This window comes from Clinocottus analis, unplaced genomic scaffold (assembly GCF_023055335.1).
Source record: "Clinocottus analis isolate CAN_PGR_092001 unplaced genomic scaffold, fCliAna1.0.p SCAF_4, whole genome shotgun sequence".
In the NCBI taxonomy this organism is placed as follows: Eukaryota; Metazoa; Chordata; class Actinopteri; order Perciformes; family Cottidae; genus Clinocottus; species Clinocottus analis.
In genome coordinates, this window is record NW_027176153.1 from 11806230 (window position 1) to 11877891 (window position 71662).

Here is a 71662-nt window from a genome sequence, read left to right on the forward strand (position 1 = left end):
ACCCATTTAGAAATCCGACACAGGAAACCCCTAAAACCAGCAGAGATCTGAAGCGATTGTCAGTGGCCGCTCATGTTCGAGGTGTCATTCTTTGCTGACACGGAATTCCCGGTTGCGTTTACTGTCGTCAGCAATCCGGGAGAAAACGTGTCATTGAGGAAAAACACCGTCTGCCTCAGACGAACAACAACAATGCAGTCATTACACTCCCAATGTATTCTGTTGAAAAAATGCAACCCAGCATTCAGCACGGGCCATACTACTGTTAGTTTCACTTTCCTCGTTTCATTTAGAAAGAAACAATACTGTCATGCCACCTTGAATGCACCGTCAGGATCAGAATGGGCCAATTATAGGCTGAAGGTGTTGGTTTGATACCTGTAGCTGTTGGCTTGTATGTTTACTTCTACTGTAGATACTTTTCTACTGTTCTCCACCATTACCAGTGTTTTTCATTTATTGTGTTTTTCTTATTAAAAGATCAATAAACTTTTAAACTGAAATGATACTAAATCTGATATAAATGATTTGTATCATGCTGCTTATTGAGAAGTGCTCCACATCAGCCCGTCTGCTCAGGACGTCCCGTGCATTGTGGGATTGAAACGGACGTCATAACCAGCTGGAGCTAAAAATCACAGCTGCATTATGGGTTCCGTTACAATCCCACCCACCAAAACGAGCTTCAGGTCCAAACTGGTCGGCTCAGGTCAACACAGCTAAAAGAAAGAGAAAAAGAAAAGAAAAAGGTTATTAACATGGGAAAAGGTGACTTTACAGTTTATGAGTCTGACTTCAGTTCTTTTAGTTGCAGTATTTTATATTTTTGTATCCGTGTACCATCTTGAAAAACCTGTCGTGTATCATCTGTTGAGTGACCAAAATGAAAATGAAAACAAGAAGAGCCACAAGAGGTGAACCTGACAAGGAAGAGCTGATCAAATCATAAAAGGAAGCAGAGAGCTGGAAAAGCAATGAACCAAGACATTAAATCATAGGACTCGTCCTGTGGAGCCACAAATAGCTTAGACCCTAATTTAAAGTTGCATTCATTTCTCAAATCCTCAAAGGCTTAAAAAAAAAATACTTAAAAGAACTAAACAAGTTCAGTTTAATCAGTCAAAACTAGAAGACTTAAAGACACTTTCAGTTTGTTCCCTATAGGCTACAACCCTTGCTCGTGTCACCTGAAGGTTCCAACAGTACGAGCTGTAAGGAGACAACCGGCTTTACAAGCTGTAAAACAAGACTTTATGGGAAAGAGTGTAGGACAAAGTTCAAGAAGTCAAAGCAGGACAAAGAGAGAGAGGTGGAACGAGGATGTGGCACACGGAGTCAAAAGCAACGTGAAAATACAATAAGACACCAATACAAAGTATTCACGTGATTATAAAGTTAGAAGAATGTTGCGTAAAGTGCTCCAGCTCACCAACATGCCAGAGCAGCACGTCCTCCTCCTGCCGTCCCCCCGTCTGCCAACATCTCTGAGAGTCCAGACTTCCTCTTTAAATACTGGAGAGATTCATTTCACTTTCACTTCTCCTGATCACACAAAACTCCTCCTTTGATTTCCTTTGTTCACTCCCTCCACGTCCCCTCCTCTCCCTGCTGGAGAGACACCATTACTACAGTCAGTTACACAACAGAAATGATCATTTTTGTAAAGTGGATTACGTCTTTACAATGTTAAGCAGTCTGGTTGTCATGTAATGTCTTTCAGGTTATTTATCCAACATGTTTATTAGGCATAATTTGATTTTAGAGGATGAAAGATGTTGCATATTATGAGTATTCAGATATGTATATGTTTGTGGACACACAAGTGAAGTATAATGTGTTCATTCTGCAAAGTGATTGTTGTTAGTCTGAATGGGTTTGTGTTGTGACTGGATGCATTTACTTCAGACGCAGTGTGAGCACATTGACTGACTGATTTACTGTTTTAATTTTTTACATGTTTGCTCATTAGTTAACATGACAAAAAAAACCACCAGTGTCTGATGAGTTTTAATTGGAAAAATTTACCTTGTAAAAAAACATTTTGATGTAAGTTTTCAGAGCTTTGAAGCACCACAAATGAAATGCCAGTCAATATTTAAAATCCTGGACAAATAAAGCCAAATATATCTCGAAGCTGCTGGAGGAAGGTGAACCAGTCGTAACACATGTTGCTGCTTCGCTGACCCTCTAGTCCCCTGGACAATGACAGTTTTGTATGTGTACAATCGTTAATTAATATTTTGCCTTTCTGAATATAAAATGTCCCCAGAAAACCGATGTGACGAAATGCCACGTCAGGTTCGAAGAGTATTCATGTAGTTTTTGGTTCAATTCCACATTTTGTGTTTAGTTTTGTGTTCATTTTTTTTTGTCTGGGATCTTACTTTATTTTTTCTTTTCTAAATTTTGACGACATTTTTAATTTAGTTCAACACAGTTAATGTTGAGTCTGCCTTTCTGTGGGATACAAAAAGCACCAAATAATTTGTAGCAGCAGTCATAGTTAGCTTAGTGCTGCTGGTTGATATCGGGGTTAAATAAATGGTCATGTAAACATCCTGCATTAACAAAATCTACTTATGAAAAAGGAGAAAAGTATACTTTAAGTATCAAAAGTAATTGTAAACAGTTTTACAATTGCGACATGGCCAATCGGAGGCATTTATTTGTCTCTTTTGACACACTTAAAGGAAAAATGACATTTAATCAGGTAATCAGGTAACTGTAAATAAATTAGTTTGTTATAGTACAGCAGCCCATTAACTAACATACTATGGCCGGCTATTCTTTGTATCGGTGCACCGTCTTGAAACATGTTCATCTGTTGAGCAACAGAAAGGAAAAATACAAAGAGAGCAAGAAGCACAACAGGTGAAAAGGACGAGGAACAGCTGATAAAATACAGTATAAATAAATGAAGGAAGATATTGACATCATAGTGGTGCCAAAAAATACCTTTTAGACTGTGATTTAAAGTTGTGACTAACTTCTTGTATAAAATTTCATATTATAGTATTGTCCCCATTAGGGAACATATATGAATTGTATTATTACTTGATGCACAAACACATGTGTTGTGTACATACGTGTATTTCAAGTAGTCTGTGAGTTATGAAGAAAAAAGGAAACACATTTAACAATTGCCCCATCTCACTGTACTAACAGTAATAGTATAGTCATGATCATAGTGACAGCAGTAAGACTGAAGGTTTCTGGTCAGCTTTAGTTTGGTGATGTGAATGTCAAAAGTAGTTGTTTAGGTATAAAATGGGCTAGTTTTGGTTTAAAAGTGAGTTTTATTTCTAGACATGTAACTTACCATGGTTTGGCATTTTAATGATTTAATTCAGTAGTTTTTCAGCAACGTGTAAACAAAAGCTAGTTTCATGAATGTCATCGGAAGGTATATGCTACCTAGACGTTAAAAAAAACGATCTTCATTTCAATGGTAGGATTGTAATCATTGTTTGGTCACGGATGTGGCAGTTGCGCTAATTGAGGCCTGTAAACCGACTCTTTCCAGGTGCGTTAATTAGCGTGTGACATGATGGACGACGTGAGACAGGTGCGACCTGCGGAGCGTGACCGGAGGATCCCACCGGCCCGTCTGAGCTTCGCCCTGGAAAGTCCGGTGGATTTGGCAGAGCACCTGATCCCCCTGGGGACCTCCAGCGGGACGTGTAGGTGGAGAGAAGGAGGAGGAGGAGGAGGAGGAAGAGGAGGAGGCTGCTTTGATGCAGTGTAGCAGTGATGCTGTATCAGGATGTGATCTGATTGGACGAGTCAGTGCTTGAACTGGGCCGGTGGTCACTCCTACATTTGACCCTCTGGCGTACCGTGACGAGTATCCGGTTCTCCGGGCGCACCATGCCGCTGCATGGCGCTGCGCCAGCACATCATAGTTAGGACCTTTATGGATGGCATACGATGCAATGGCATTGTCATGGTATACTCTATTATTTAATTTTTAATGCAACCATACTGTGACATTTGTACGACTTTATTTTAAAACAGCGGACCTTTTAATAACATTTTCTTTTTTAAATACAAAAGATTATTTTTTTAGACATACGATTTTATATACATGTTCAACAAACTATACTATGGATTTTTTTTTGTTTATTTGTTCTTACCATAATATGATTTTTTTGTATTGCCTTTTTTTTTTTTTTTTTACATATACTATGATTTGTTTATTAGTTTTACTGACATACTAGTCTGACTTTTTAACAAGGAAATGTAAAGTACATTCTGTTACATTGTCTCAAAGTACTAGATATTTACAAATATGAAAGCAGAGGTGACAAAAAACAAACACAGCAGCTTGTGGAAAAACACATAAGCTTTTATTATTGGGCAACTTTCTGTTGCCTTAACATGGACACTCCAGACATGTTTTTTAATCACAATTTGAAAGGCATTGTGGGACTCAATCACACGTGCACTGATTGATAAATGCTTAATGCCCATTTTTCATACACACACACACACACAGACGATGCATAGATGACAGTGGCAGGAAGACTTGATGGATTCTTGGAAGAGTAGAGTGGGTGTGAGAGCTCATCTTTAAAGACTAACTTGTATGAAAAGTTAGTGGTGTGTGTATGTGTGGATATAATTGAAAGCATTTGGTATGAAGTGTGTTTGCATAATGTGTCTGTTGGAAGGATTCTCCGTCTGGCGTCTTCTCAAAACAGACGTTTCTCATAACTGTGGGGAGAAAGAGGAAGTTTAACTGAAAATGTGTCGGGTTTAAGCGAGATATCGACACTACAGATGTTGAAATATGAAACCACATCATTGAGGCGAGTGGTTTCTGGTTGTGTGTACCTGTGCAGGCTGTGAACTCCACCCTCCATTTGAGCCGAAGCTGTTCTCTTTTCGAACTTTAGATCTCCAGAGTACATCATGGCTCTGCAACGAGGAAAGATGCTGTTACCCTCATCAAGGGAAAGAATATAGTGCAGCACAGGCACTGGGCAAGTACGGCTGAGGCCGAGTCCCAAATTCACACAGAATGTATTACACAAGCGTTATCGTCACAGATAAAGTCTTATGGCCTTCTATACAATTACTTTTACACTTTTATTAGCATACTCTAACAATTAACCTTTTGTTTTTTCGACATTTGCTCTAGCATATTTATGGCTTCACTTTTGTCTATAACTTATTGGAAAGACTATACCAAGACTGTAAACTTTGAACTTGTAACATATTTTTGACACAATATACTATACTTTTTTAAATTACATTTTAAGGCAATACTTTACTATGACTTTAACATCAACATGCAACACTATGGATTAATTTAGCTCTAATCTACTCTTTTGAAATTAATCTGGAAAGAAGTATAAGTTTTCTAAATACTTGTCTGTAGTTTTGTTTGGCCTTTGTTCATTAACAATCAACAGAGGAATAGCTCAATACTTCTGTGACTTTATGTCACGTTCAGTACACTCTATTGTGCCAACAAGATATTTAATGTACCCTGTGGCCACTTAGTTTTTTTACACTTTCATAGAGGTGTTAGCTCAATTTGATGTTTGTTGTTGTTGTATTGGAGTTGTTTCCTATACTCGGTGACGACATTTAAGTTTAAGTGACAGGTGGTTAGCCCTGAAGTTAGCATTAAGGTGGACCAGCTATTCTCCTTTAAGTTTTACTTGTTACATCTCGCCTGCAAACTATGCTCAGTTTGTATCAGATGTTAAAATGTGAGCAACAGCATACTGGTGTATATTTAGTGTTTAATTTTCCTAGGTAGAAAGAAAGGAACATTTGATTGAAATATAACATGATATTTAGGTAACTAATGGTATTACTAATGTCGGAAGAAAAAATTATTCACGCTTAACCAGTTACTGTTTCACTGTTATATTCAGACTTCTCATCTTACTGTCTCTGTTTAATCTTACACACAAACTCAGCATGTCTCCTGATAGCAGGGAGACTGGGGAATCTGTATGTTTCTGTCTGAAAGAACGTGCAGTTCCTTTGTTATTATATGACCATTTCTTACAAACTGCTCTATGGGACGAGGGGAAAGGTTGCCGATTGGACGAAGACGTCATGAGGGTTTCTGTTAGTGGGTCATGATGAGTATTTAAGAGATGGTTCTTTAAGAGATCTTTGAGCAGTCTTGGATATGCAATTTGTCTATCATGTTGTACTTCTGACTCGGCTCCTTCCTTGCAACGAATAAATGTTCCTGTTTTGATGATTTTACCACTAGGTGTCGAGTAAAATTTCGAACAACTAAGTACTCATATCGGTACTTGGTCTGATCTAAAGCAAGCGGTATCGGTTCATCTTGTAATGGTAGAACGTATGGCTGTTGTATTTAAATGCAATTGATAGGACAGGTGCACCTTGTATTTCATTATTCTGTGTGTGAACACATTTTTCAGATCAATTATTTGAGGCAGTTTTATGTAACTGTCTTATTACCTGAGCTGCGTGAGGCTCTTGGCTCCGATGTCCTGACAGGAGTGCTGGGTGCCGGCCAGCAGGTAGGGAACAAACTTGTGGATGGAGCCTTTGTCCTGCACCGCTCCAGAAACGCCCTGAGCCACTTTGATCTTGTCACACTCACTGGGAGGGAAGAGGAAGAAAACAATTTGAGAGTGATGTGATGGCGTCAGTGTCATAGAAAGAGCACACACACTCTCTGTGACATTTAAAGCAGGTGATTGTGTACAACCTGTGTACCGCCACCTTATGGCTAAAGACCCATAGTAAGATAAGGTGAATTAAAGCAGTTTTTTCTTTTTAAAATGTTTTGATGTGAAACTAAAATAAAGATTTCATTGAAGCAATATTGGGTAAAATGTTTGGGACTGTTGTTTTTCTAATGAGCGCATCATTCTTTAACATAAGGTATGTGGTAATTTGTAATAGTCTGAAAAATACTGATTTGAAGGAGGAACTGTTGTCATCGGACAAAGAATGGTCTCTGATGACATTTTAGTGAGACGGGGCTATAATGCGTTTGAAGGAACAGTACGCTTTCATGTTTCTCAGAGTCAGTCCATTGCTTTGTTGTACTTTAACCTGCAGATATACAGTCAGTACTCAGGTGCTGTCCACTGTAAAGTCTAATTGACTTGAATGATACATTTATGTTGGGCCAGTTTTAGTGTTTTTGTACCTGAAGTATCTGGTCTGGGAGCCCAGGTTTTTATCCATGGCATCCAGGGAGCCCATGCCGCGGTATTTCTTCAGCCTGATGCCATCGGAAAAGAAGTATTCCCCAGGAGCTTCGCTGGTGGCAGCCAGCAAAGAGCCCATCATCACTGGACACAAAGAGATGAGTGAACATTAAAGATGACTACTGAAAACTTTAATGGACTGCAAATGGGAAAAGGGCTGCTTTTTCTTTATCATCATGAATCTGGATTTACACGGGGGAAGTAAACAACTTAACCCAAATCTGAAAATCTACTGTCTATGTAATTATATTTGAAGGGAAAAAAACAATATTCTAATGTTGTTCATATCTTATCCATTGTCTTAATATTTCAATAGTACGGCCTCGCTCTGACTGAAACACCCATCTATCCATACCTGTGGATGCTCCCAGTGCCAAGGCCTTGGTAATGTGCCCAACCGTCTGGATGCCGCCGTCAGCGATGACCGGCACGCCAAAACGTCTGGCGTACTCCGATACCTTGTAGACAGCTGTGGCCTGCGGTCTGCCGCACGCCAGCACTGAAGAGAGATGAAATTTGATGTGAGGAAAAGTAATCGCTGTTGAATTAAATCATCTTTAACACAAGTTGTACTGACCTGTATTACATAAACACCATAACCTCACAAAATGTTCACGAAATGCAAACGCTGACATTTTCCATCTTTTCCAGCAAACTATTCTTTCCTATCAGTATATGTTTTCAAAAACACTTTGCCGACATAAATACAAATCGAGGCTTTGGAACCTGACATCAAAAAACTTCCCAACTGAGCTCAAGAGAGTTGAACAGAAATGTTGATAGGCATGGTAGAAACTTGCGGTGATCCAAGTGATAAGACATTCAACAATGTTTTAACAATCTAACACATCGTGAAGTAGCAGACAGGCTGGGAATTAATCTCTTTCTGTTTTGTTAGTTAAAAGAAAGTGAGCACATCAGCAGATAAAAACCACACGACGACTTCAATCCCGCTTCTCTTAATATATCCTGCCTCTATTCAACTAAACACTGCTAATCGATTCAAATAAAAATCATTTAAGATTGTAACTAGAGTTGCAAAGGGGCGAAATTTTCCGGTAAATGTCCGGAAAGTTTCCACGGGAATTTGCAAAAGCGTATAACAGGGAACTTAAATGTAGTTGCGAACAAGACTATGCACGCCTAGCTCAGCTGGACCCTAAATGCAGCTGGTCGGGAACAATTTCTGCCCAAAACATAACGTAAACATAAGACATTTTTGAACGTTTTTGTCATTAGTGTGAACTGATGTAGAAAGTGAACTTTCCCAACACAGTGTGTTATTAGCATATTGATTACTTGGTAAACTGAAGCCATGCTCATTTTAATACCAAGTTCATTTGTATACAGCAGACTACCTTTTTACAGCAGTGAGAGTAAGACGTATGTATGTCCACACAAAAGTACACCATTCCCTCGATTATTCACGGCTTTCGGGGTCCATCAACAAGCGCATGTTGGGCAACTTATCACATTACAGCAGGGCTATTGAGGCCACACCACTACATGTGAGCACAAGGACTACATCGACTCAGATAAGTTTTGATGATATTACTGTTAATTTCCGTTAATTCCCATAAATTCCCGTATATTCCTGTAGAAAGTTTTCAACTTTGAAAATTCCCGGAATTTTGCAACCTTTTAACCAATAATCTGTCATAGCATCAAAGAAAAAGGTCACAGACCCCCCCCCCTCCCCCCCCCTCCCCCATCGCCCTGAAGCCGTAAACCTAGGGGAAACACTGGATCACACAAAAACACAACCAGTTTTTTTTCTTTTTACTGTGCTGAAAAGCGTGTGATCAAAGCAAACACACACACACACACACACACACACACACACACACACACACACACACGCGCGCGTACACACACACAGAAGTAGACTTGAAAAGGACAATACGTGTCGCACACTCCATAAGCATTACTCTAAAAGGCCTTCGTCATGATCAACAATTAAAACGTCCTCTCATACAACCATGCAACAATTCAAAAGTATGTCACTTTCGGTGCAGCACTTGCAGGTTCTAAATACACTGTGCTGACTATTAGAAAGTAAGTCACAGGAATTAGAATATGACACTGAATGGAGATATATTTATCAAGGCCGCCTTGTCCTTGATCATGATAATTAATAATGAAGCAAAAGTGCACGCTGAAATATGACCTGCCTGGCCCACCTCAGCAGGTTCACCAGGTGGTTTCCAACTACATTACAGAGCTAATTTTTCGAACACCATATGTTAGGATTGTGTGTTAGAAATGGATGAACGCTGCAGCCTACAACTGATCCAGTCCTCATCTGACCAGTGGTTTTCATAGGCAACCAAAGGACGAAATGGAGAGTGTCTCAATCTGATGACATCGTCAAGACCTGAGCCCAAAAGAGCAGTAAGGTGGGTGGAGGAAGAGCACATTCACTTATGATTGACAGATTAGTAAGGACACGGGAACAAGCAAAACCCCAAAACCCCAAAACCACCCACGGTGAGCTCGAGGACCTACGACTGCCATCTCTACTACTTCTACCGATGCAAAGCTGTTAACCAATCAATGCAGCAGGCTGTGAAGTGGGCAGGGCGGAAACACTGATAGTGGAGCCAATGGGAGCCCAGCGCAGTCCAAAGGGGCACGGGGAAAACTTACTGGAGTATCCCGTAACAGTGGTTGGGGTTTTGGGGCTGTAGAGTTTTATTGCTGGTGGTATACTGAGGGGAGCTGGACATGGACATGGACAAGAACACACAAATAAACAAACAAACACAAGGGTGGGAAGTGATAGAGAGAAGGGGAGGTGGCAGGTTGGAGGACAACAAGATGACGGGCAAAAAGAAAACTGTAAGTAAAAGAAAATGAACAAATATTGCAAATGACTTGAGAGGAATCTTGGGACAAGATGAGGAGGGAAAGCAAGAAATACAGACTTACAATATTTACGGTAAACTTCATTGCTCTGCCTGACAAATAAGCTAAAAGCATCCCAATGACAACTTAAGATTTGGAATCCATACTTCGCTGTAAAAGCCCTACTCGCACAATTTAATGGTCGGCCTTAAAAATGAAACAAAAAGCAAGTCAACCACCAACACACTGACAGACTAGGCGATCATAGCACCTGACGTGACAGACTACACACTGAACCCCGACCTCTCATAAACTTGCAGGAGTCGCCAGAGACAGACTTCTTGGGATCATAAATGTCAACACACCGTGCACCTGAACAGTGGACTAGAGAAAGAAGAAGAAACAACTCCAACAGGCCCGTCTTTCCCCGTGAGCAGCATGGGGAGCCTCAGACGAGCAATCTGCTGTCCTCCACAAAGACAATCGTTGAACCAAGCGATCATTTTTCTGCCAGTTATCAAGCCGATATCATGTCGTTATCAAGCCAACCGGACACTCAGCGAACGCTTTTTTTCAGCCAAACCAAAGTCAATCAAAATGACAAACTGCACATCCTTTCACTAAGTGGTTCCTTTATTGGTTAAAAAGATGAATGAGCCAGAATGGCTCAGGGCTGCTTTGTGGACGGAAGGAGTTCGAGAGGCCAAGTGCGTTTGTGGAGTTCCTCAACTTACCTTCCTGCGTTATGCAGATGGAGCCGCTGCCCATCCCCACCCTCAGCCCGTCAACTCCTGCGTCTATCAGGTTTTTGGCCTGAGCTGCAGTCACCACTGCAGCAGAGAGGGGAGACAGAAAGGCCGTTAGAGCTGGACAAGGATTTGGGTTCAGTGTAAAAATATAGATTTTCTCACTCGATACAAACTTCATTTGAAGGGATCCAATGTCCATTCATAAAATCCAGGGATTGATCTTTTACTATATGCCTTTTGAAATAGACCTCAATTAAATCGAAACATACCAGGAGCCGCTTCACTGGAGGCTGAAAGTATTCATTTTAAACATTGTGTAACTAAAATATCCCCTTCATCCAATCCATACAGAGTCAAATTGGAAATCGAATACTTGTGAATTGGAACTAAATCAATTCGGAAAATCAGTAGGAACACCTGGCCAAAATAACGAGAACGTTCATGCGACATTTTTGTAAACAATGTCATCATTTAGCTTGTATCAATCAAAATACTTTCTCTAAGGTAAAGAAAGGCGTGATTACCATTGCCTCCAATGACCTGTAGATTTTCATACTTTTCTTTGATATATTTGATCATGTTGATCTGGTAGATTGAGTTGCCTTGAGAAGAGTCCTGGAGATACAGAAGAAGCACATGACATTGGTATTTACAGAGCATCATCACAACTTTTAGACCCAATTCTCTTGTTTCTTTCTGTGGGAAACAAGTCTCCACTGCCAAAATCTGTACTTAAGTCCTCCATACCAGCACAACCACATCGACCCCACTCTGCACAAGCAGGTCCAGACGATACTTGTCGTCGTTGTGGGTGCCGATGGCGGCGCCACACAGCAGCTGTTTGCGCGAGTCTTTGGAGGCCAAAGGGAAGTCTCTGTTCTTCTTCAAGTCTGTGCGGGCAATGATGGATACGAGGGACCCCTCCTCGTTCACTATGGGCAGCTTACCTGCGGGACCAATCACAGGGGTCAAACATGTACAGGCGTTCACTCCTGGATGCTTGACAAATCATTTTATGTCACGTTTTCAACTGAACTGTTAAGTAAAAATCATGAGTCATGAATTACAACTTGAACAACCTCCTTACCTTTCTTACTCCTCTGGAGGATTTCATTGGCTTCTTTCAGTGTCACTCCAGCTGGGGCAACCACGAGATCTTCTAGTTTTGTCATCACCTGTCAAGACATTAACACACAGAGTATAAAGAAAGGAAGCATCCACACTCAAAGCATCGTATCATTAAAGTACTAAATCCCCCAGAAGTGCTGAGAGTTCCTACATTCCCTTAAAACTCTGCATTACCACTGAAAAACAAGGTCATAAACATATAATATAAGTGTGATCCAATTCCAATCGTGCTAATCTTAAACTAACCTTTTATTGTGACCTTTTCAGAATAGCTCCACTGAAGCAACTCACCCGATAATGTCACCACTCGTTATAGAAATGATTGTGCAATGGACACGGAAACAGGGTCTTATTACAATTTAAACCTGCACAAATGTTGACGTTAACCTTTATGTTTTTTTTTGTTTTACCAAAGACTGTTGATTACATACATTATTATTCAACGGTTGCTCAGAGAGATCTTTGTCTCTGACAAATTAAAAAAAACAGAAAGTCTGGTTGAACCAGTTGTGCAGCTTTGTCCAAAGCATTATTGTTTTTTTGCAAAACCTTCTTACAAGACAAACTCTATTTGAAAAAAAAAATACTTTCTACAACATAGAAGTATGAAAGACAATTCAACAATATAGAGTTGTCTTCTCTGACAGTAAGAAATCAAGCTTTTGAGGCAGAAAACCCCCACCTGAGCAGCAGTATAGTTTACAGTAAAATAGCCCTTTATCATTCTCAAAAATCAATATGGATCAGGGTCCGAGTTAAATTCATAGCTATTAAATATGTCTACTGTCACCAGTAAAATATCCCTACGTCTTACAAAATCCCTATTCATCAATTCCAATTCCTTTTTGCTTCCAACATCATAGTAGTTTCAGTTACTAATGGCTAATGACTTATCTAAGCTACACCCACCTCACTCAGTGGCAGGTTGTGCTCCTCCTCCTTCAGGAAGTCGATGTCTCGAGAAGAGATGATGCCCACCAGCTTGCCGCCCATTTTTCCGTTGTCCGTGATGGGAATTCCACAGAAGCCATGGCGAGCCTTGGCCTGGAAGACGTCTCGTACGCGCTCGCTGGGGCTCATCACCACCGGGTCTGTGATGAAGCCCTGCTCATAGCGCTGGTGGGGGAGGGAAGCAAGGAGAAGAAGGAAAGGGAGGGTGTGGAAGATTATAGACGGGCAGGAAGAGGATGGTGTGGAACAAAAACAAACATAATCGGGAAGTGGATTTAAGAACCAGTAATGCAAAGAAGGATAATATAAGAGGAAATGTAAGGGATTCAGAACAGGGAAGGTTGGATCAAGTTTTACTCAAGCGAGAGATGGGGGAAAAAACACTCCTACATTGTTCAAACTGAGAACAAATAAAAACAGAGAAAGACAAAGAGATGCTGACGTGAGATGACAGAAAAGATAAACATAAAATAAATAACAGAAGAGACACGATGAGCAGATGAACCAGATGTAGGACTGAAAATAGGAATAAAAAAAAGTGTAAAAAGGGAACTAAAACCAGCCCTACCTTGACTTTGCGAACTTCATTGGCCTGGAACTCTGGCGTGCAGTTGTGGTGGATGACGCCGATGCCACCCGTGAGCTGTGAGGACACGATACATTAGTGTGTTCACGTCGACCGTGTTTAATCAGGATTAAAAACCGATCTTTACGACGTGACAACGTGATAGCGCAAACAATAACCAATCTCATAATCCAAAGTAAAGTTGCACTACTTACTGCCATCGCGATGGCTAAGTTGGCCTCTGTGACAGTGTCCATGGGAGTGGAGACAAAGGGTGTTTTCATGGTGATTTGTTTGGTGAGCGCTGAGGTCAAGTCCTGCACAAAAGAGGTCAGTGGGTTTAAACCCGTGCCAAGTATTCTCCTGAGAAACTACTCCTAATGCAACATAACTGAGGATAGTACAATTTGCTAAGGCTACTACTACTACTACTACTACTACTCATTAGCTACTACTAATATACATACATTGATACATCTCTGTAAACCCTCTCAAAGACTGTACATCTTTTTGAAATATTAACCTATAATCAAGCTTTGTATCAATGTAACGGGCTTTTTTAAATATAAAAAGTGTAATAAAATAATGACTCAATTCCATTTTGTTGCTTTGATTTCAGGGTCCTTGAATTGTGATCATATGGATATTGATTGAGGTCACGTTTTCTCACTTAAGGACTCTTGCGCCGCTGTTATGCTCCATTGAAGAACTATCATCCCCTCAATGTCACGGCGGGAGGCCATAATTTACTGTTCTGGCTTGTTGAGGCATCGATGGACTACTTCAGGAAATATGTGTGCTCGGAAGCACACAGCTGATAATCCTTACCCTCATCTCATGTGTTTCCATCCCAGACATCATCCCATATTCAGATTTGTTTAATAGCGCCAAAGCAACATTTAACCGATATTTATGCTTTGGAGAATATTTGTCGCGACTCACCACTTGTTCTGCTGTGAAGTCGATGTAACCCGGCAGAAGCAGGAAGTCACTGAAGGAGAGACGAGAAAGACGAGGTTAGAGCGGCTTCTTACAGAGACTTGTTTATCATTAATGGATTCGAATCCGCCTCAGCCAACCGAACACGATATAAATAAAACTTTAATAGTAATACTGAACCTTTACTGTTTGACCCATCGCGCTTCACTGAACGACTGAAAAGAAGTGTATCAAACAAAACGCACAATTTCTAGTTTTCCAGAAATAGAAGCCCAAGAAGGTATTCAAGGACTATTGTGACTTAAACTACTCTGAACAGGACAGCAACACATTTCTTTCTTTCTTGGGACTCTTCAGAAGCGGTCATGTTACAAAACACGTTTGTCATAAAGAACGCATGTCTAGTCATGTTGAGTAGGAGTGGCAGTAAGGCCCATGTGAGGATGAGACTAATGGCGGGGCATATAATCATTACCAATACACGTTATTACACATTCATTACCATTCAACGCAATCAATTAAGTGATGGGTTCAGTGGGTCATTAATACACATTTGTTTTAGAGCAACATGTTTCACAATGAGTAAATCTATCAATCATATGTTCTGATGTATTAATTAATCGTTTCTTGTCAGTGTCTACTCGGTACACAACATTTATTCTTCTTTATTGTTGTACAAGTACAGCCTGGATCCACACAGCAGAACAACACAGGACCCTGTCAGTCAGGACCTAAATATGGAACAAGTGAGCAGACAAAAGGAATGCGTCCCTCCCCTTCATTTCATTTCCGAGGAGATGTATTTCTGACTACAGTGTTTTTCACTTCTTTTTACCTTACTCATCAGCAACCTTCTTTGCCTGACAATGTGACATTTAGATATGAGACAGTAGTATTTGGTGCTTTGGTGTCGTCTAATGTTCACACCTGTCACAGTATTAATTTAACCCAACCTGTAAAAACGGTTATATAACATAATGTAACATATGTCTTCTGCTGCTGTGGAGGCGCTTCCTAATGTTCACCCAGTGAACCTCGTCAGTCAGTAATAAACATGCTGATGGTGCAAGAAGGGAAACGTAGCATGCAGTGTTTGGTAGCTGCATGCTTCTGAGGGACCGCTCCTTTTAAAGTCAGGGTTTATTTTAATAATGTATCCATTATTCCACTGCCCCTTCAAAACACGGCTGACTTTGGCAACACCGGGTCCAGTCTCTGGACAACAGACCCACTCTCACGGTGAACACGCGGGCTAGTTTGCGGTTAGCACGTGAAGCCGCGGGGCGGTACGGAGCTACGCGCTCGTGGAGGCTGTGTCGCCGGGCTCGGCCCGGTGTCCCGGGACAGAGTGGGAGTCTTTACTTGTATGTGAGCCCGTCTCCTCCGTTGAACAGCTGCTGTCCCGACAGCCCGTCGTCGGGGACGTAACCGGTTTGGCCGCTGATCAGGTAGTCCGCCATGATGTCCCAATGAGCTCTCGCTGGTCCTTCAGTGTTTTAACTAATTAAACTAAATAATTTAACCGCTAAGGCAACGAGAGGACACGTTAAAAAAAAACAAAAAACACAACACACACGGGCCGGGAACGGAGACTGACAACTTTCTTCCTTTCGCCGCGCGCGCGCCGCTTTTCTTCTAGGTCACTTAACAGTCCGACCGGTGTCCTGATCCGCGCGCCTCCGTGCTGTGTTTCCGGTTAACGGCGGTACATTGAAGATAAAATGTCGGTGTGAATGCTGGTCTGTCTGCACTGGGGCCAGAGCTGGGCGCTCATGTTCTTTCTGTAGCTCCTTCAGACACGTGCATTGTTTCCTTCCTTGGCATCAGTTTCCGACACTGACGACTGACGTCACTTCCGGTCAACTCTGCGCCTTCCTTCATTTTTTTTTTCACCAATCGTCGCAGAGAGAATAGCTTTTATTATCGTACAGGCTATTAATAATGCGAAATAAAATACTGTTTGGCGGCTATAGCTGAATAAGAGTCAGCTCAGTGGACTATACTAAAGATCCCAGCATGCTCTGCGGCTTTAAAATCCAGCGCTCACATGGTTGACTCAAGCCCAGCCTTCAAAATGTCCCTTACTCACAAAAGTATATGAACATCAAAATATATTTTATATATTAGAAAAAAAGCTGATAGCTGATCAATTTGGAGCTATTTTAACAACTTCGTCACAATTATTTGTTGATTGTATTTAGTTTTAATAATATGAATCTGCAAAGTAGAGCTAACCGGTAGCTAAAGTTTTTACATCTATATAGTGGAGTAAAACTTACAATATTTCCCTTTGAAATGTAAGGAAGTAAAAAGTAGCATGACACTCAAGGTCTTAAAAAATGTACTTATAAGCCCTTAAGTATATAAATATGTCTCAACCACTCTTTAAAGCAAACCAGAGTATCATTCTGAGCCATCATTTGGAAAGAAGTTGGAGGATTTCACAAGTCAGAAATACAAACTTTTTTTCCCACTTTATCTTAACACATCCCAATTCACAGTGCCTTACAAAGACCCTGCAGAGCATATAGCTCTTTTAATAACGGGACTGCCTCCTTGTCCTGCTTCGGAGTAAACACTTGAGGGTGCCATCCTCTCACACACTCAGTAACTGTATTAAGTTGTAAGTGGGTCACACACACTTGAGTAGCGGAGTCGCATTTACGCCTGACTATACTAGGCCATTAGCAGATGCCCTGGACCCCGTTATAAAATATATCTGCCAATCTCAAAATGTCAGAGGTGACCTGGGTTTCTTCAGCAACAACGCAGTGACCGTCGAGAAAAAGCTGAAATATTTTGGAATGTGTAGAACTGCCTTTCCCCTGATCCAACACGACCGATGCAGAGCGAGGACACATCCAAAGCTGAAGTCCCTATAAAATCATTCAGCGGCACATTGAGTACTTATATTTGAGGGCTGGGCGGTACAATGGAAGACCTCGCACTCATATTTATACAGCTCAGCTGCATTTTTTTTTGGGTTAATTTTGCAAAAATAATTTAAGGGGATTTTGTTGTTGAAAGATAAACATGTAGGGGTTGAAACTCTTCATGCGTCATAGGCCGTCTATTAAAAAGACGGTAGGAAATATTGACTTGTTAACTTATCACATTTCATCATGCATTAGGGTAAAAACTACCACTTCAGAAAACTTGTCACCTTCACTTTAACTACTATTAACTTAAAATCAAAGGATTTGATCTTTGTGTGTGCATGCGTTGGTAATGAACTCATGAGACGGGGTCTGGTTTTAAAAACTCTTAGTAACTCTATTTCTGTATTAATGTACAACTGTTGAAAATTACAACCATTTTTTTTCTTCTTTTTAAACAATCTATATCAACAGCCATTTTCAAGAAGAAATGTGAACAATGTAAGCAGGAAGCAAAGAAAAAACAAGCAAAATAAAGTGAAGGGATTAATGTAAAGAAAGAGAAGCGCGCACAAGATGGGGAAGGAGACAAAATTACTGTTAACGTTTATTTTCTGCAGAGGAGTGTTTGAGCGTGACAATGTGAGCATGGCATGTGTGTGCAAATGCTATGTCAATGTTGGTGTGTGTGCTGTAGTGTGCATGAATGGCTGAGATTACATCATCTGATCAGTGGGGGTGCAAATGTTGGAGGTATTTTGGGGGTCTGGCTCACGCTGGTTTGGATCTACACTAGCTGAACACAATCAAGCAACAACATCAGTATGAGTATGTAAAGAGACAAGAACGGGTATTTCAGTAGTTGTTGTACTTTGACAACAATGACTAGCAACTATTTGCCGGCAGTAGCAGGTCAGGTACAAACAAACAAAGGGGGAAGGTGTGTTTATTGTGAAACACTGGCAAAAAAAACAAAAAACTAAAAGTCGTACTTTAAATACATCCACCTTATTCTTCTGTACTTTGTTTACATAATCATGCATGGTACTTAGGAAAATACTGTATAATATTTTAAGGAGTATGTGGGACTGTGAAGTCGCAGTTTTTCCACAGTAAACACACCATGTACACATTTATGGCAGAATAAAACGAAAACACACCTATACAATGAAAGGTCTCCATAATCTGCCATCGACTCCTGTCCTGGTAGATAATGTAGTTGGTTTCAAAATAAAGCAAGGGCAGTGACACCTTTTATTTAAAAAGTATCACCGACTCTACTTCCATGAAACCTTCTACGGCTACGCAATCATCTTTGTGGTTATCAACTACTTATTTTATTCATGTTAATTGAACTTTTTCAGTTCAGGAGAAGTAACTTAAATTCAAAGGAGCTTGGGAAAAGCAACTTTGCATGTGTTCTGTGCTATTCCTAGTATATGGTTCAGGCCAATCCGATAAGTACTACAGGTACAACTGCCAGCAAGTACCCCCTAGTCATTATGGTCTGCTTGAAACCACTAAATACAGATCCACAATCAGCACAGTGTCCTTAAGAAAGAAATGTACTTCATCCCCAACATCTTCCTGAACAAACGCTTCTCGATCCTTTAGACTTTTTGTCGCTAATTAATATTCCTGCGCCACATGATTTAATGGAACTGTTCTGACTCTTTCAACACACATGTTATTTTTAGCTGCTTGTGTCAGTGTCCAAATGCTTATTGTGGAATTAACACATACAAACAGTTTTCAGACGCATGACAATACCTTCAAATTTGACCTTCATGATTAGATCTGAAGAGCTGTAATGTGACGCTCTGGAGCCAAAACATGTAAATGTGGTGCGTCATGAGAACGAGAGAAAGAAAGGGAGATACAATCGTGCCATTCTGTGACCCTGCAGCATTACGGGAGCAAGAAGAGGGAAAGACTGAAAGAAAGGAGCGAATGAGCGAGTGGAAGCAAAAAGGAGGGGTCGGTATGACTGCATGGTCATGGAAGGAAGCAAAGATCGGGGGCAAGGAAGAAAGGAGGGAGGGAGATGCTGGTGCTTTGCAGTCGTGATGGAGCTTCAGGTGTCTTGGAAACCGTTCAGCAGCGTGCGTCGCTTCTTCTCAGCAATGTGCATCTGATTCTCCAGATCCTGTAAATAAAACGAAAACAGACAAGACATCAGTTATCATTGTTGATGACAATTCCAAAATAAAATGAGAAAATAAAAAGTTAAGTCAGAAGTGTTTCTTTTGCTTCTTTCTCAAATCTTTGCTGTTAAAAATATAAACTAAATGCTAAATGCTCTATTTAAACCTCACAATGACGATGTTAACATACTGTAATTATGATTAGCTGGTTGAATATTTACCATGTTCACCATCTTACTTTATTGTGTTAGCATGCAATAATGTATTAAAAGGCTGCTCAGGCCGATGAGAACATTTATAGTTTTGCATCCATTAAATCATAACCCATAAATATTGGACAAATTAAATGTTTGACTCGATGACGGTGCGAGATGAAAAGTCAGAGAATCAACAAAATACATACAAATCATTCTTAGCTCGAGCGTCTTCATCAAAATAAAGAAATCAGACGGTAAATCCAGTTGCTCTTACCCCTCTGTCGCTGGCGCTGATCTCCCCCTCGCCTCCCAACACTCCCCTCTCGTAGGTGTCGGCCCGCTCCACCTTCCACGACAGGTTCTCTATCTCCGCCTCCAGCTGAGCCTGCTGGTACTCAAACTGCAGGGAAGGACAGAGAAACTAGAGTTGCATATATTGTAGTTCACGTTCACATTGGTCGAATTAATTTGAGACATTTGTATGAAATGGTCAGTTCCTCCTTAAGTCTGAGTGGAGGTGACGGTGGGCCAATGAGGCCCCAACGTTGTTCTACAATGTGTGTTCTGCAATGATGAACAGGCGTTAAGAGGTGTTTGTTTCTCACCAGTTTCTTGCGTGGGCCGGACTCCATGTAATAGGCATAAGGGTACGTATACTGCAGTGTGTAGCGACACTGGAAATAAAGAAGTTTGGAAAATGTTCACTCAAAGTACGACTGGGTTAAAATAAAGGAAGGCACTGTATCCACATGGTACAAACGTCACTGATACAAATCTACTGGAGATGGAAAACATTAAGCCTTAAAAATTCAACTAATCCTGAAGAAAGTCTTTTTTCCCCAAAAAACATTTCACAACATGAACAAAGTGTGACAAAGTTGATCAACAAAAGTTTTCATTCTAGCGATCCAAATTCCTTGAAAGAGTGATGATATCTGAGTAACATTTTGTAACACTTATGCGAGTTGCAATTCTGCATCATGATGACACTGTGTGCTAACAAACTAACTACCTCTGCACTTAGCGCACACACACAGTTGCAGTTCAGTGTGCGAGTACCTTCGCCAGTAGCCTTGAAGCGTTATGCAGGTACTGCCAGTCGATCCAGGTGCCCAGGTTGTTCATCACTCTCTCCTGGATCTTCTCCTGGATCCTCTGGTATGTCTGAGCCTCCAACTGCAGAGACTTGTTGTGATTCTCCCACTGGCATGGTAAAGATTAAGAAATAAAAAGAATACAGAAAGATGATTCCACTGTAGATCAAGAGCTCTATGCTGAATTTGTCAGTGCTAATAAAAAGTTCTTTGGACACAAATGTCAACAAAAGACAGCAGGACAATGGCTGTTAAGCCTTAATCTGGAAATGAATCTTTCCTTGGTTTTGAGTTTCAGCATTTGGGCAGTAACAACGACTAGAAAGAGGTAATGAACCCGTCTCGTCTGTCAAGGTATTTATCCTTTCTTGATCAAGCATTTTCGCTCTGAATAAAGGTTGTTTTTTTTTAGCAAAATATAAATGGGTGGGGAAAAAAAGGACGACCGACTCACCCTCTCAAAGTAGAAGAGGTATTTCTTGAGCGCCTCTCTGGCCTGAGCCTGCTGGCTCTGGTTGACGATATCAGGGTTTTCTTTGTAGCGACTGCACTCGTAGTATTCACTGCCGTGAGTCTTCCAGTCGCCAAGACACATCCAACAGAAATCTTTCAGGACACACAAACACACATTTTTGGATTCCTTACTACATGCATGTATATGTACTGTGCGACACATTTGTATCATAGCCTAAAAGGTCAGCTCTTTTTTTTTTAAAAAGGGGACAATGTGCGGCCTTTAGGGGATCTATGGCAGAAATACAATATCATATTAGTATATTTTTCTTCATGTATAAGAATGTGAATGGAATGAAGAATAAGAATTGTTGTGCCCGTTGGGTTTTCTCTGTGCTTTCACGTCTGCCATCCTAGACCTGCTACCGGCTTGGCACCCAGATGTTTAAACATATACATATTTAAAATACATGTATAACAATATGTAATCTATTCAATTATATGGTCCTTTAATAATGGCAGGTGTTACCAAGAATAGATAAAAATGCAAATATAAATAAGAGAATTTCTAAAGACAACTTTCCACTAAGAATTTCCATTCAAGGGCCCAGATCAGTGAGTTCACAGGTCACTGGATCCGACTGGAGGTGTGAAACTATTAGGCAAACTACTTACCGTGTTTGCACTTGGAGCATTGCTGAAATAAACAGACACATGAGGAAGTCAAATTAGTAAACCAGTAACCTGACATAACAACCACGTTAGGTCACGATGAAAACAAGTAAGCTTAAAAAACTTTTGATAAAAATAAGTACATTCCAGGTAACATAGGCGTGATCTAACCATGTGTCGAACTACATTTAAGTTGCAGACTTCAGCTCTCAAAATCTGAATATATTTTTTACATTTCCTGTGTTCTGGAAAAGGGATATTTTCATCTCTGACTCACCATGTGATTGCACCCGCCGTTCTTCTCAATGCAAATATTGCACTTAGGACACTAAAGGAGAAAAACACATAAATATGATCCAATTAGAGTAAGGGACAAGTTATAGGACTGAATTGCAGATAAAAAATGATATGCATATTTATTTGTTTTTAAACCGTGTCCATGTTTACAAAATGACAGTATGTGTGCTTTTGTATGAGTGCGTGTACATGTACAGATCCATCATACATCTTTAGTGTGTGCGCTGATGTAGTTAGCCGTCTCCGAGTCATCTGCACATTTTGTCAGCCATCTCCGGATTGTTAAACAGTCCGTGGGTGCGTGGTACATCTGACGGCATTTAAAACTGAGACGGAAAAGAGACACACAAATACAGCACTTAGCACAAATCTGGATCGATTCAGGAACCATAGAATTTCTGAGTGACGGTTAAACCACACAAATCATTTACAAAGCCTAAATAAATAGGGGATTTTGTGGGCAATAAGCATTCGTTAACTGCAGGGGAAATGCGGCACCGTTTGCACTGTCCGTAACTCTTAATTTGGGATTTAATTTTTCCTGTTTTGTTGTAAATTATGTGATGTAAAAAAACAAGAACAGGTTAAGGAAGTCCAGTGCATGGTGCCATGCTGGCTTCCCTGATAAATAAAAGCTGAGGTCGTTGGTTCTTCCTTGCCTTTGTTTAAGTCAATGGATGCAGAAGAAACAGGTTTGGCATGCACAGAATGCATCAGTTCAGCCGAGTTAATTTACCATCGACACCAACATCAACATAAAAAGTGTCAAGTTTCTCTTTCAACACACCATCAGCTGTGTGGCCATCTGTCAAATGGGACTACTTGCATTCAACTTTTGTTAAATCAGTTTCTTTCTCAAGGATTGTATTTTCATTCTGTACTCTCTCGCAGTGCGCCTAAAAGAGTGTCATCTTATTCTTGGACCAGATCAAAATGCTACAAGACATGACAAAAAGGAAGCTGCAAAGAACGAACTGCTTTAGGATAAAACGTGTAATTCAGAGTCTGTGAGATAAATGAATGCAACAGTTATAAAGCCAGCTGTCAGGCAAAGAAATCTGCCTAACTAGTTGATTTTTTTTCATTTGAATCTGTCAAAGATGAAATCAGCACATTCGTTTTGTGTGTCCTACCAGAAGACTTCACTGCAGCGGCTACACTGCACCCTGCGCGCCCGGGGCTCCTGCACCTTGATGACAATGGGACAGTCGGCGCCTGGACATAATTGCAATTGGAAGTGACTCTGCGAGACAAAAGAGAGCAAGAGACAAAGCTTTAGTAATACATTCACAAAATTAACGGATTCATTATGACAATGACCCCCACGACCCAAAAAAGGTTGAAGAGACTGATGACGTGTTCACAAGAACATTCCGTTCTGTGGATTTTCCAGAGCAAGAGGGACATTGTTTCTGATTGTGTTTGTATGTTATTTTAAGTATCTATGTAGTCATTAGCCCCACAAAAAAAGTACCATTCACTGCAATTGGATGCATCAATCGCAGACACAAATTTTTTTTAATTTTTTTTTTTACGTGGGTTAACAATCTTGAAAACACCAATGTGTAATTTGAGAATTCAGGAATATATTTACACAATAACCCAGCTGGTGAGACGGACAATGCTGGGAAAAATAGCAAGAGAGCATTCAGATTTAATGCTTGAAAGATTTACTTGATACAAAATACACGCACACACCTCGACATAGTCTCTGAAGAGGTAGCGTCTGTATTTGTCCTTCAGCTCCTCTCCTGGCAGCAACGGCAGGACAAAGTCTTCTGGCATCTGCAGGGAACAGTCCTGAGCCATACACGAGACACCTGAACACACACACACACACACACACACACGGGGAAAAATATAAAAAAGGGTCAACATGTACACACACAGGCTGCACCTGCTGTTGGTGCGTTCCTTGACTGACGTGCCACAAAACTACCCCCATCATTAAATTCTGATCTGTGACTAAAACGTTCCTCCGGTTGTATTTGATTTACGCCGGCTGCGTTCTAGAGTTACAGTGACCCAGAAACCGGTTCAAGGTCATCTTTCATCAAAAAGGCGTCCTTCGTACAGCCGATAAAGAAACACTTATCAGGCTCAGAAGGACTCGGTTACATGAATCGACTTTATCAGAGAGGCAGTTAGAAAGTGGCACAGGGACACACAATTGGTGACTGCATACACATATGCTCACATGAGCACATACAAAACGCACTTGTGTTCCCACACACTCACAACTTAAGGACAAGGAGTCGGGTAAACTGTAAGCACTTTACCCCACACACCCACACACTGAGTGTATCGTACAAAACTTCAAACTGTTCTGTGTACACACCCACACTTCCATCTGCTCTCCTGCTGACATAAGCACACTTTCAGATACACACACAAATAATCATAGGTAGGAGGATGCCTGCCAGGTGCATTTTACACCCAATGAGTTATTTAAACCTCTTACACCATGGTTTGATAGTTGATGCTGATAAATTAGAATATCTTCTCTACAACAACGAGTGTAGTCCTTCAGTGCCTCATCAGAACAACTGCAATGTATGAGCTGTGAGACGGAAGTTTACCCGTCCCCTTTAAACTTATCGACGCAGACCAGCTCTCACATCTTATTCAACTCTGAACACATGACCTCACATTTGTGAATGAAAATATTGATATTGGGACAATGACGTGGCTGGATAGCTAGCTTGTATTGTTGTTAAACATAATGTCAGGTGATATCATAATAATAATAATATACTTATTTCAATGATTGATTTTGCGAGTATAACGTTTGCTTTCTGGCTCATAGCGGAGCCGAAATGTTCCATGAGCGGGACGGACTAAAAATATCTTCTTTTGCAAAGTCGTATCAACGTTTCAATTGCTGAAGAAACTTAAGGGATCTTAAAAATGGTTCCAGGTATTATCAAACCTTTAGGGTTACCAGGAAAACAAGTTAAATGGCTTGTGAAAAAAAGCAGATGATTATGGAAACAAAATGCTTGAAAATACAATTGAAATAGTCATAATTCACCTGCGTACATGTGGACACGCCTTAAGTGACTGAAAAAGCTTTCCCTGTTAAACTAAATACCACACTGCAAACCCTGCTTGTGAGGCCGGAAGCATAGGCCGATAGAAACGATAAAAGATCAGAAGTTGAAGCTGTGATGAGACTCTGATGGACAAGTGCACACGCACACAGCTCCACTCACCCACTCCAATACAAGCTTTGACGACTACACTGAAGCACAAACTCACAAACACACACAAAAACACTCTGCTCACCCACTCCGACACCATCTTTGACCAGGACAGTACAGTGCTGCTCCCAGCATGCTTTGCAGAAGGAGTGCTGGCAGGGCAGCGCCAGCAGGGCGTCTCTCCGCACAACCTGTAGACACACGCCACACTGGAGGGACTGAGGAGCCTGAAACACAGAAATCATGAACAAAGCGTCAAATCCATGATTGCACTGGAGTGTCGCACAAAAAAAGGTTGTTTAATAAAACACCACACCCAAATGATCCGAGAGTAGAGAATTGTAGCACAAGACTAAGCTAACATTTGTCTTAATTAATTAACTGATTGACAAGCATATTAAATTACAAAAGATGCTATATTGCATCTAAATTTACCAGTTATGCTTTTTTAAGTCTGATGATTATTTGTCAATCAACTCATCAAGTACGATTTCTTCATCACTGGATTATCTGATGGATTATTGCGACCAGATGACAATATGTCCTTACAGTCATTTTGCTGTGAATTAGTGGCAACAAGAAACAACGTAATATTGATTCCAGGATGAAACTGGTGATTTATTCACAGTGAAGAATGTTGTCACTGATTATATTTCTTTATTGTAGCTTTTACACGATTTTTTGTGTGAACACAAAGGAAGAAGAATGCTGAAGAAGAAGAGAACCATGCTGGAAACTAATAAACTGTTTTATAGTCATTATTAGCTGGGTCACAATATATGAATGATTAGTGATGATTAGTTATATATAAAAAGTATGAACAAAGTATGAACAAAACATGAAAGCTGTGTGTTCAAGTCCATGAGCAAGTCCTCTTTTATTGCATGCGGCCTTTTACTCACAGGTACTGATCTGCAGGTGCTGCTGGGCTGGACCAGAGCGTCTGACAAAAGCAGAGACGAGTTGGACTTAAATCTGAAGGAGGACAATGACAGAACCGTGGGTCATACAAAGATGAGACAGAAAAATATCAAACTGCAGTGCAAATAATGCTCGAGAGAAAAAGAAAATGAGGGAAATCAAAGAAAAATATTAAAAGGTAAAAAGAGCGAGACTGAAGAGGAACAGGAGAAAAAACAAGAGCCACAAGGGAATTGAGAAAAAAAAATGATGACTGCAAGAATGAAAATGAAAATTCAGGATTGGGGGGAAGCAACACAGGAGACATACCTGTCCAGGATTTGTGAAACCTGCCAGTGCAAATGCACCAGAATCAGTTTTGCTACCGCTGGTAAAACCTGAGAGACAAAGAGAGGCAACGGTTGCTGTGAAATGTTTCTTCAGTGACACATGAGTGACTTGGCCGTCTCATCTCGTCACTATAATAGATAATAAAAGGACTTCATGGGAAGGAAATCCTTCATGATTCTGACCCCACTGTGAAACTAACAGCAATATTTGGCTACAGAACCACAATGCCATCTTCCCAATAAACAGTAGAACTGAATCAATTATTTGATCATGTAACTAAAAGAAATAGCATCAATTACATTTTTTAAACTAAATAAAAACCTTGTTTGCTAAACACAGGTTCTTAATGTAAATATAAGCTCTGTTTGCATCTTATACTGTTGGAGATTGAATATATTTTTGCTTTATTGATCAACAACAAGACAAAATAAACAATTTGACAATTTGAAGGCATCACTTTGGACTGCAATATTATAATATAGACTGTAAGATTCAACCATCAATCAAAAAAACATTCTGTACATACAAGACAGTTTTAAAACAAAAAGCTGCAGCGACTCCATTAACACCATGTTTGTGTTGATTCATTTGCAGCCTAGAAAACTGAAATGCACCGTGGGTTAGGGTCTGACCTGCCTGCTGATGACAGGATGTGCTATCCAGTTGAAATGTGTGATTAAGTTGAGTGTTAATGCAAACAGTATGCAGACGCAAATATGACCTTTTCACAGCAGACATTTTGACTTGTCGTGGCAGGAGAAGCAGTGTTATTGATAACGTTAATGAGGGTTCTGCTATACTCATGTGCCTTGTGACAGTTAGACAGTGAGCCAGCATACACGCTGAAAGTGAAGCAGTTAAATTGAATTCACTTCACATTCGTTTGATCATTTACACCTGGGCTTCTTCTACTGCGACAAGTCAAAACTTCGTCTGTGAAAAGGGGTTTTTCGTCGTAGAGCATGAAAGGCCATTGTGCATAATTTGGGAATAAATGCATTAACAACTCAGAAGCATGTCTCAGCCTTCAAGTTGGTCACCAAGTGAGATTCAACTGTAACACAAGACCACTTAAAGAAGTACAGCAAATCCTGATAGTCAAGTTTTTCCACAATAGTAAACGGCCTCACAAACTGATATACAACCATTATCTTGTGAAACCTTATTTAAATTACTTTGCAAACATGTTTCAGTGCATAAACACCTATTTAATAACCACGAGTGAGCGTTAATGAAAGAACTTGTGCAATCCTCTTGTGACAGAAGCAGCAAAAATATGTCAAGGAGAACAACAGAAACGTGTTCTACTTCACACAGCTTCCCTAATCACGGACAGTAGGAGCAGGAGTGGGTTCAACTTGCTGCCGCCAATCAGAGGAACAAGACTCGGCCTGTGTAACGGCATTTTAAGTAGAAAATGACATCAGTTTGCTTCTTATTACAGTTTATGCAATACACAGCCAGAGGACTTATTGTTGGGATTATGAGTGCAGCATCCTGATTCCTGAACCCAGCTACAGATAGAAACTCACCTTCAGTGCAGCGGCCACAGCGTTAACCTCCTCTATCAACACCCTCTGACTCTCTTTGTAGGTCAGACAGGTGAACAAGTACTCCTCTGGATCAAAGGAGTCAGCGCTCTGTTGCTCCACGTCACTGGACACCCCTTCATAGTAGGTTGAGATGTCACCCTGATCTTCCTCGTCTCCTTCATCATCATCCTCATCTTCCTCCTCTTCAGAGTTCACCCCAAAGTCTTCCTCGTTGCTGTCCGACGCCTGGCTGTTCATGTCCACAGACATCCAGTCAATTTAATCAACCACCCGGACAGGTAGACGGCCCGCCTAACTGTCTGGTCCAAGTGGTTCAATTGGCGGAAGTGGGTTGTTTGAAGAGACACCTCGATGTGTCTCCCTGCGCTCCTTTCCACCGGCTTGTGTCCCCGCTAGGAGACACCCTGCCTTCCTGTCCGGCCGCCTGAGGCGCGTAGAGAGCGCACTCAGCAGCAGCGGAAGAAGCAGAAGAAGTCACACTCCCCGTCACTCATTTGGAAAGCTGGCTAACGGGGGCGCTCTGAACAGGCTGAAAAGAAGGAATTGGAAAAAAAGAATTAATAAATAAAAGTGCAAGAAACGGAGGAAAGGAAGTGGAGTAACAAAGGAAAACGCTGTGCCCATATTTTCTGTAAATGTTCCCGAACTTCTCAAACAATTTCATACTTTTACAAAACATAAGGATTCATATTAATATCCAACTTTAAAAACTTGACTGGAATCAAATGGCAATATATGGTTTATATGCTCAGGCTGTTTTTAACATTTCCATTTCTGTAGATGTCTGAGAACTTCTCAAAAGTTGTGTATTGGGAAGGGCTATCTTCAAGTAATCGTACAGGAAGCCCAGCGCTCTGCATTATCACCAGTGGGGACATTAATTGGATCTGCTGGACAAGCATCACTCATAACGCGCACACACACCGCTGGATCCAAAAGCTCAGCAGACTAAATATATGAGTTGTATTTCTTACAGTATCAACCAACAGCGCGCGCACACACACACACACACACACACACACACACACACACACACACACACACACACACACACACACACACACACACACACACACTTTGGGTCATGTCCAAAGTTCAGCATCACACTGTGATTACTCTTGATCTCTAATTAATCTAATCAATGGACATTTCTATGTAATTAAAAATGTCGATTGCCGTAGAATAATGTAGAATGTATGACCTAACTTAACACATTTTGGAGCACAAATTAGGAGATGCATTACTTTATAACTTTAACTGAAAGGGAGGTTACCAGCTGGTAATGTTCAATTTTACACGAATTATACACGTCCATTGAATGAACTTCACCGGGTGGTGCTCAAAAACCCCTAGTCACTTTGAGGGGGGTGACAACATTTCTTTCCTGTTTTGCCCACAGATTACACGCCTTTAGAAGAAAAGAAAATGGACCTGCAATAGATTTTGTAGCAATTTTTCAAGCCTTTTTCAAACCGGACTCTTCCTACAGAATTTCTTTGCACAACATATTCTGTTGCAGGCCAACGCGAGCTAGTAAGTTAGCAGTCAGTTGTTGCTAAACTTTTGAGTGTGCCTTTCCTCACCAGCCGTTAACCTGTTATTACAGATTGTCATAATATAATGTGCTTAATTTGGTTTATATATATATATATATATATATATATATATATATATATATATATATATATATATATATATATATATATATAGTGTGGCCTGTTGACAACCTGTGTGCTAGATAGAAGACAAGCTAGCCATGATCTAAAGGCCATGGGCTGTGACTGGATTAGGGCCAAGGTCCCTCCCAGCCTGCGCAGTTGATCAGATCTCAGCTACACCTAGCCTGCTCACCATTCGACTCACTGCTCTTCAATGCTATGAATCTTTAAAATCATACTTGTTACTTCCTTCCAAACAATCTGCTTTCGTTGTCTAGGTGCATCTTCGGCCCCACTTCAGTCTCTAGTTTTGGATATAAACATGACAGGATTTTATACTCCGCTCTTGCTTATATATCCTGTATTTATTTTTAAATACACTGGAGATCTGATAAACATGTGTGGGACACACGGCATGGGTTAAGCTGTAAGACACGATTTAGAGGATTAGCTGAAGATGCTTTGGATTTAGGGATGAGGGAAACAGACAAACCTCAATAGTAGTTAACTCTGTGAGAGACCGGTAAGTAATACTGGACACACAGCAGGGCATGAAAGCCTATCTCAATTGGAATCAAACCAAGATTCTTGCAAGCACAGCAAAGCAAGACTAGATTGATGCTATAAATGGTGGCAATGGTGTCTTAATCATTTTTGCAGATCTCTTTTATAGAGGCCCAAAGTGTGAGGCACGATATGCATATTTTACACTACGATGACTTCCGAAATCATTGAAAAAGTCAGTTAAAAATGTCTAAAAAAAAAAACTTAACAATACAGTGGCAACTGGACATGGGATTGTACATACTTAACTCAGATTGGGCGATATGCATTGCCTTGTTCCACCCCAACATCACATTCCTTTGAATGCATCTAGCATTAACGGAGCAGCACTAGTGTCAGGCCCTTAACGTATGTCCTCGTCAGGATGCTGGTCCTCTTCCACAGTGGCATCACTGTTCTATTGTGCTTTTTAATGTGGATGGTCGCTTGGGTTTTCTCTTGCTAAAACGTGTCCTCGCGCCGCACAATATGAGTCTAATAACTTTGAACGGAAAGTTACCAGATACCCTGACGCTAATACAAGGGTTGACACCACTGTCGGCTCATCTCGACCTGTGATGTGCATGCACTACGGCTGAGAGACACCGGATCAAAGCAGTATGCCGGCAATTAAATGTGACTTAGCAAAAAAACAACAACCAATATGATATAAAAACAAGGTTAGCCGGCCCCGGTGCCAGGCCAGCGACATTCCGCCCGGTCCTGGCTAAAAATAGGCAGCCAACTGGGTGACACACATCTCGCTAATGTCTCACGGCGACTCCGCCGCACTGGTCTGATAGCCCGTCTTGGGGGATGGGGAGCCAGAGGACGGGGACAGATTTAACAACGTAAAATAAATAAAAACACCCCGGCTTGGTTGTTGCGGGACATCGGCATGTTGGTACGATTTCGGTACAGACGTACACAAAAGGACGGGGGATGAAGTCAAATACACAAAAAGGCTGGCCAATTTACCGTTAGCCGGATTAGCTTCCTGGCTAGCGTACCGGCAGTAAACGTTACATCCAGCAGCGGAGACACGGCATGCCCAACCCGCGAGGCGCACGAGTCAAACTGGCGTGTAATTTGCGGAGAAAACTGCAAAAGCTTTTGAGAAAAGGTTATTTGTTGCGGCTCTAAAATGTCCAACACAAGAGCTAGCCCCGTTAGCCAACCCCCCACCCCCTTCTTTATCGTTGTCTCCCGCTGTGCAGCCGCCTCTCACCCACTCCAGCCCGGGGATTGAGATGTAAACAAGGCCCTCTGGAGCTCGGGACCACATCGACACATTTACACAACTATGGCTGTTAATCCCGCAGGTCAGAGGCGGTGTTTTTTACCTCTCGGAGAAGCGTCGGCTTTGTCTGCGTTGACTACCAGGAGGTTTTTCTTGTGTGTGGGGGAAATCGGAGCGACTCTGTCCGCTTGGCTAGTAGGCGGAAGATCGACAATTAGAGGTGCTTATAAATTACGTCACTTCCGCGTTTCGCGTGCCTACCTCCTCTCTCTTCTAGGACCTACGACATGCAGCAGTTTGAGCCTATGCGTAGTGCTGTCCATTAATACTTTAGCAGTATTACAAGAATTAAGCAACATCTTACCAATAAACAATCACGAGCATTATTACAGGAGTTTCAGAGGTTCATTTAATATGAATAACCTTCCAACGACTTGGACTCATCTTTAGCTAATGTCAGGATTACAACTTCATGACAATTCTTATTTTCTAGTGTATCGAAAGCGTACACATATACATGACATAAATAAGAGGAAAAAACTTTTCTTCTTCCCCAATATTGTTTTCCTACGCTTTTGTTCTTCAGCGTTGTGTGAATTTTGCACAAAAACTAACAACACACTTTTAATTTCATGAAATAGACACATTGAATTTGTTTAATAAGTTTTGGTCCTTTTGCAGTTTGTGCTTTTGGGGTTCTACTATCAGTATTAAAATAAACGTATTTCACATATTAGATACTTATTGGCTGGTAGTCCATGCACAGGTCGACCATGAGGTGTGTTTATGCCTTCTGGGACGAGTAAGGGAATGTTTCCATATTAATACACAAATCATCATTAATCATTAAATTAAATGAACTGCATTACCATGTTTGATATTCAAATGGTATCACACCAGTCCCCATGTGGGTGATGTATTTGTACATTTAAGTGTATTGCACTGTTTCTTTATAGTGCATTATTACATTGTTCCCTCGCCGGTACAGCAACTTAATTACTGTAGTAACTTTAACATGTATCTGAATAGGTTGAAGTTTAGACATTTTATCAAAACATGTGCAGTACAAAGTATCAGTGTTGCTCTGCAGGTGTTGCTGCTCTGCAACCGGATGGAAACATTGCACTCCAAATGTTTCAGTTTTTAAGGTATGAGACCAGTGGCCTTTTGAACAATCCATTACCCTCTGCGTGGCTTCTCAGCAGCAAACAGAGGGATGGGCCCTTGAGTTTATGGCTTTGATAACTTTACGTTTGGTGTTCATGCACAAAAAATGTCATTCATAATAGTTAATTTAGCTACTGGTGTAAAATTACCAGCATTACTTAAACATGTTCTTTGGATTACAATGAGTTTTGTGTGAATGTTCGCTGAAAGGAATTGTCAAAATTTCTTAAGAAATATTAAAATCTAGTCAGAAATCAATAAAATTGATGTAGCAATATAACAATCTTTAGTCTTACAACCATTTGTATAATCACAGAATGTTAAACTCGACATCATTTTGAGTTCATACTGCTTTAAAAACATCCAATAAATGCAACAAAAGCAAACAGTCAAAATCTTTTTAATTTTGTTTAGTTTTTTGCTTTTAACTGGTATTATATCTTAGAAAAATACTTTTCATACAAAAACAGTTCACCATTTTAAATACAGCTATCACCTGCTGTGTACAAAAACACGTACAGAGACACAAGGTGTGAAACATGACAAAAGTGTGAACACGATGAGTAAGAGGCTGAATGTGAGGGCTGATTCAGAATACAGCATGAACTTGTGCACCTCTCGAGATGGAGCAGCCTAACGGAAAGATAGACAGAGAGGAAGTACAGGATTTGTGAGAAGTTGAGACAGACAGTGTGTGAGTTAAGAAATCATTTACCAACTTCTTAACTGCGATGTTCCTGCTCAAACCTCAAGCCACGGGTTACATGGTCCACATGTGCTCCGGTCTATCTGTCAGATGAGTGGATCCGACAACCCCAAAATAGCTACATCAACTTAAAAGTGCACAGTAGCAGGGCTCGGGCTTGTTCCAGAAAACATGACAACCAGGAGATGCAAAGTGTTCACTGGAACGACAACAACAGTACAAGTTCCTGTTTTCATTGAGTCAAGCTACATAGAGTACAGTCAAGTCAGTAAGAATGGCTGCGGTCCAGTTGGTCGTCACGGGGGAACCATGTTTTTTTGGAATTAGATGAAATGAATCAGTAGCAGGCAGTGGATCCACCACAAGCTATGGGAAATATGTTTATGTCTCAGGGTGTAATTTGCCTGTTTTGTAGTGTTGTCATTTGTAGTGTTGTTGGCACACAGGGTTGTTTGTGTTTACAAGACACACAAGCCATTAATTTAAGTTGGCATGAGCTGTACCGAGTGTGCTGAACTGAAAGGGAAACTATGTCCACCGGGCTGAAACCAGCACTGTACAGATCGAGTTTTGGAGTATGGAGTATTTATCTCATGTCGAACACGCATCTGAAATTGTAAGACATCGGTTCTCACATTCATGTTGAGTCTGTTCTCTCCAAGGAAACCTGATAACACTTCTCAAGAGCTTTGCAGATTTGATAAATCACGTTCTGTGTTTTCTTGCTCCTTGGCATGGACTATTTCTACTAAGATCTCATGTAAAAGGCTAACAACATGAGCTCATGGGAGTATGCACCGTGATGGTGGAGAAAGAGCAGGTTTAATGCAAGTACAACTGGATCAATCTGCAGATCAGTTCCTCCTCTCTTTATGACGTTACAGCCAAAGGTTCCAAGGATGACTAACCTTGTAAAAATTGATTTAAAAATGTGTTATACCTGAGGCACACTTTATCCTGCTTTTAAGGAATGTTACCATCTTACAAGGTAAATATCAGCATCAGTCAGTCAGAGAGTAATTAGCCTTGATTTAACTAAACCTAAGTGTGTTTTTGGTTCCCTGACATCACACTTTCTCAAAGGGGAACAAATGCTTCTCTTGTCCTCTCTTTTCTCGCTTTGTCGTCGTCTTCCTCTTCAGCCCGCTGATGCTCCCTCCGTCCTCCTCTGCTTGTCTGTTTTGGGGCCAGGACATGGCCAGAGTCTCAGACGCCGTCTTGGCTGAAGGGCTTCCAGCCTCAACCTCCTCCTCATCTGACGAAAGCCCGCCAGTCTCCTCGAGGCTCCCGAGTGCTTGGTTCTTCTTTCCGTAGCGCTGCTTCAGTTTTTCTCTGATCAGGAGCCCCTTCACCAGCAGAGTCCAGTTGGAGATCACCCTCTTTTCTTTTTTCTGGAAAGTAAAAGGGAGGAAGCGTTGACGTGGCGTTTTGGTGCCCAACAGGTTTTGCTTTTACTTGAAAGTAAGTTGGTTCTATCACTCACTCACTCACTCACACACACACACTCACACACTCACACACACACACACACACACACACACACACACACACACACACACACACACACACACACACACACACACACACACACACACACACACACACACACACACACACACACCTCTTTATCCCTCTGTTTCTGAATCTCTTGTTCCTCCAACCAGGCCGCTCTTAGAATCTCCTCATGCTCCTCACACACAATGTAGCCATCAGTCCTGAAACACACACATTTTAATATCATTTACTGGATATCAAAAAGCATTTAATACGTTTTTATCACATTTGCTACTGATGTCAAGAAAACTTGCTCATTGAGAATTCAGCAATCGATCCAAGATAAGTGGTTAAGAATAAATAGAAAAAAAGAAATCAAGCCAATATTTGTTTTTACACAGTTAAAATAAACATTTTGCTAGTGATTACAATGAAAGTATTTTCTTAGGCTCTTTAACATGAAATAATGGCATATGTAAGGATTTTCTGTTTTCTTACAGGTGTTAGAAAACTACCCTGCATAAAAATCCCTCGCAATAAAAATCATCAGATACAATGCAGCTAAAATGACTGACATACTTTTGTACTGATCACACTCGCCTACTTCCTGGTGTTTTATAATCCCCCCTCAGTGTTGTCTTACACAGCATGCGAGTATCCCGCGTGGAAGTCAAAGCCCAGGACCGCAGGGGCGGCGTCCATGTTCAGCTTCTTGGCCACGCGGTGCAGGTTGGGCAGCTGGAGGTGAATACAGCCCACCGGCAACATGCAGGGCTTAAACAGGTAGACGTTGCCGTAGTCGTTACGCGGAACCTGGAGATACAATCACAGAAAACAACTTAATGTATTGGTTGTTCATGAAATTAAATAAGTATTTGAAGCATTTTTGCTGCTCTAGTGTGCACATTTCCTCCTCGTTATCGTTACCTTCCCATTCACAGCTATCGGCGGCTGGTACTCTTCAGTCTGCCATTCTCCAAACAGAGCCAGGTCATTCTCCTCCTTCTGCTCAGACGCCATCCTTGCTTTGCGGGAACGGTTAGAGAAGCCCTTCACCATCTGAAAGAGAGCGAGACAGCAGGGCTTTTATACACGCCGTCTCCTGGCCTCCTCATGTCAGTCACAGTTGAGGCTGAATAGTCAATATGTCTGACCTTGTCACCACAGACAGGTTAAGAAAGGCACCATGTCAGTGTTAGTGGAGATAAACATTGTAAGATGATGGTCTGCGGTTATGTTTTCCTGCAAAGAACTATATGTTGGCATTGTGTCTAATCAGTGCCCACTGGCTAAAATAATTAAATGCAGACTTATTCAGCTTGCTGACAAAGAGACTTGTCACGATCATCAGATCATTGTTACAATTTAGACAAACAGAGATTTAATTTCATCATTGGTCCCCTAAGTATTCAATAAATATGCAGAAAAACATCACTGTTACAATACAAAACTGTCACTGACAGAAACGTAGCTTAGCAAATTTACAAATTTAACTTGAACTGTTAAATGTGTTTTGGCTCTGCATGCTTTTTTTTTTTTAAGATCATAAAGTAGTGATGCATTCTTGAGGCACCTTTAAAGTACATCTCAGTATAATCAGTCCAAAAACCAGAGTGACTTTTGTCGACACAGCCGAAGAACAATTATGTTTCCTCAAGAAATTGAATACCATGCTTCACAGCAACATTGCTCTTTGGTTTTGGCTACAAGTCACCGCTCAAATCGACGGGGCCTCGTCCGCTTCAATGCTCGGAATAAAACTATGATGGAGGAACGGTGGTTCTTTGAACAGCAGTGTGTTGTTTAGGTAGGTAGGTAGGACGGACAATTTTTTTGTTAGACACAAATTACCGGTATGTCCTTTAGTACTGTACTGTGTCTATTGTTATGCACCATTCAACGAGCCAAATTCATTTTACTTGGCGAAAACAGTTCTGCTCATGAAGTTGTTCACCTTATTTGGTAACATCAGTCATGGATCATGCAAATAAAAAACTGCTAGACTGATTTGGCAAGAGTGGAATTAAGTCGGAGAGGAACAGAAATAATAGAGAAACCAACTAAAAGATTGAAAGTGATGAAAGAGAGAAAGAAAAGAAGAGAAACAAATAAAGAGAAGCGATTTGAGAAAAATATTCCCACTCACCTTAGATGGTTCCTCTCCTAGTCTGACAGTCCGTGCCTCTTTCAACCAAGTGTCTTTGGAGTGGAGTGTGTGCACACAATCTCTAAAGAGAAAGACAATTTAAACATGATAAGAATATTTTGAAATAGTTTATTCTTTCGACAGAACATTTGAATTTCCTTGCAAAAATTAAAGTAAAGCTCATATAAAATAAAGCTCATGGCTTGAGTCCAATGCTCACATTATTTATTTAAGTTGTATCTGTGAATTAGGATGAAGGTGCCTGATAAACATCAACAGTCAGCAGCAGATGTAATCTACTGCCATCAGATCACTATGAACATCTGAACCTCACAGCTTCATGCACGTGACAGTTTAACTCCACTTTCATGGATTACGCCACTTTTATGACGTAATCCATGTTTAACGACTTCCAACACAATAATATCAGTGCTCACGTCAATTGCATGTCTGTCTTATAAGCAGAGGATCAGAGGTTTGAATCCCAGCTCTGCTAATTTTAGTCTTACACATTTATTTTTTTGGGATTGAACACCCTGGCCGGACTGGACCCTGTGGCGGGCCAGATCCGGCCCGCGGGCCGTATGTCTGACACCCCTGGTTTAACTAATCAAAGAGCACCACCAGGTGGACACGGGGGCTCACAGCCACACTTCATTTAGACACACTGGTGATCGTCCAATGCACCTGGCCAATAAAGGCCAATGAAGGCCTGGACACTGACACTGATATAGCACCAGAACAAGATGGTCTCATTTCCCAGACAAGTTGAGGCAACACAACTCATGCTGCATTCAGATGCTTCCTATTTTTAAGTTCATGACCAGGACCACTGTAAACTGAGACAACTTCTATGATGCGCTACTGCGCGAGTGGTGATGTTTTAGTTCAACACACAATGACCTTCTCGCAAAAAGTCTACTAGACTAGAGAATGGTCTGTGTTAAAAAAACAGACAAGATTTTACTCCGCTTTTTTGCCTCATGTCATCTTTGTCTTTTTCATTCACTGAGTGGAAAAAAAAACTAGTGAACCATAAGGGGCCAAATTCACCCCAAATAACTGCTGACTGAATGCCACTGACCTGGAGTACACTGGCTCTCCCCGGCAGTATCCCAGTATAGTGGCTGTTGATGGGTAGATAACTTCATATTTCAGCAGGTGTCTCTTTAAAGCATACAGCGGGTGGTTCTTATACTCCGTTATTGAGATGGGCAGGGGTGTGTTCAGCAGTTTGTTCTGGAGCTGGAGGGAGACAGAGAGAAGATGGGTACCATCAATAAGTATGAAGGACAGAATATGAAGGTGAGAAAAGTAAGATGGAGACTGTTTGTGTGTAAAAATTAAATCATTGGCTCTGTCTGAACGTCTCACCTCCTTCTCCTCCTTTTTGTCCCTCTCGTCCTCGGGTCCAAGGAACGACCCAATGGTCTCCTCCCACCACTCCTCATCCACCCGCCTCTTCCTGGAAGAGGTCAACCAGGTGGGGTCGTACTTCCTTCCCAAGTCCTTCAAAAAGCCATCTCCGTCCACCGACACCACGTATGTAATTGGCAGAGTTGCATTCTGGGAGCAGAGTTGAGGCATCCCAACACCGTGGTCCACGTCAACGCAAACCCAGGACGACGTTTTGACCAGAAACACCTCCAACCAATCGTCCGCTCCAGGCCCCTTATGCTTTCTCCCACTCCTTTGCTTTGTTTGGTTGCGCGCAGCTCCTTCTTCATCATCATCTTCCTCCTCTTTCTCACAGTCTCTGCCCTCCTCATCTTTGATCTGTTTTTTCCCTCCATCACTCCTTCCTTTCCGAGCATTAGTGTTCGTCGTGTTGGCTTTGCTCGTTCCTTTCCCCTTCTTCCACTTTGTGGATTTAGCTCCTCCCTCTGAATCCTCACTGTCTTCCTCACTAGTCACTTGAAATTCCTCCTCTTCACTATGCACCCTAGCCTCCTCCTCCCCTCCGCTGTCACTTTCTTCCTTGTAGCTGACTTTAGAGGCGATGCTGCGACGTTTTGAGTTCTTTGGTCTCTGCCCTCCCGATGGTTTAGGCTTCTCCTTTACCTGGTCACACTCTTCCTTTATTTCTTTCGTCTTTGCTTTCTTTCCCCCTCGACTTGCCGGGATCTTCCCCCCTCCAGCGGGTCTCTTGGTGCCAGGAGAGACCTTCTGCTCGGGGGAGGCGGTCTTGGAGTTTTGCTGGGTTGTGTTGCGCTTTCCTGGGGCACCGGTAGATTTTCTAGCCGCTTGGCCCTGCAGAAAGAACAAAGTATGAGAGCAGAAGGCTCTAAAAACTAATTAACAGCCTGTGTCGTGTCATCAGTCTGTAATGAACAGACATCTGCAGAGGCAAAAGTGTACATTTAAGAGAATAACATGGATTAATATGGATGGATTTTGCTAATTCTCAGGCCAGAAGTACCAGGGGCCACAGTCAGCTGTACCTTCTGAACAACACAGTTGCAATTGTGAAACTGTAAGAAAACTAGTTACCAACTGTTAGCAAAAAGTAATGGATACTCAGGTAAGAGAGTCATTGAAGTAAGTTAGTTAATAAATGATTGAAACATCAAGTTTTTGCTAACTTCCTCCAGGTGGTAGTGGTATGAATGCAAACTTGCAAACCATAACGACCTAAACATTGACAGTTCCAGCAGTATGAAAAATAACTCCTGTGGCCACAAATAATTAAAGATGTTTCACAATGATAAAGACAAAAAAAGCAAACTATAAACCCATTAGTAAGTCATCTTGTTCTATCTAATGAGTGCCAAGATTTACATTTCAATAAGATATGTTTTAGTAATTTCATTGATGCACTCGACTTAACCCTTTAAAGGTTAACCTGTTTGAACGAGCACTCGAGATCCCGCTTCATGCTTTAATGCTGAATGTGTCAGTATTTAAGTGTGCATCTTTTCATTTTAACACCAGTCTGTATTTAGTTGTCGGTAAACTTGACTTGAGTCAGAGTTCTCCGTACATTTAAATGAAGCCATTGGCTCAGTGTGGGTGCTGTATTGACATCAGTCTTGACGTACCTTGGCTGATGGGGGTTTGAGAGGAATCGGCTGCAAAGAAATAACCAATCGGCAGAAAAACTGCAGGGACCTCAGGACCAACAGAAACAGCTGCAGGACACACAAAACACACACAGACATAATTATTCAACCAGTTTATTCCATCTTTGAATGTTCACTCAAAAGACTGAACCTAAATTGGAGAAATCTTGTTCCAAATCACCAACATTAGTCATCTCCTCGTGGTTTCTGGCAGACAGGCTGGCCAGCCGCCTCTCCAGCAGAGCGCGGGGGTTCTGACCCTCTTCACTGGGAAGACAGGGGTTGAGAGTGAATGTTGATCTGAACCTGAAAAAGGAAAAGAAAGAGAAAGAGAGAGAAAATACAGGGGTTAACACACTAAGGTAATAATAGTGACTGATGAAGGTGACGTTGATGACTCTGGAGTCATAGCGTCATATTCGACAAGCACACACCATTTGAGCAGTCCGGAGACGTAGTTTTGGTCGATGCGTTCCTTGGAGACCATGCTGAAGTGGCTGGGCAGCAGCGACAGAGTGATGGCCAGCAAGTCCGGTTCACTGCACAGACGGCCGCGGAATATCCCACTGGCTATCAGGCACAGCAGGTGGACCTGCGAGACAAATCGGAGGTTTGCAATGACCACAAAAATCTCACTGCGGGGACTTCAAATTGGATAAGGACACAGCGGGAAGGAGAACGTATAAGTGTCTTCACCTTGTGTGTGTCTATCAGCACGTCCTTCTTGTATCGGTTCACCATCCGCCTCATGTAAGTCTCAAGCTCAGCCTGCCTCTTCTGCCTGGCCAATGAGAAATTAGAATCATTAGAGGAAAACAGATGTTTCCCCATAGTGTATACTCACACACAAATCTATAATAAATAAATTTAAACTTGCACCCTACTGGCAGTTAAAAATCATACACTTTGAGATTGTAATCGGACAGATCACAAACAGAATACTTAAACTTTTTTTTTTTCCAAACAACCTCTTTAACTTTTTTTTACACTAATACTCAAATGTCTGCTTACTTTTTCCTGACTTCTGGAGTCTCGATCTCTATCTCAACGGGCTGGGAGGGCAGGACGGGTTCTGGTGGTTCAACTGAACCCAGCGGCCCAGAAAGCTCTGGTCAACACAGACACACTCAATTATCTTCTTGCTGACGGTTCCTTCTTTTCTCCCAACATGCTACAGTATACATATGAAAACAATATCTACCAACGTTCTTCTCACCTTTTTTTATATTAAATGAAAAAGAGTCAGCAATGTACTCATACACACACACACACACACACACACACACACACGCAACGAGCTGTTTTACGCCGATCTCTCTTACTCACTTACCTTCCACTTCCTCCCAATCATCCTCCTCTTCGTCACTGTCCTCCTCCTCTTGTACTTTCTTGGTTTCCTTGGCGCTCACTGTAACCGCAGGTGCTGCTGAGGTCACCGTGTCAACGTCATCTTCACTGTCAGACTCCTCCTTCACTGGCAACTTGAAGTATTTACTGGTTTTGACAGCTTTTGCAGTTGTAGATGTGGTGGAAGGGGCGTTCCTTGACGCTTGTTTTGTGGAGGCACGTGGTTTGGGTTTAACCTTCCTCTTGAGCTCCTCCTCTTCCTCTGTGATGACATCACCTGGAAGGGCAGACGGAGGGAAATAGTTTTACTCTGCAGGGTTTGAGTAATGATAAAGACTGAGTAGTTTAAAGTGGTACAGTCAACCAATGATGATGATGATGTCTATGATGATGGTGATGATGAGAGAATAAAGAGCACATTTCAAAACATGCAATTAGCATTATGTATGGTGCATGTGTTACACATGAACACACAGGACAGAAATGGTCCTGATTTGTTGTGTAATTTGTATTGTTTAATATAGCGTACTGACAATTAATACAGTTGGAGTAATAATGTAAATGACAGAAATGGTCCCTTAGTTCTAAAAACAAGTTTTGTGTTTTGCTGAAGTGGAGCACAGATGTGGATCTGGGTTAACAGATCCACTCCAGTAACCATCCATATCACCCAAACACACACCTGCACTCTGGCTGCTTGAAAAGTGTATTTTTGGTGGCAACAATAACAAAACAGCCATAAATAGGAATCATCCAACACTGTGCATAGGAGTTTAACCGTTGAAGACCCCCATGAAGATAACTTTGACAGCACTTACAAAAGATAAACATAAATTATATTTCATCATATTTGTTTATGTCTGGCATTAAACGCAGTTTATTTTTTACATCTGCTGTTAGAGCTAATTGACATGTCACTGAACCTACACATCCACAAGAAGGTCATGCAGTGATACAATCTAGTCTGCAATCAGCTGTGATTCATATACTTATAACCACCTGAAACGGGATGCATTTTGCATGAATGTGGTGTATGCATAAGTTGCAGGGTTACATAGACGCACATAGACTATATGAATGAACAAACCGCTCCCTCCTTACTTTTACAATCTAGTTATTTTCACGCTGACAAAGAAGCATGCAAAATGCGTTTCTCCTATTAATATTTTTTGGGGGGGATGCAAACTTCCCACATGCTTTGCAGTAAACAGGTAGGATGAGCACTGAAGTCCTGGCTTTTCATACCTGCATCGTCCTTCTTCGCTCCTCCGCTCTTTGCCTGCAACGCTTGCTTGAGCTTCTTTGTACGGGCCTCTGTCTCTGCACGGCCGCTCCGCTTGGCCATGCTCTCTTTCCTCTCCGTCACTCGACCGTGGTTCTTCCTTTGGGTCTGAGCGTCTTTCGGGTAAAAGCTAGACGGGCGGAAGTCGCTCGGCTCTCCACATGTCGTTGCGTAAGAGCAAGGAAACAGCACTTATTCAACATTTCCACCTGCAGCTTTCATAAGTCAAGAAACAGCTCTCCGCTTGTTTTGGAGGCAGAACTCTGACGTCACGTCCGCTCTTTCTTCTTCTTCGCCGTTAATATGGCACCTGCGCAAAGTCGCCCGACTCGCCTTCTTCCTCTAAAACCTTAACTAAATCTCCTCTCAGCGTTTCAGACCGACACACGACCCATCTGCTGTCTTGACTGAAGGGCCTCTTAATATTTAGTTTGGTGTGTTTTTAAGCTTTGCAGGGTAATACCACCGTGTGGCCACGGAGGGGCGCTGTTGCGCCATATACGAGGCTTAAAGACAGCAAGATGAGGGGTTCATCCTCCTGATATTAAAGTGTCATCTCTAAATTTCACAGTTTTGCGGTGACACGTCTATATTGTTGTTTGGATAAAAGAGACACTCGTGCCAGGTGGCTACACAACCGTTTGCGAAACAAGAGCATCTGTTCAGTTATTTATTATAAGTATTCAGCCGGAGGCACATAATGAGTTCAAAAGTAGAATAATGCATGTCTAGATCCACAGCTGATCTTAAAAGGGCCAAACCAGGTTATTCTTTTATGGTGCAATGTGTGGTGTAATCATAATGCACTTACATACTGGAAAATTAGTTAAATTTGTGTCATTACACTTGCCAAAAATTGCCAAATGCTCCAGTTCATGTTTGATGGCACAATAAGGGGTTGCTAATTATCACCAAACTGAAGTGACCAATTCAGTCACAGGTAATCAAAACTCATAAAAACAGGGGACAGTGCCAAAAGAAAATGAACATGGTTATGCTTTGTTTTATTATTTGAATACCAGCACCTACATTATGCTGATGAAGTCATTTGTTGTCGTAAGAATAAACATGACGGACTAAACCACTGGACTGTCTCTAATTCAAAATGCGTCAGAACGAAAACCCAACCGAGCAGCCAGTAGTGCCTGTTTGAATAGGCAACCGGGGCACTACATTTAATGTTCAGTTCACCACTTGCAAGAAAAGGCAGCAGGGCTTTTACACTGCACCCTCTGTCAGCTGAAAGTGGAACTGCATGGTAGAAACCTGTCAACCTCGCCACACAGACACATATCTTTAATCTAAGATTTTTCCAATATACATTGTTCTTGATAGAAATCTAAATTTTAATAAAGAGTTTGTCAGTCACATCACTTAATACATCAAAGACAAGGTCCAACTGAACCTCCCTCCAAAAGACAATTTAACCTCCCTCCCAAATAACAGTGAAGGGAATGAAACAATCAGGAGACACACATAACCAACTGACAGGGTGTTACATGTGTAGACTATATTTACAGGAAAAGGTAGCAGTTCTACATGACATTTTGGACTTTGACCTGTGTAATAAATTATGCAATGATTAATAAGCATGATGTGTTTCAGGACTGCAAGACAATACAAGGCAAGTTTATTTGAACATGACATACTGTATACACAGACAATTCAAAGTACATTTCAAAATGTATTAACCAGAAAGTGCATCAATAGAAATGAATGTTAAAACTTGAGAAAAGAGAAAATAAAGACTGACGAGATGGTAAATCTTTAGGTTCCTTAGCGCTTGAGGTTTAGTCGATTCAACATATTCACACAGACATATTGCTCTGACATTGTACTCTGGGTGAGAAGAAATCTCTCTGAATCGCCAAACCGCTAACTCTGTCCACTGGGGACGAACATTTGCAGCTAAATGTTTAGCAAGGTGACATCCTTGCCTCTCTTTGACCACAGTGGAAATATTGTTTAAGGAAGCCAGTGATCCCTGATCTCCCAACGTGTGGTTTTCTTTTGAAAACTTATATCTTTTGCTACGTTTACACTGAGCGTTGTGAAACTTTGTGAAAGTATATGAACTTTATTCAGTTTGCTGCAGCAGTTGACAAATCGCTCTTCTACGCTCATCTGCAGCATGATACTTTCAGGCAAATGTTATGTGATTGTTCTGGAAGAGTCTTTCAACATTAAATGTTTTGTAAAAAAGCAAATGAATACGTCTGCGCAGAATTAAACTCTACTTTTCTCCTTGACTTTTACAAAAAAAAAATCAGTTATCCATTGACAGTTTAATGAGGGCGGGGCAAAGCATGATTAGCCACCTGCAGGGAAAAGTGCTCGACAGCGACATAATAGGATTTGATAGCATTTTACTTAAAATATTACAACTCTTGTTTTATTTTCGGGGACACAATATCACCTCAAACTTCAAGATAAGGAGTTCACTAGGCTAATAAGGGCTAAAGAGGGGGTTGCCGACCCCTAAACTAGACAAACATCTGGCGTTCTCACAAAAGGAAAGTATCAAAAGGAAAGTATCATGGAGGATGATACTTTTAAGTTATTCTTCCCGATGGAAAGCTTGAAGAAGCTGTGGATGATGGCAGGGTTTTGAGAGATGTCAGAATTTTGGAAAGACTTTTATAAGCAGTGCACTATGGGAAATGGCTTCAAAGTGCCATACTTATGTCATGATTTTAGCTGGCAAAAGAAGTACCTTTCTGTTAAACTTGCACCTGTACTTGTGGAGCAAGCCGTTTTGGCTTTGAGGAAAATCTTATGGACTGCTTTTTCAAGTATTTGTCAGAGTCTGAGCGTGTCGTCTTTGAATCTTATTGAGACGAACTCGCAAAATATTGTTTTTGTTAGTTTCAGTTTCTCAGAGATCAGTTCACTTTATTTGGGAGAGAAAAATGCAAATCCCAGAATGCACTACAACCAGACCAGTGCAGGCTGCTCATTTATTTTGATTCCTAACACCTGTTGGGGGGGAAAGGGCTCAAAAGAAACATTTCAGCCAGGAAGAAGGATCAACTCATGGTATGACCAGAGAAGCTAATGGTAGGATTCATTTGTTCTATTTAAGTTGTTTATAATACCGGATACAATTAGTATGTACATTTAGTGAATAACTTCTTTCTTTTGAAGGTTTTCAACCTGACGGTGCAGCCAGCTCAAAACATTTTAAATAAAAAAGGCTGAGTTTGGAAAAGTTGTCCTGTGCGTCCTTTGGAAGTACCAGGCTATTTCAAGTTGGGCCAGAGTTTAACAGAAAAACACAGAACTTGACACTTATCGTTCAGCTTTTGAAGGTGTTGACCTGGAAGACTTGTTGGAAATGATGGATATTCACAACTGCCAGAGGCTTCCAACAGCAGACAGCCTTGAGCAAATCTTGAGAGCTTGTCCACCAAAAACTGATTCAAGTGGCTGCTTTTGTGCCTGAACGGTGAAGCAACATGCTTGCACCTATTAGATCAGAGCTGAAAGGGATTGCAGCAGTCTATGAAGAGCTACAACCAACATCCCGAAGGATCATGAGGTTGGTCACTTACCCCAATACCCAGGACCAAGTATGTAAGTGCATAACTGAAAGAGTCAGACACCCAGCACCTCACTTAGATGTTGCACTGGATGTTGTTCACAGGAAAGAACTTCAGTCAGCGTCACACAACTTCAGAGAAGACCTGTCGCTCACATGAGGCTGTTACTTGGAGCTGCCGGTCAGTTATCACAACAACCCAGATTTTGACATGAAATTAACCAACTTTTAGAAGGCAACGTGTGGGCAATAGACATGGTCTAAAACCCACCTATTTTGAGGCCTCTGCTCAAAAATTGCATACCCAAACTAAAGGGTGTATCTCTGTGACCACTATGACGATATTCCTAAAATAAAAAAGTGGATCCGTCCTCCGTTTGCGGTGATCTAAAAGTCCGTCGTAGTGTGGACCCTCAGTGTAAATGTAGCAAAAGATTGTTGTTGTTTTTTTACACACGGAAACCTCACAAAAAGGAGGTCAGGAATTAAATCCGATACAAATATAGATGAGACTTATTTTCCGTATAGTTGTGGTTTTAATAGACCTCAATCAAGGCTGACACATCACTTTAATTGTTAGAACAGGTATGCAATGTCAATTCTCTTTTTTTTTTAAAATAATTTCATAAAAACAAACTAATTTGAGATAGATATCTCTTTGTAAGCTGTTACACCAAATACTTTTTGCAGCTCCAAACTTTTTTTTGGTCAAAAAGGGCAAAATGGCTCTTTGGATAGTAAAGGTTCTGAACCCTGGGCTAGTTTCTGGACAGAAACACTCCCTTGTTGGGACTCAGATGGGGTAGATTGCTGCCCAGTTGCGTCATGGAGCATTGTGGTGGTTTCAAGTAGGATTGCGATCAGCTGGAATTCTGCTTTCTGTTTGACACAAAAAAAACAACTGAGAAAGATCACGGTGTTAAGACATTGGCGTAAGTTTGTAGCTAAAATATCCTTGTATAAAGAAACACTCATCCTGACCTAATTAACCCCTGTATGGCGTTTTATTTTTTGTTATTCACATGTTGTGGGTCTGTTGGGTTTTTAATTCGACAAACAATTTTATGTTAATACTCAACCGATGTTTTGAGGTGGGTTACGGTGTGCGGTCGATGAAAATATGTTCTTCGCAGAAAATGAGCCAAGGCCAATAAGTCAGTTTGAAAAAATATTTAATCATTTTTGTTTTGATGAAAAATGGGTCTCACAGACCCGAACACCATACAAGGGGCAAGACAAGACAGTCTTTAATAGCATTGATATTGTGTACAGTGAGTTCTAGCCAAACATATTGTTTGTAATGTGCAAAATCAAGACTAGTATTGGAGGGTGTGAGGTTATTTAAACCTTGCTATTAATGTAAAAAGGCTACTGTCTGTTACAACAGTCATTCACAATATCAACTTTATGATGTTTATGTTCAGACTTTCTATTCTCAGTTTACTGAGTTATTTTGCAAACAAGTGGCAAACAAATTACTGCAGCTCCACACAACCTTTCGATTTAGGACCATTTACTTCATTAATTACGAATGAGTAGATAGGTTATATGAACACATTTTTTTTCTGATTTATTTTTTTCCAATAGGGTTGGTGAATACATTAAGTTTTTGGTCTAATATTGATGAACCACTTATAATAAGTTCCAGATCATATTTCTGGACCTAAAGGCACAGCAGTCTTATTGCAAACACTTCTAATCCGACCTGTCAGAGGATACTTGTTTGTAGATGGTTCACCGCTGACCTCTAGTGGCAAAGGACAACAACGACATGCCTCAAAGTGAGTTCATTAATTCATGGTATCAGACATTATTCATGAAAGTTTATTTTCACATGGTCTGTTGATGCCCAGTCGTGGCCAAGAAATACCTTTTACTGCTACAAGTGTGTATGTGTTCAAGAAGTACTTTTGTTTAATAAAAATGGTGAAAGTTAAGTTTACGCTGTATTAATCCCATGTGCCCTTTGTTTTGTTATTCATTGTAGGCTTCTTATTGGTTTTAACAGCAGACATCACATGTACTCAAGTTCTGGCCTCTCCACTCACTCTGTTAATTTTAGAATTATTTTGCTGATCACTTCAAAAAAAGGACAACAATTTGCCGCACTGTCAGGATGTATATGACAGTCAGTCATTGCATGTATGAGCAGGTGAGTAAATTGTATTAAAGTGGCCTGGATATATTTAGAAAAGCAGCTGATCATGAGGAATTACACAAGATAAACGTGTAAATCAGTAAAAAAAAAAAAAAAAAAATTTGACAGTGACACCTGCTTGCACCAGAAACGATTGTAAAGATATGTGTCCACATACTTTTGACCAGAAGGTGTAGTTAAGGTTGTAGTTACTCTACCACTCACTGGAGGGCGCTGTTGGGCAAGTCCCACTGGTCCTGCACGGAAATTCACCTCGCAAGAAACAAAGTGCAACTCACTGGTTCCGCATAACGAGAAGAAGAAAAAAGAAAAACAGCCAATGCAGTCCAGCTCTACAGCCAATATCTGACATCGATGAGCGGTTAAGTGGACGACTGGAAACAGGGCATGTAATTCAGCAGTGCGAGTTCATAGCCTGCAGCAGCAACCAGCGTGACGTGGTTTGGACACACGACTATGAGCAGGGTGTGGATGCGCAGATAGCCTGGTAGCTCGCTCACCTGCTCGCGAAGCGGCGGAGATGGACGGCACCAAGGAGTCTTCTCCCCTCCGGATCAGCCCGACCGTCCGGGCGCTGAGCTCTGCACTGCGGGGGAAGCGTGACCAAGCCCCCGCTGCCAGCCAACTGGACGGCGACCGGATCTTTCCTGAACCGGAGAAGCTTTGGTTCAAGGAGAGCAGCGCTAAAAACCTACGGAACCGGGACTTCTTGTCTCCCACCACGATGCTGAACACGCTGTATGCGGACGGACAGGTGGGTTTAATAACCGTTACCTGTTGGGTCGGCCCCTAATTTAAACGGTCACGTGCTTATTTCATGGCGTTTACGCCGTATTGTTTTCTTCTGGCGCTGGATGCACAGAAAGAGACGTATTTAGTTTGTTTGCAATCATAGCTGAGGCATGTTAAACACCGCTGGTTGACGCGTTCAAGTTCGTACGCGTTTGACACTGTATCCTTCCGCTCGGCGGTATAGTTCCGTCCTTGACAGTTTGCTAGCCAAATGGTGCGAGTGCGTTTTTGCTCTGCGCAGTGATATTTAAACGGGCGGACGGTGTTTTCGACAGTTTCAAACGTGAGCCGGCGTGACCGGAACTATCTGTTTCATTACCGCTCAACTGCGGCCAAATGACTGCTTGATTAACAAGGTGGGAGCTCTCGTCGGAGTCCTTCAAATCATAAAAACCCTAAATAGGTTTGAGGGACATCGAGACAGCTAAATCCCTGCTGACTTTGCCTCATCATGATCGACCAGACCGCAACAGCCTTGCGGCAGTAATTATTAACCCATGAGCTGCACACGCAATATGGGTCAGGCAAACACGCAGCTCACTTAGTAGCTGCACTACAACTGGAAAAACACGGAGGCCTCTTTCCGGACCTTGATTCAAGCCAGTCTTTTCGTACAACCTATAGTTATTTTGGTTACACCCCAGTGCAAATAATTTAAACCAATGTATCTTTGAAACACACACCCCTGGCACGTTGTACACGTGGGTGTGTTCAAGCATCCTCGCACAAGAGTATGCTGATATCTTTGCACGTTGCATCCTCCATCCTATGCATGCAGGATGATTTTACAGATACACTGTGTTTTTTGGAAGCAGATAACACCATATAATATTGTTCCACTGATAGCATCATTTTTAAGATTATAAGTACAAATGCATGTGCAAAAGTTGTTCAGACAGACATCTTATGGTATAAACTATTAAGTATGCTATATATATATATATATATATATATATATATATATATATATATATATATAATCATGTATTCTTCTTGATGCCATATATTATCTTGAGGGTTAACTAACTTAATTGATAATGATTTAGGATAGGAATATATACCCATTATGCCTCTGCCTCTATCGTTTCTCTCATATTGTATATTAGATCGTATACAGGCTATACTCATTGCATTGTATGTGATAACTGAATAAAACACACGACTACTAATACATTACATACAAGTACACTATCAACTCATACCCATTAAAATAAAGTCCTGTCTGTTCTTCCACTTTTCCTCCTCAACCATTCACATGTATTTTTGTTAATGCGTGTGTGTGTATTTGTATGTGTGTGTGTGTGTGTGTGTGTGTGTGTGTGTGTGTACATATATGTATATAGAGTTTCTAAATGCTCCCTTCATTCACCCAGGTCCCACCAGCAGTGATGTCCAGGGTACTGTCACTCTGTGGCAGTGGGATTCTCCCCGTGGCCGGCGGGGAGGTAATGGGTGAGGGGCTGAGGGTGAGGGTGGACCGGGCCGCAGCCTTCAAGGCGGTCCTAGCAGAGGGAGCCACACAGTACCTGAAGCCCTCGAGTCAGAGGCAAGGCTGTGTGGTGCTCAACTGCCCAGCGCTACACCCAAAACCCAACACACCCACTCCTGATACACTGACTCTGGGCCAGCTGAGGACCGTTCTGTTGGCGGACCACATGGGGGCGCTGTTGAGAAGACAGGGGTGAGTCTCTGGGCGGCCGATTTGCAGATTTCAAAATTATTCACACACATCCACTTCCTTTAAGTTACTGTCACCCGAAACAAATGTGTCTGTGCTATATCATTTACTCCTTTCTTTAAAGCAGTCTGTAGATGTCAACTTGGGTGCAATATTTTCTGACAAATAAAAGACGAAATGATTAGTTAATTGAAGACAATTAATATTAATACTCAATTGCTCATGAAAATAATTGTTAAATGCAGCCATAGATTAAAACAGCTGCCGTGGTCGGTACCAACCTCCGTACCTGTCTCAGATTTGCAGTGTCCTATTGCCCCACGCTTCCTGAAGACAGCGACATCTTTACATTCCTTCGCGCTCTGGGCATCGATTGGCCGACAACCCCAGCCAACTGGACCAATGAGGAGCGGGAGGAGAAGATACAGGAGGCTCTGGAGAACTCCCCGTATAGAGAGAGGGAAACCGAGAGATCCAGGAGGACCAGTGGTGGAAGAGGAGGAGGAGGAGGAGGGAGGAAAGCGGAGGAGGGGGAGAACGAGGAAGCTCTCAGGGTCAACCTGAAGCGAGTGTTCCAGGAGGAGGGACTGCTGGGATACGACCCCAGCCTTGGTACCTGCATAGGTGAGGTCACAAGGACATGCTACTTTTGGGACATCTGTCTGAGATTTGTGCTTGCTGAACAATAGTCATGTAGTGCACCGATGTGTTAAAAATAGCATTTTAGAAACTTCACAGCAACAAATTGCTGGTTAGTCAAAGAAAAAAAAAGTTGTGCTTTTACAGGGAGTTACATGCAGGAACTATGTCTCTCACCTTTTAAGAGAAAGGATGAGGAGGATAACAGATAGTTGGAATTATAGATTCACTCGTAACACACTGTTGGTGTGTCTGTTTTAGTACACAGAGACAGTGTTTCTCACCTGGCGCAACTGGACCTAGCCACTGCTGACTGCACAGTAAGACACACACACACACACACACACACACACACACACACACACACACACACACACACACACAGAGCTTTGGAGTATTCAAACACACTGATAATTTCCTTTTTTCTCCATTTAAAAACTACAAGACAGAGCATTGATTTAATATGTCCTTGCTGCCTCTTTTTTTCTAGGTAGCCATGGCAACAGCGTTACATGTGACTTCCTGTCAAGACGAGTTTCGTCAGCAGCAAATTGCAGTGCTGTGGAGAGCCAGTGGAGTGGCACACTTGCAGGTAACAACACACATAGACACACACGTAAACACACACACAATCTTGTTTTGCACTGTGTTCCTGTTCTTTACCTGCTCTGCTCTCTCGTCTGCAGAGACATCTGGTGTGTGGGCCCGTGAAGACTCCTGGTTCTCACCTCACTGCTGCACAATATCTGCAGTAAGACACGTCCCTGTCTTCGTCTCCTCTCGTCTTTTCTCCACATGTCTGTTTTCATTTTTAGATTCCTTTCGTCTTCCCTCAGCCTCCACTTCTCCTCCCGGTTTCTTTGCCCTTCCCCTCTTTCCCTCCGTCTCTATGTGTGCTGCCCAGATCTCCACCAGACGTTTATTATCACATAAGACACTCTCACGAGGATCTTGTCTGCACTGTGAAATTGCAGCTCTAATTGAACTCAATGATAACGACGCTATCTTCATCTCTGTGTTATCGCTGCATATTTTCAGCTGCTTTGTGTAAATGAGGCGTCTATTATGTTTTTCTTCCTCCTTTGCTCCAGGCTGAGAAGAGGTCAGATGAAGGAGGCCTCAGAGATGAAGTATGGAGATCAAGTAGAAGGTGTGTGTATTTATCGACACACTCGTTGTTTGTTACACACACCTTACTTGTCTAAGTGCCCTGGCTGATACACTCAACTACAGTTAAGGTGAGTTAACTGGAGCGAAATACCACCTCTTCTTCCTCTTGCAGGTCAGACGTGGGATGACATCATCAGGGTCATGACCTCTGCCACTGTCAGATTTGAGCTGCTGTCGACAGTCCACACCAGTCCCGTGAGTCAGCATCACACCTGTGTGTTTGCACCTGAGTGTGTCACGCAGGCAGTGTTTGAAATGAACTGTTTTCACTTTCAGACACTTTAAAACTGCCACTTGTTTAATGTACAGTATGCTGCTAAATGAAGGAATAACATTTAGATCACTTTGACATATTTGAATGCGAAGAACGTTAAATATATGAACGCAAAAAACATATGCGTGGTAAATCCCAGTGTTTGAATTACACATATGGGTACTGCATGCACATACATTAAAGTGTCCGCCCACATGCAAACATATACTATTAATACATTGTGATTCACATGGAATAAACAGAAACATTGTTTGTCCTTGTCATGTAACTCTGGACCATAAACTCACCGCACACTGAGCTATTATATGTTTATGCTGTGGTTATGTACTGCGCACGTTTTTGTCCCAAACGACTGTATTGATCCATTGTTTGACTTGACAAACCAGACACAGACAGTGACTGACAGAGCTGTCTGTTTAGGTGACACTGGACGTCCAGCGGGAAGGGGGCGTATCTACAAAAGGGCCGAGGGGAGGAGTGTTTGTGATGTATAACTGTGCCAGGCTGCACACTCTGTTCGACAGCTACGAGAGAGGAGTGGAGAAGGGTGAGAGATGTGCTCTGCAAGAGACTCCTTTTGTTTGCAGATTCAGATTCATAATACAACGTGTAATCAACAAGTAGATTGTGATATTGTTCATTAAGATGCAACATTCTTGATCAAGGGTTGAAATTCGCAAGCCACCAAGTGGATACAAGTTTATTTTTTGTGTTATATTCCATTTTAAGAATCATCAGCTTTACACAACCGGTTGTTTTAGGATTGTATTACATTGTATTGTTCATGTACTTTTCTGACTCTTTTCATCTGCAGGTTTATATCCTGAAATCCCCGAATGCTCCAAGCTAGACTTCTCTGCTCTGAAAGAAGAGGTATTACATTATTCTCTTCTACTGCTTCCATTTCTTAGGTTTCCTTTATCTTTCCATAAAAAAATAGTTACGAAAGCAGTCCGCCCAACCTTTCAGTGTTAATCCCGTCTGTCTCTGTGTTTTGACTGACAGGGCGAGTGGCTACTGCTGTTCAATTACCTCATCACCTTCTCCGATCTGCTTGACCAATCAGGACAAGCATTAGATTGTGAAGGGGGTGGAGCCAGAGTCAATATTAAGACTGAACAGGTCAGGGGATTGAGATTCATTCATCAATTACTGATGACTGATGGTTACTGTATTGAACCAAACCTTGCTGTCAGGATGTTTATCTAACGTATGTACGTGTTTTCTATGTTCCTCAGATCTGTAAATTTCTTGTGTCTCTCAGTAAAGACTTCAGCTCGTACTACAACAGAGTCCATGTGCTGGGGGTGAGGATTCATTCATTCATCAACGCTCACTATAGTAAATGGACATGCAGTTGTAGAGCGCTTTTCTAGTGTTCTGACCACTCAAAGCTCTTTCACACCTCTTGTCATCATTAATACACTGGTGAGAGGGGCTAACGTTCATACACATATTCACACACCGTAGACACAGCTATGGGAGCAATTTTGGGTTAAATTTCTTGCCCAAGGACACATCAACATGGGCTTGCGGAGCTGGGAATCAAATCGCCGATCCTCGCACCTAATAATATACTAATATGTATATTATGCTTTAATTTATTCACTGAAATTTAATTATGAGCACTCCTTCACAGAGTCTGTGTGTTGGTGATGACTGCTTATTAATGATGGTGTGTGTGTGTGTGTGTGTGTGTGTGTGTGTGTCCATCATATGAGATTAGCGTGTTAATAGGCCATTGCCCCGTCTGGTGACTTTTGGCCGACATAATGTGATTACTGTCGTGCAAAAAAAACAAAAACCCATCAGCAAAAATTAAATATTTTTCTTTGTTTCTTTCTTAATATCTAATTCTCCTTCTCTCGTCTTTCTGTTTCTCCTTCCAGGAGCCGTTGCCTCATCTCTTCAACCAGATGTTTTGTCGTCTGCATCTGCTGAGAGCATTGAGAGAGCTCTACCACAGTGCCCTGGACACCCTGCACCTCCCCCCCATCAGGCAGCTATAGCTCGGTCTCAGTCCGCTCACTCGGTGATCACCCGTTGACCCGACTTACCCGACCATCTCACGCAGTCCCCAGTTTTGTGATGGTACCTCCATTGCGTGCACGTTGCCTTTCCCCCTCATTTTGTCAGACGACTTTGTGACTGGGATCAGTTCCAAGGAGACTTCAAGAATTTAAAGATGCCACTCGAGAAATAGTTTGCAGAGATGGGATGCTTTTCAATTCTGCTCGAATGGTCCAAACAACCCACAAGACTGAGCCGACTTCCTGAATTTCCCTCATTATTATCTCCATCAGCCCCAAGTTCTGTTGCTAAAAGTCTCTCCTCTCTGAAGAAGACTGCCTGAAGAAAATGTTTTTGCCTTGCTTAACTGTTAAAAGTCCTTCTTCATGTATGTTTCCCACATTATATTTATCGATGCCACACAAATATTTATTGTCATTTGAAACAAGAAAAAGGGTGCGGGATATATATTCTGCATATGAGTCCTAATTGCTGTGTTTATGAGATTATTCAGAGCCTTCCAATCACAGTGTTCCTGCGTGACAAATCACAAGTGTTCAGTATCAACCAACCGTGTATCAGATATAACAGGTGTTCATGAGCTATTTACAAAAGCATTATGTTAGCAGCATTAGGACATTGTGTCATACATTTAGGAAATGCATGAAATGGCATGAAAATAATAATATATGTATATGAAGAGTTTTATGCCAAAAAAAAATGTTATTTATACATTTTCACCTAAGAACCTAAAATTGATCCTTGAAATGTGAATTGTGTTCCCTCTTCAGCTACCTACAGTCCTCCTGTCTGTTGAAATGTGCCATAGCTTGTTTTAACTCTCCACTACACATTATTTTGTAAGTTGGTGTTTTTTTTAGATGAATATCTTAAATTGGAACAAAACATTTAATGTACACAAGTATCACCTACATTACTCACTTCTCACTAAATGTTGCTTGTCCCTATGGATTTTTTTTAATGGATTTTCTTTTTATATCTTACTTTCTATAGAAAAGGAATGGGATATTTACGATATCCTGATTATTTACAATGACCGTCTTGTTAACCACAGCTTTAATTGTGACAGTATTAAAGCAGGAGCGATGCACAATGAGGGACTTTGATTTGCTTCCAACCTTAAAATGTTCATTGTCTCATTGTATCTGTAAACACACGTACTGTACAGTATATAATAGATACGCTATGATCACTTTAGCCACTGTTGTGTTTCTCTTGATGTCATGTTTTAACCCCTAAGGCCTCACAGCGCTGACCTTCTTCTCCCATCTCTTGTTCTTTTCTTCCTCCTCTTTGCCACCCTCACTCCCATCTCTCTGCTCCCTTTATCCTGAGTTGTGTTATTCACGCGCATACAGAGCTTCAGCTTTGCCTGTCCAAATTTTACTCCCACTGGCTTTTGGAAGTTCAAGTCTGTGTTCTTCATGGACCCGATGAGATTCTCGATGTAAAGGCGACTCAAATGCTTTTAAAAATTGGAGCAAAAATAATGCCTTTTTAAAGAAATAATGAATTAATCGTCCAATATAGGCTTGAGACAGATGTGCAAATGAAACTGAATCAGTGTAACATCGATGTACCAGCTGATAACGTTTACAGCTCAACCTCATTCCTTCCTGTCCTTAAGTCTCCTCGTATGCATCTAACCGTCAAGTATACCCGACCCCCATCTGAATGGGATTGCTGTTGAACTCTCCCACACACATCTGTCCGCCTACAGTTTCTGTGTCTCTCCTGTCTGCAGAATTAAAATAACCATGACAGACTTTCCCGCTGTGTGTTTGTCTCTGAGAGATGTACATCCTGATACTGTTATAGATAAATCCCCTCGCGCTCGTCTCCAGCACACCGCCCCGCGGCCACATGGCTCCAACAATAGCCCACACACCGCACATGCTGTTAACGGTGATCCATCACTGGAGATGGAACCCTGAGGATGTGGCGTGCCGTTTGTCTTTTTCTCCGTTTCCATCCCCTCTCTTTCGCTTCCTTTTTTTTTTCTCCCTTACATTTGCTCTTTTGGACCTTATTCATAAAATGTTGTTTGCCACACCTAATTTCTGCTGGGATTTATAGCATTTATATTCTGTCCTGTGGACTGGGGTGAATTTATTTGCTGTCATGAAATGTTTCTACTGCAGTGTACGCCAGGATGATAACGTGAGAAACACTTCTGTTTAAGTTTGTCCTTGTTGAAACTCCTTGCTGCTTTTTATTCCTCCATCTCTTGTATTTCTACTGTCAACACACAGACCTGTGTACTCTGTACTACTGAAATGCCACTCTTCTTTCATCCTTGTTTTTGTGAGTGGAACCGTGTCAAAACAGTTCCTGCATTCAAATGGGAAACCCTACACATGTTGTATGCAGCTAGATACAGATGCAAATGAAACATGATATATTCACTGTGTAATTATCCATACCCAGACTCCCATTTATTTCTTCTATATGTACGTTACTCTACCATCACTCTTTTTCTCCCTTCCTTTGTTTCTTTTTTGTAGTTTCTCTGATTTTCCACCAGTCTTCCTGATTTCCCTTTATTATCTGTGGGGCAAATCACACATGCACACGAAAGGCGATACACTTGTTTTTTAAGGTCAGCGCTGATATTCAACATACATTTACATTACATATTCACGCACACACAGCTATGTCTCCCAACCTTTCCCTTCTCAGCATTGAATACAATCTGTACTTTCCAAACTATGCTAATTGTACGAGTATGTGCGATCAATAAATCATTACTGATTCCATTCACTGGTTGATGTGTTGATTTCTAACATTTTGACTTATTAAACGGTGTTGGACCGAAAGAAAGAGTCAAGGACTCACATGTGCCAGAGATGAGTAAAAATACATCAAAATGTATTTTGATATAAAATACCCCTTAAATAAATGTATTAAACTAAAATACTGGTGCCAGAAAATGTAATAAAATACAATACATGTTGTATTTAAAATACAGAAAATACTTTTTCCTGGATGTTCCGTTTTGGTAGAGCAGAGCATTCAGGTACATAATGTACACAAAGAATATATATATATATATATATATATATATATATATATATATATATATATATATATATATATATATATATATACATATATATATTATTAATGAGACTTAAAACTAGATAAAACCCAGTGGCCCAAATAATGGGGACAGCATTCTTCATCAGGAGGTCTTCCTCACTTGCACTCCCATGAATCGATACCAAAGCCACTGATGTGACACAACAAAAATAAATGCATTTTACTTAAGTCCATTTTTTATTATGTTTATAACACAATTCAACCATAAACATTAACATAAATCTAACTCGAAAGGACTCGAAAGTGACTCGAGAGAGCTCCCCAAGTTATGGAAATATCTTCTTTTTTGTACCAGAGGCGTCCAAGGTCCAGGAAGAAAGTTAGGGCATTTTTGCTTTCAGAGACCAAAACCTCCGATACACGAAATGTGCACTTTTCTTTTTTTCCTGTGTTCTATCACCAACCAATAAAGAGAAACACTGCTATATGAACCTCTTAACTTGTCTCACAAGTGTTTCCTGTATATTATGCCTTTTGAAATTATTCAAATAGCCTTTGTGGTGAGGAGATATTCTGTATTTAGTATGCAAACCATTCGAAATTTGAGAAAAATGTCTGGGGCCTAAGTGGAGCCCATAAATTTTGTGTTGTATCAACTTGAAAATATTCATCACATAAGAATAGCTTCACACATTAGGCTCATATATATTATATATGGGCCTGAATGCCACGTTTAACTCGTCAGTTTACTGGCTTAACTATGAAAGGGGGTTCACGCCAAACGTTAAAGGCTCATCGCCATGGTTTATCGCCGTGAAAAGAGCAATCTTTCTTTCTGTTATCGACAAAAAATAACCACTGGTTCTACTTTATGCTTGTAGTGGAATTTTTTATCGGCTCTATCAATATACAAATTACAAAATACTCAAAGTACTTGAAATACGTATTTAAGTACTGCCCATCTCTGTGTGTAGCATTACTAGGTGCATGATAAAATCTAATAACTAGAATAATTGGTCCTGGTTTAATTAACAGAGCAGCTCAGATAAAATCAGTTGATTGACTTAATAATAATGCTGTTAGGGGATATTTTCACCTTGGGCAAGGTCACTGTCAGATTATAGGAGACCATGCGGGCAATTACCGAAAGCCCCTCAATTTCCTTAAGAGATGATTACTCAGCGGTATTGGTTCATGTCTACAGTAATCCTGCTGCACAGCTCATTCCCAATAAGCTCAACTTAACAATGCAGGAATACACATTTTAATCATCCATTAAAAAATATAATTAGAAGCAACTTAATAGTTAGGCTGATTATGTTGTCGCAGTGTCTTTCCTGAAATGATTATGAATGAGATAAAAGTTGCTTCCAAGGGACATTTGTGTTCTTTATTAAATTAAATGTGGGTACTGTTGGTGGTGAAGTTTGAAGACTTACAGCTCAACAGAAACCTTTGTGTCAGTGGAAAATAATTTTCCAGAAACTACAGTAAGACCTCAACAGTAATTACATGAATTGTTTAATTTGTTATTCAATTACAAATCCTATTCAAATCCCTGCCCTAAAATGATACCACAGTCCTCGGTTATTTTCGTATTCAGTTCATATTCAGTGTCACGTTGTGAGTATGTTTGCAGACAGAACTTTGTCTCTTTGAAAAAAAGGAAGTTAATATTATTACAGAATCCACTTGTTCCAGCTTCTTCTTCCAGTGTTTCTTCCAAGACCAAAACGCAGCGAACTCTGTTAAATAGTACAAGGGGGAAAAACAACTATGCATTTCAAGACAAAATAACAAGATCACTTTCAGACTTGATTGGAAATGGTTTAAACTGCTGACATTTACAGGCCTGGAGTACGGCCAATACATGTCTTGTTCGGTTTAATGATGCGTTTCCTCTTTCCCACAACCTGTCCTGACCTGCAGTAATGAGCTGCGGTCAGCTGTGTCGGTCTCAGTTATAGACGTTGAGGTAGTTCACAAATTCAGACACAAGGACACACACACACACACACACACACACACACACGCACGCACACACGCACGCACACACACAGATGCATGAGTCAGGTGATAAAGAGGTTACTGTTAGATTTCCCTCATATGGGGAATCATCTGCTTCTGGGTCTCAGTTGTGTGCAACAACCTCACAGCTGCTTTCTGAGTTCATCGCTCGCTGTTTTTGCATATTTATCAGCTATATTCCCAGCTTTTTTCAGTTTGAAAATTCACTTTTCAAGCCTTGCTGCACTTCATATCCTAAGATGCCATTCCCTTTTTTCTTTATCTCTTCTTTAAAAATGGTATATGTGAGCAGAGTGCACAAGCCCCTTTATGCCCACTGTACACTGTACACAGAACATATTTACATATTCTAATCTAAAATATAGAGACTGTTTGTGTGTGTTATGCACAAACCTTTCTGATGTTGCCGTGTGCACATCTTGTCTCGTCTCTGGGTATGAAATAGGCCACAGTACTCATAACTCCTGATATTAAACACAGCTGAAACACAACTGACTGGAAGGCATGCAGAGCAATGATGTAACCTCACCGCAGTACAGTAGGTTCACCACATGGTGGCGATGTTTGAGCAGATTTTCAAGCAGCCGACACCCACGCCCTGAACCCAGCCAGACACAATGCAAAAAAATGCCTCTTTTTTATCTGTACCATTTTGTCAGTCATACACGACTATCATTTGTCACAATAGTCATGAAGGCTGATGGTAATTGACATGAATGAAAAAGAATAGCATGGAGTGAAAGAAAAACCTGGTTTCACTTCCTGTGACTAAATCTACAACCCTCCTCGAAGGATACATGAAAAAGTAACTGGAGAATAAGCATCGCTGGTTCAAATCCTGAGCTCCTTTTGATTTGCTGAGTTTTCCAAACACGAGGCTGTCTGCCAGATGTGAACATCTGCCTCTTCATTCCCACAATTACGTAGATTTTAGGGTTTTCCATTGTTTGTTATGTCATCAGTACTAATTAACTAAATCACAGCTGTCCTAAAAGAGTACAGATGACTCTTTTGACTAGTGTTGTACGGCTGCACCGCAACTAACTCACGTTCAGATGTTTTACTGTAAGAAAATGATGATGAGTGATTGATGTGCCTTTTGTAATAGCACTTACTTGGACTGTATCTGAGCTCGTATCTAAAGCAGGCTGTCCCTTTTTTTTAAACAACATATTTAATGCTGAACTAATTACATTATTAAAGGATATCTGTACATTTTAAATCTATTTTGTTTCACAAAAGAAAAAAACTTCCTGAATAGCACATATGGGTGAATTATAACCCGTAAAAGAAAACAGGAAGATGTGCAATGCAAAACTGTGTTTGAGCGATTCTTTGTGCACACAATACAAACACTCAGAGTTGTACAAAACACACTCACACACAAAATCTGGGATTAGCAGCTGCTCAGGTTGCAAAGAAAAGCTTTATTTGTACTTTTGAGTGGCTTCCTCCTTTTTATCCATGAGTTTCTAGTAACTCTGCTTTAATTAATCGGTTTGCAATCTCAGATTTGGATCGTTTTGTTCTCACCCGGACAAACAAAGCACACTACAACAGAAAGCACGGCTGACTTCACACAATTAAGCCTGAAAACAAGATAAATTAGAATTCATCATGTCTTTTTTTTCTTTTTTCTTTATTGCAGTGGAGTCAGGGCAGGTCTAGGAGGCTCCATCCTTCATCCTTCTCATCTCCCTCTACGCCAATCAGAAACTCGCCTTTACAAGACCCTGCTTGCTTGTCAATCACTCCCCTCGGGCAATAGGTTGGAGCGAGACAAAAGAGGGAGGAGAGCGAGAGAAAGGGAGACCGGATAAAGAAGACGGGGACGTGGTGAGGAGGGGGGGGGGGCTGGACGTGAAAGTGGTTCATAAACACAGGGATGGGTTGTTAGAGGGAGCGGAGCATGTAGAGTAATCGCTGAGAGCATCCACTGTCTTGAAGAGAGATGAATGAATGGGGTCAGGGACGCCCCTGAGAATAAAGAGAGAGAGAGAGAAAGAGAGACGGCTTGATAGAGTGAGAGAAAGAGGGATAACAGAATCTATAGGACAGAGGTGGAAATGGAGTGAGGGGGACCGCGACGAGGAATTAGCTGAAAAGAAGAAGATCAAAAGAGGGGAAGGGTGAGAGAGCATGACTAAGTGTAACAGGGTGGCGGGCCAGAAAGTGAGAGGGGGAGACTCATAAGGATGTATATGCATCATTGTGTGTTTTTTAACCACAGACACAAGATAAAAGAAAATGAGGACAATACAGTACGTTGGGCTGTGACACATTCATGTTCTCTTATTGAAAGATTCATCTCCACTCCCCATGTGAGGCCATGTGTGTGACGTCCGCGCCTCTGACACGTTCACTTGAACAGACTTAACACGCGACTCATGATCACACGCTGCTCATGTCTTGTCAGCATTTATTTTGAGCTGTTTTTTTTTGTCCCAGCCAAAGAGTGTTTCTTGTTGACTCAGCAGGAAGAGAGGAGGATGCTGGAGAGGCTGGAGCAGTCAGGCAGGTGGTGAACCTCTGCTGGATGGGCCGGCCCCCTCGCTTGACATAATAGATGGGGCCTATGACCTGTAATGTCTTTGATAATCATCTTCGGCCATCGTAACTGGGGCTTAAAATTATTTCCAGCTTCAGATTAATATACATTTGGTGCAACACATTGACTCATGGGATTGGTTTAAAGTATTGAGAATGGCCATGTCGTATTAATTACTGTCTGATACAGTTAAGTTATGGAATAACAAGATTAACATGTTTAAATATCTGAATCTACAGTATGAATACACCAATTTATTTGTATTTGTTGCAGTGGTAATGCTGAACACAGGGTCACCTCTATGACTGAATGGTCAGCTCTCAGAGTATGTTCCCACATCACACCATGACAGGCTTCTAAACTACTTGAAATGTCACAAAACCTCACACATCCCCTTAAACTGAAACATAAAGGTGAGCACAGAGAAGCCTTCCCCCCTTCGGCAGAATAGGAAAACTGTTTTCTCGTGTAACAATGAGGACAGCACGTATCTGAATAGAGCGGGTCTATAAAATATAATGTTTCCTTCTTCAGGTTCAGCAGAAACGACCCTTCACTGAAGGGATTCGGTACGAGGGTCAGAGTGGGCCTGACGGGAAGCTGCCGATATCACTGCGACTGCCAGTGGAAAAATCTCTCAACGGCAGAGAGACTCAGCATTCTGCTGGATGCAACACGTGGAGCATTTTGTGAACCGTGGCCCTTCAATTAATTTCCAAAACAGTTGCAAATGCGCCTGTCAAGTGCAGCAGCGGTGGAGGTGACATGCAGGGGATTGGTGGGGGTTCGGTCAGGGGTGGCGGAGGGCTGGGTTTGGTGAGTAGAAGCAGGGCCTGTGTTGTACAATAATTGAATACATTGAGAATTGAATTAGAATTAAATCATATAAATTACGATTCTGGGTATACCTAATTGCTGTGAACTGCGGTTGCTTGCCTCAGGCTACGGCTCGTGGTGGAGATGGGGGCTGGGTGGAGGAGGGGCAGTGGCAGTGATGCATACCCTTGGGAGAAATTATCCTGCAATTTTTTTGTTCATTTATAGACATCAAAAGGCAAAGAAACAGCCTGTCATCCATTTATGAGAGATAAAATGAGGGTTAAAAGGAAAAATCCACATCAAAAAATCCTGGTCCTTTTCTGTTGTTTGGTGCGTTGACACAGAAAACATGATTATTGCTTGAAAATAGAAAATATTACTCCTGCAGCTGCAATGCAGTTTGGTATAAAAAAAAATATCACGTCAGACCTAATCCTCAGAAACAAAGAGGGAGGGATTTCTAGATGCCACATTGCACTAATGTCTAACAATTATATAGAAAGAAATCCATCATGAATCTGTATACTTTATGATTTACTTGATTCATGTTGTGAAGTGCTAAAGTATAACATCTAAAAGTGTGTCCACTGGGGTGTGTGTGTGTGTGTGTGTGTGTGTGTGTGTGTGTGTGTGTGTGTGTGTGTGTCTTTGGGGCATCAGTTATGGGCCCCTCTCTCCCACAGCGGAAATGGTCAGATTTAATCTGATAAACTCTCGATGCAACAGCTGTCACCCAGACCCAGCCTGTCTATGACCCAATCTCTGTGCTTCTCTCCCTCTCTCCCTCCTTCTCTCCATCCCTCCCTAGCTCCTTCGCTCTACCCCCCCGCCCCCTCTCCAACACACACACACACACACACACACACACACGCACACACACACACACACACACACACACACACACACACACACACACACACACACACACACACACTCCATCTTCACTTAATGCCTCTTTCAGCCTCTATATCTCTTCTCTGTGTCCATACCTCTGTCAGTATGTCGCGGCTTTGTGAATGCAGGCTTACTTAGGAAAAAACACATGTACCCCAAGCGTGCATGTGGCGAGACACACACACACACACACACACACACACACACACACACACACACACACACACACACACACACACACACACACCAACACTCTGCATTATCAATCTCAGTCCCGAAATTCAGTAGATGAGGATCTTTTTTAATAAAGCTTTCTTTTTAACAAATAGAAATAAACACAATATTTTAGCAGATGTTCTGATATAATTACTATGAGTGGGCAGCGTGGGCACACAGTGTTCTGCTGAAAGACACTTTGACCGCAACATTCAGTTTTGTGGGCATTGAACATTTGACCATTTCATCACGGCAGAGTCACTGTCTCCCCATTCACCCAGTAAGCTTTACTTATCTCTGTTGTGGGATTATAGTGCCATTATGTAATCTACTGTATGACTGTTATAAGGGTGAGAGGCTTATAAAGCAAAATCTCAGCATCACTAAGACGCTGGTAAACAAATATCTATGGATGCTTTCTACAATCACGCACAATGGATCATTTCAATTACGATCTTGGCTTCCAATGATTACGAAAACCAGATAATCAGGATAATGTACGTATTGTGCCGCATTCCGACATGTTATTACATTTATGTTTTGCCAATAACCAAGTAGCCGTAACCATGGGATTTTTTACTGCATCCTGTAAAAACTGTTTTTGAGAATTGATGGCGTGGTTACGTCTTGTGAGCTTCAGGGTCAAACAGCTTCTTCTACATGTGAAGGTCCTCAGGAGCCAACATACACAGTTTGAGCTGTCCTCAGACAATGCTGTAACATTGCAAGTCTATTGCCAATAAAGTAAGTGGACCTTGAATCTAGAATATTTATCCACATGTATGTTTCCCCGAGGCCAACGGTGAACGTCCATATTCAAATATCAAGTAAAGCTTGCTGTGAGGCATTTTGATGAAATGTACTGCACATGAAAGAATAGTCAGTACAACCCAAATTGACATAGATGTTGTGCACCTCTCTGCTTTCAGTGGTCGTATCGTCAAATGTGATTTAATGACTAGTTTTCACAGTAAGAAACTGTTTTTCTCTGTGCATCTCAGGCTGAAAATTATACAGTCCTTCACAACCCCTTGGGAGTCGGAGTAGCAACAATTTGGTTTTATGCTTTACATGTTTATTTTCAACAGAGCTAATGAACACATCCAGAAACAGAAGATCCTGAGTCTGAATAACCGCAGACCTTCTCTACTCTGAGCAGCTCCTTTGGTGAAGGCGGCGCGGCATAATGAAACATTAAAGTTAAATGCAGTCAGGGAAATACTGGAAATAGACATCTGAGTCAAAGTATAGGCAAGGCTGCGGAAGGGAAAGTTTGAGACAACAATAAAATATTTAGCAGCTACCATCATTGTTTCCATTTCCCATCTGCTTTTGCATTGTTATAACTTCCTGTATTGACTTTGAAATGACATTTAACCTGGAAATGTAAGTGCATGTCAAAACAGCATTGAGCACTCACACGCACGTGCACACACACACACACACACACACACACACACACACACACACATGCACGCAGGCACGCACACACTCACGCGATCTCTTTAAACATGCTAACTGACACACACATATGGTAAGGCACTGGTTTTCTCTCCATCTCTTTTGCCATCATACACACTCCTCTCAAAGTGCATATCCAGCAATAGTGATTTGGAAGAAGCAGCAGGGAGTTGAGAGGTGTGTGAGTGACGAAACCCCCATGGAGCGGAAAGCTCTCCCCACAGTTTGTGTGTGTGTGTGTGTGTGTGTGTGTGTGTGTTTGCAAAGGAAGGTGACTTCTGAAACGGTCCACAAGACTGAGATACAGTACAGTTCTCATCAAGTTTACACACACGAACAAACAAACAGAAACTTTACTCAGCTAAAGAAGATGAAGCCAGGTCCCATTTCTAGTAAAACACACACTTTACCAGCAGAGCGATGGGCAAACTGGTAAAAGAGTGATGAACACGGGGCAGCACAATATAGATTTTAGTGCACACGTTCGTTTAAAAATGTTTTGGTTCAGGCATGTGAACTCTCTCCATTTCCCCTCTCCTTTGATACAAACAGTGAGCCAAGTGTGTACACATGTGGAACAGAAACGACGGCTGGGATTTTCATTTCAAAAAGAAAAAGCAGCAAGGAAAGCATAACTGACATATTTTCCATATTCCATTGTGGTCTCAGCGGATATAACTCAGCAACAGTCAGGTAGCAGCACATTGGATAGTGAGCATGCTCGTAGGCCCGAGTGACACAAAGCAACAGGAAGGAACAGCGGTGGCCGACCTTCTCCCAGCAGGGTGGAGACAAGGCCCGCCAAATGTTCTCTCACGATTTGACTGTCAAGTTCTACTTGAGCCTGACTCCAATAAGTCTGTTCACGGGACAAGCGGTCGAGCTGTTTCCCAGCATCGGGCGCTTGATTGGCGGCCACTGCCACCTGATTGGATAAGCGCTTTCACCTGTGTGACATGTGTCTCTAGAAACACATTTATCTTGATCTTAGATTGACAACAGAAAAGTTTCAAAAGGAGAAGCGGTCAACAAGGCCGCCAGTCTCTGGAACCACATGAATTCATTGCAGGGCTGCTTACATAGACAATGAATGGAAATGACGTATCCTGTATACAGGACAGTACACCGTAGCTCTCTTCAATGCTGGCTCCGTTCCCACTGTACAAGGAAACATCTTCAAATTAGTTTATTACCAAATATCGGGAATTATTCAAAAAAGAGAAAAGAAGCAAATCTCTAATTGAAAAGCAGAACCGTTAACTGTTTAATTCTGAATTAGAAATCATCTCAAATGTGAAGCTATTATTGACTATTATCTATTAACTATTGTAATTTCCTGACAACACACACATTGACCAAAATGTTTCACGACTAAGAGAGGCTGATATCAATAACACACATGAAATTGTGGCCTATTCCCTCTTCCTATAATACGGCAAAACAAACCTCACCGTTCTATATTCTAGCTCATGGCATGAAATCATTGTCTCTTCAGGATTTTGGCACGGGGATGTTCATACACGTTTACACAGAGGACTGAGCAGGACTTCAGGGTGAATCCAAGTGTGAGCAAATATTCATCCGCTGATAACAAGCGATGAGTCACACACATGTTTACTGCGGGAAGTCCGCATGCACAATTTCTGTACATCAACCTAGTTTCTGCAGTTATTTATAGGACATCTGGCTTCTCTTCTGGCTACATGCATGTGGCCCATATAGAAAGGTCAGGATTGAGATCACTTGGATGTATATCTGTGGTGAACACCCAGTATTGTCTCTCCAGGATCAACTTTTTTTTGCTGCCTTTATTGATTTCTGTACCCACTATCGCACATTGTTGTTCTTGTCCAAACACACCAATCTCAAACACCTGGCAGCAACAAACAACACATGATCAAAAGCTTCGCAGCTCCTCACGTTGCCTCAAATCACCTTTTCTTTAACTCGAGGCAACGACTGCAGCTGATGCCAAACATGCACACATGTGCTGTGCGTGAAAGGAAAAGTGAGTTGTGTTACTCTAATTCAGGGTTGGTGAGCACCTTTCACTGTTTCATGAGATAAAAGGTGGGGATTGAGAGATAAAGGACGCCAGTTCCCGTCCATATTTTCAGGAGACCTCATGTCTGCATCCGAGCTCCAATCATCCGTCTGAAAGGGTTTTAGGATAACGCGATGATCTTTGGATCCTCCCCAAACTCCTGCTGATGCACTTATGATAAGTGGCCGTGTGGTGTAATGGGGCTAAAATGTAAATGTGGAAATGCAAATGGGGTGGAATGCCCTGCAGTCTGGAGACACCTATACAGAATACCAGATGAGATGTTCCCTCTGTTCTGCTGAGTACTCTCTCCTGCTCTGCTCTCATGCACAACTTGAGGCCTTGCCATGTTCCCTGATTCAGTGATTATGTTAAAAAGATAAGTCTGTTCCTTCTACGTATATTATCCCTATAGGGTTCATTTCCATCTTAGAAAGATCACTGGTATTGGCTTCAATTAGACTGACAGCTGAATGGTTGATATATGTAAATTGTTCACAACAATAGATGAAATAGGTTGCCAATTATAGTAGTTAGGGAAAAAGCACAGGTGGGACCAATGGAGGGTTGGAGAGTTATTCCTGCTCTGTTGAATGGCGGCCTGTCATTGGCTGCTGAGTAAAAGAGACTTCACTCTCAGCTCCTGCGGCCTCTTGACGGCTGTCAGCCCGATCAGATCTGTGACACAATACAATATCAGAAGTTTTATATTTGTGTCAGAACAGCTTGCCTTCTGTTTCTGGACACAAGCGATTGAATTAATAGTGGAAGGCGCAATAAAACTTTTCATGTCACAAATCACGTTGCATTTGAACTGACGTATTACCCGGTACAGCCAGAGTTTGATCTGAAGCCGCTTCTATGAACGTCTCTTTCGCTCAAATCTAACGTTTTACTGCACAGAAGCAGGAGTTTAGAGAAATACCGCTACTGCTCTACTACAGCTGAAACAATGTACAGCGAAGGTTGACAAAGTTAAGCAAAGAAATCAGGGATTGTCTTCAGTCTCTAGTTGAGCGAATGTTTGTTGGCTGACTTGTGAGTCTATCAACACCAAAGACAATAATAGTTAATTTTTGAACAAAAATGAATCGTTGAAAATGTAATTGCTCAGACCAAGGTCATGGGTTATGGACTTTAACACATAGTTTAACTGTGGTGGATTTTCATGCATGACTTGACCAAAAGGACCAACAGCAAAGTGTTTTAACAGACATTAAGTATGGCTGATCCTAACAAGTATGAGATGTCCCATAATGGCCACCGTACAGACAATAAACCCTGTTGATTTCAAGGAGGTGGCATGACCTTTCCTCTGGTGCCTGTCTTAAGTTAAACTTTACATTTTTTGCTGCACGAGTGGTAAAAAAAAATGTGAACAGCCACCATGTCTGTTCCTTTTTCATCCGTCCAAAAATGATGTTTTCTGCTGTGTATTTCAGCCTCACGGGGCTGTTTAGTTCTATTTAGAAAACGTATCATACCATTTTTTGGAACCAGATTTCCAGTAATCCTGTAATCCTATTACACAAAATAAGTGACTTCCTAATGCAGTTCAGTTAAAAGACAGAGTCATCTAGCTGGATTAAATACTGATCCAATACAGACTGATTACGACCTATTGCCTTTTGTCGAACCATGTGAGTAAAATGACATTGTTAAAGTGGGGTTACCTCTTTTCTCTGGGCATTACTGTAATCCTATTGCTTGCAGGTAATCAGGAGCACAACTTTTCAATACTGCGCTGTAATAAGACACAGCTCTCCCTCCTGGATTCAATATTGATTCAATTTGGTGTGATTTCCATCTGAGCTCTGGCGGCAGACCGACTCTTCTGCTGCCAAACCGACAGACTGGGTGCTGGAGGAACCAGAGCCAGAGCGACACAATATATGCTGATCTAAATATGAATGCAGTTTGACTCTAGTCCAGACTGAACCAGATCAAAATTGAGCGGGATCCGGTGATGAGTGGTACTTAGAGTCAGATTACAGATTTGGTTTAGAGGTTGATTACCAGTTTGGTTTGCCTGATCTGCTGAGTGTCTCTCTTTGTTTATATTTTGTGTGCTGTCGCAAGAGAGATGTGGAGCGATGTTGAATGAAATCCAGACTGAGTGGACTGATCCAAAAGTGGTGTGCCGGAGAAAGAGAGGGAGAGAGAATTACTGTGATCTGGCACTGATTTAAAAGGTACATTTTTGACATCTGCCTTTTTTTCTACTGTGAAAAGAGATTGGTATTTGGGGATAGCGGGTCCGAAAATAAAATAAAATTTAAAAAAAGGAATCGAAAACATTACATTTCTGTGCAATTCTTTGTGGGATAGAAAACATACAAGAAACCAGATTTTGACACAGGGGACATACCAATAGTAATCAAGGGAACCAAAACAGGGTTATTTATAGAGCGACTTTTATTCACAACACAAAGCAGAAGTGTCCCCGCTGCTGTCTTCATAATTCCTATCCTATGTTCTATTTTTATCCAGATATATGAAACATATTCCTTCCATAAAAACGGTATTTGCACATGCGTTGTTATGTAGATATGCTGCTGTGTAAAGGCCACTGCACCTTTGAAGATGGTCCTTATGTACGCAGAGCTCTGCAGAATATCAAACTGCATCACTGTCATAAGCATAATTGCAGTAAAGATTTCCTTGTCGAGTGTTGTTGCACTGTCCAAGATCCAACATGGAGGTCTGTCCCAGTAACCATGTGTAACTACTTTACAACCAATCTGGGTTCCTGGATGTCCCGCTAGCTCAGTGGGAGATGATGCCGGCCGCATACGCACAGTGTTGTATATTGGAAACGGTTTGATGGAAAATGTTTTGTGCCTTCCAAACACTCTTCTGCTCTTTCTTGAGGTATCATTGGACCTTCAGATCTTGGATTCAGTAACCCTCTCAGGAGACAGAACCCTGACAATGCACAGTAGCGACTACAACTACAAGTATGGTTGAGATATGGATAATATGAATGAGAATGAGTTATGGTAAAACAATTTTAAAAAGTCTGACACGCTACATCCACCATCCCACAACCCCTCTCTGCTTCATATAAAGGTTAAGTTCTTTCTGCATTGGCACTGGATGCTGATTTTGTGTTTACTATGTAATACAAACAAACAACATTAAAACAGTTCAACATGATTTAATAGTTCATTTTGTCCTAAAACCACTAACTATGAATGTTTATTGGATCATCTTTATTTGCATTATATAAGAAGTGAAACATCTTTACATTTTAGACAAAACAAACCCTTCTTCTATTCTCCATAGGGCCACATCAGTGTTGCTCTACATCTCATTAATGAGTAATGTGGGTCACTGCTTCAGCAGGATGCTAGAAAGACGCCAACAAGCTAAAAGCATTGAACTATTAAAGCCGGCATCGGTTTAAACAACGTTTTATTGTAACAATGTACATTTTCTTTTCTTTTTTTTTTTTTTTACTATTTATGTAATCATATGAATGAAGCCATTTAATGACTGCATTATTCAGATTTGATTTGGTTGGAGAGTTTAAGAATCCATCTGTGTTCTCATGCTGTGATGGACTCG

The 71662-nt window shown here is 41.4% G+C and overlaps 4 protein-coding genes and 1 long non-coding RNA gene across 6 annotated transcripts; 1 reads left to right on the forward strand and 4 right to left on the reverse strand.

The window, feature by feature from the left end:
• Nucleotides 1–4324: 4324 nt before the first annotated feature.
• impdh2 (IMP (inosine 5'-monophosphate) dehydrogenase 2) lies at nucleotides 4325–16214 on the reverse strand. Of its 2 annotated transcripts, XM_068597933.1 has the most exons (15): nucleotides 15750–16214; nucleotides 14391–14439; nucleotides 13664–13765; nucleotides 13452–13526; nucleotides 12842–13048; nucleotides 11892–11979; nucleotides 11552–11751; nucleotides 11329–11419; nucleotides 10790–10885; nucleotides 9858–9929; nucleotides 7567–7710; nucleotides 7151–7295; nucleotides 6451–6594; nucleotides 4834–4917; nucleotides 4325–4713 (listed from the first exon to the last, which is right to left on the reverse strand). In XM_068597933.1, exons 1-15 carry the CDS (start codon nucleotides 15845–15847, stop codon nucleotides 4692–4694), a joined length of 1617 nt encoding a protein of 538 aa, XP_068454034.1. In that variant the 5' UTR covers nucleotides 15848–16214; the 3' UTR covers nucleotides 4325–4691. The 2 variants fall into 2 exon arrangements, with proteins under 2 accessions (XP_068454034.1, XP_068454035.1); XM_068597934.1 differs by lacking the exon at nucleotides 9858–9929.
• Nucleotides 16215–18192: 1978 nt separating this feature from the next.
• Nucleotides 18193–31778, reverse strand: arih2 (ariadne homolog 2 (Drosophila)). Its single transcript, XM_068597960.1, has 15 exons — nucleotides 31669–31778; nucleotides 28104–28653; nucleotides 26551–26618; nucleotides 26223–26295; nucleotides 25406–25547; nucleotides 23819–23940; nucleotides 23254–23363; nucleotides 22329–22446; nucleotides 22101–22151; nucleotides 21827–21848; nucleotides 21153–21304; nucleotides 20664–20807; nucleotides 20210–20278; nucleotides 19879–20004; nucleotides 18193–19409 (listed from the first exon to the last, which is right to left on the reverse strand). Exons 2-15 carry the CDS (start codon nucleotides 28371–28373, stop codon nucleotides 19338–19340), a joined length of 1539 nt encoding a protein of 512 aa, XP_068454061.1. The 5' UTR covers nucleotides 28374–28653; nucleotides 31669–31778; the 3' UTR covers nucleotides 18193–19337.
• Nucleotides 31779–33116: 1338 nt separating this feature from the next.
• On the reverse strand, nucleotides 33117–43435 carry xpc (xeroderma pigmentosum, complementation group C). The gene is made up of 14 exons (XM_068596880.1): nucleotides 42730–43435; nucleotides 41468–41761; nucleotides 41149–41245; nucleotides 40834–40918; nucleotides 40572–40729; nucleotides 40323–40443; nucleotides 40117–40206; nucleotides 38453–39328; nucleotides 38163–38323; nucleotides 37079–37160; nucleotides 35860–35991; nucleotides 35576–35745; nucleotides 35060–35153; nucleotides 33117–34829 (listed from the first exon to the last, which is right to left on the reverse strand). The coding sequence occupies exons 1-14, from the start codon at nucleotides 42827–42829 to the stop codon at nucleotides 34506–34508; spliced, it is 2784 nt and encodes a 927-aa protein (XP_068452981.1). The 5' UTR covers nucleotides 42830–43435; the 3' UTR covers nucleotides 33117–34505.
• Nucleotides 43436–46923: 3488 nt separating this feature from the next.
• On the reverse strand, nucleotides 46924–49433 carry LOC137799962 (uncharacterized). Its single transcript, XR_011079468.1, has 2 exons — nucleotides 48963–49433; nucleotides 46924–47183 (listed from the first exon to the last, which is right to left on the reverse strand). It is a non-coding gene; the product is annotated as an uncharacterized lncRNA (long non-coding RNA).
• dalrd3 (DALR anticodon binding domain containing 3) lies at nucleotides 48742–57802 on the forward strand. The gene is made up of 13 exons (XM_068596881.1): nucleotides 48742–49216; nucleotides 50628–50935; nucleotides 51231–51556; nucleotides 51833–51891; nucleotides 52062–52163; nucleotides 52258–52322; nucleotides 52663–52721; nucleotides 52854–52936; nucleotides 53436–53562; nucleotides 53830–53888; nucleotides 54021–54137; nucleotides 54254–54322; nucleotides 54905–57802. Exons 1-13 carry the CDS (start codon nucleotides 48983–48985, stop codon nucleotides 55022–55024), a joined length of 1728 nt encoding a protein of 575 aa, XP_068452982.1. The 5' UTR covers nucleotides 48742–48982; the 3' UTR covers nucleotides 55025–57802.
• Nucleotides 57803–71662: the final 13860 nt, after the last annotated feature.

Coding starts and splice junctions, on each gene's coding strand:
- impdh2 (XM_068597933.1), bottom strand. CDS start 15,847: ATGGCGGACTACCTGATCAGCGGCCAAACCGGTTACGTCCCCGACGAC. Junction 7,296..7,566: donor GGCACTGGGAGCATCCACAG/GTATGGATAGAT, acceptor CTTTGTGTCCAG/TGATGATGGGCTCTTTGCTG. Junction 6,595..7,150: donor TCCCAGACCAGATACTTCAG/GTACAAAAACAC, acceptor CTTCCCTCCCAG/TGAGTGTGACAAGATCAAAG.
- arih2 (XM_068597960.1), bottom strand. CDS start 28,373: ATGTCTGTGGACATGAACAGCCAGGCGTCGGACAGCAACGAGGAAGAC. Junction 26,619..28,103: donor CTGTGGCCGCTGCACTGAAG/GTGAGTTTCTAT, acceptor TTTGTCTCTCAG/GTTTTACCAGCGGTAGCAAA. Junction 20,808..21,152: donor ACCTCTTCTACTTTGAGAGG/GTGAGTCGGTCG, acceptor TTACCATGCCAG/TGGGAGAATCACAACAAGTC.
- xpc (XM_068596880.1), bottom strand. CDS start 42,829: ATGGCCAAGCGGAGCGGCCGTGCAGAGACAGAGGCCCGTACAAAGAAG. Junction 38,324..38,452: donor ACAAAAAGGAGGAGAAGGAG/GTGAGACGTTCA, acceptor GTCTCCCTCCAG/CTCCAGAACAAACTGCTGAA. Junction 35,992..37,078: donor TAGGAGAGGAACCATCTAAG/GTGAGTGGGAAT, acceptor GCTCTCTTTCAG/ATGGTGAAGGGCTTCTCTAA.
- dalrd3 (XM_068596881.1), top strand. CDS start 48,983: ATGGACGGCACCAAGGAGTCTTCTCCCCTCCGGATCAGCCCGACCGTC. Junction 53,563..53,829: donor CGAGAGAGGAGTGGAGAAGG/GTGAGAGATGTG, acceptor TTTCATCTGCAG/GTTTATATCCTGAAATCCCC. Junction 54,323..54,904: donor ACAGAGTCCATGTGCTGGGG/GTGAGGATTCAT, acceptor TTCTCCTTCCAG/GAGCCGTTGCCTCATCTCTT.